At 46.8% G+C, this 72,089-nt stretch overlaps 1 protein-coding gene across 1 annotated transcript; it reads right to left on the bottom strand.

The window, feature by feature from the left end:
- Positions 1-13,416: 13,416 nt before the first annotated feature.
- LOC309392719 (vomeronasal type-2 receptor 26-like) lies at positions 13,417-25,529 on the bottom strand (the record flags this gene model as incomplete). The annotated part of the gene is made up of 6 exons (XM_081954146.1): positions 13,417-14,327; positions 15,274-15,400; positions 15,978-16,190; positions 21,392-22,189; positions 24,580-24,868; positions 25,303-25,529. 6 exons carry the CDS (start codon positions 25,527-25,529, stop codon positions 13,417-13,419), a joined length of 2,565 nt encoding a protein of 854 aa, XP_081810272.1.
- Positions 25,530-72,089: the final 46,560 nt, after the last annotated feature.

Genomic DNA, 72,089 nt, shown 5'->3' with positions numbered 1-72,089 from the left:
GATGCAGCGTTTGTCACGAAATATCACGTCCCTCTGTGCCCGGTAGACCCTCCGATGCGAGTGGAGACCATTGACGGCCGGGTGCTTCTGTCTGGACCCATCAAGAACGCCACGCAGCCTTTGTGCCTGATCCTCGGGGAGCATGAGGAGGCCATTCAATTTTACGTGGCTTCGGGTCTGCATTTCCCCGTGGTGTTGGGCTTGGCTTGGCTGCGGGCGCACGATCCCCAGATCTACTGGTCGCAGAACCGCATCTCGTTCCCGTCCTTGCAATGCGTGGACCATACCCGTCATGTTTGCGCGGCTCAGGTGCCCAGTTCGGCCGAGGTGACAGTGCCGCCGGATTTAGCGGAGTTCGCGGACGTGTTTAGCGAGCAGGAGGCGGATCAACTGCCACCGCACCGGCCTTACGACTGTCCCATTGACCTGGTACCTGATGCGAAACTCCCGACGGGCCGCCTATACTCCATGTCTGAACCGGAGTTGGCCGCATTGCGGGACTTCCTTGACAAGAACCTGGCCCGGGGTTTTATCCGGCCTTCGTCTTCGCCCTTGTCTGCCCCGGTTTTGTTCGTCAAAAAGAAGACCGGGGATCTAAGACTTTGTTGCGATTACCGGCGCTTGAACGCCATCACGATCCGTAATCGCTACCCGTTGCCTCTGATTCCCGAGTTGTTGGAGCGGCTCCGGGAGGCCGTGGTGTTTACAAAACTGGACTTACGTGGAGCTTACAATCTGGTTCGAGTCAGGGCGGGGGACGAATGGAAGACAGCTTTTGGCACCCGATATGGACATTTTGAGTATACGGTCATGCCGTTTGGGTTGACCAATGCCCCAGCTGTCTTCCAACATTTTATGAACGATATCTTTCGGGACCTTTTGGATCAGTTTGTCGTCATCTACCTGGACGACATCTTGATCTACTCTACATCTCGGAAGGATCACCAACAGCACTTGCGTCAGGTCTTGCAGCGCCTTCGAAAGCATCGCTTGTTTGCCAAGCTGGAGAAGTGTCAGTTCTGGCAGACCACCATCGAGTTCCTGGGGCACCGTATATCCCCTGAAGGAATTGCGATGGAGCCAGGCAAGGTGGAGGCATTACGAAGTTGGCAATCTCCTCGACGGATGAAAGACGTTCAGAGACTCCTCGGGTTTGCCAACTACTACCGGTCCTTCATCCCCGGCTTTGCTTTCTTGACCGCGCCCCTCACTCGGCTCCTGCAAAAGAAAGTGCCGTTTCACTGGGGGTCCACGGAACAACAAGCGTTCGTGGCCTTGAAGCGCGCTTTTACAAAGGAGCCGATCTTGAAACACCCTGATCCCCATCGCCCCTTTGTAGTCGAGGCGGATGCGTCCGACATCGCGGTGGGGGCGGTGTTATTGCAGGCTCACGCCCCTGATGGCACCCTTTTCCCTTGCGCCTATTACTCTCGGAAACTCAATCCTTCCGAGCGCAATTATACCATCTGGGAGAAGGAGTTGCTGGCTATCAAGGCGGCGTTCGAAGCCTGGCGACATCACCTGGAGGGGGCCAGGCATCAGGTCGAAGTCCGGACAGACCATCGGAATCTGGAGTTTTTGACAACAGCCCGGAAGCTCAATCAGCGCCAGATCCGGTGGTCTCTGTTTTTTGCCCGGTTCCACTTCAAGGTCACGTATATCCCCAGTGCCTTGAACCAGAGGGCGGATGCCCTATCTAGAAAGCCGGAGTACTCAGACCCTGCTGACTCACTGCCCCCCCGGACGGTCCTACCCGTCGAGTCCTTCGCTGCAATCCAGGAACCCGTGGATTTACGGTCGTTGATACGGAATGCGCAGCGAAACGACGAGTGGGTAGAACAACGGCGGGCAGAGGTAGGGCCGACATCCCCGTGGACCTTTGACGAGGACCTTTTGAGGTATCGGGATCGGCTCTACGTGCCTGCAGGACCGCTCCGTGGATTGGTTCTCTCCCAATGTCATGACACTCCGGCAGCGGGACACTTTGGCCTGTTCAAAACTTTGCACCTGGTTTCCCGTACGTTTTGGTGGCCTCGCCTGCGACACGACGTACAGACGTACGTCACGTCATGTGTGCAGTGTCGACAGGCCAAATCAGCGACGGGAGCTCCTCCAGGCTTGCTACAGCCATTGCCGACCCCGGACAGACCCTGGGGAGCCGTGTCCATGGACTTCTTGACGGAACTGCCTCCGTCGTCCGGTTTCACTACGGTCCTAGTGGTGGTGGACATGCTCACCAAGATGGCGCATTTCATCCCCTGCCGGAGATTGCCGACAGCCCGCGCCACCGCCCGCATGTTCATACAGCACGTGTTCCGGCTGCACGGCCTACCTGACCGGGTCGTCTCCGATCGTGGTACACAATTCACGGCCCAGTTCTGGAAAGGGCTGATGGCCGCTCTTGACGTTCAAGTTTGTCTGTCCTCGGCGCACCATCCCGAAACCGATGGAGGGACGGAGAAGGTGATTGGGATTCTGGAACAATATCTGCGCTGCTTCGTGAACCAGCAGCAGAACAATTGGGCGGAGTACCTCGCCGTGGCGGAGTTTGCGTTCAACAACTCGCAGCACTCCTCCACACGGATGACGCCTTTCATGGCGAACGTCGGGTACCACCCACGTTTTTTCCCTCTCACCCCCATGGACTCTCCGGTCCCCGCAGCGCAGGATTTCCTCTCTGAGCTTCAGGCGGTTCACCAGATGGTGCGCCGCTACTTGAATCAGGCGAAGGAGGATTACAAGAGGGTGGCGGACAGGTCTCGCCGTGCGGTGCCGGAATTGGCCGTGGGTGATCGCGTGTGGTTGTCCACGCGGCATCTTCCGTCCCACCGGCCTACGAGGAAGTTGGACCACCGGTATCTGGGGCCGTTCCCTGTGGAGGCCGTTATCAATCCAGTGGCCTATCGCCTGACCCTCCCGCGCTCGATGCGAGTACACCCGGTGTTCCATCGCTCGCTCCTGATCCCTGAGCGGTCGGATTGTCCTCTCCGACATCCCTCTTCGCCCCTGCCGTCGTCGCCTGAGGTGCATGCACGGCCATTGCACAGAGTGACCCGGATCCGTGACTCGAGATGGCTCAAGGGTCGGTTCCAGTATTTGGTCGACTGGGCGGACGAGGACTCGGACGGTGGGACCTGGACCGATGCGACGGCTGTGCATGCTCCAGCTTTGGTGCGGGCCTATCATGGACGTTTTCCCTCCCGACCGCATCCCGAGCGTCAGGCCCGGGGGAAGGGCCCTGCGGTGAGGGATAGTGTTGTGGCCCAGCCGGTGCCGGTGCCGCTGCCACCAGACTCCGACAGCGAGGTGTCCTCTGAGTCGGCTCAAGAGGAGGTGGGGGACCCTGGACAGGGTTCCGACGCTGAGCAGGGCGCAGAGAGGCTGGTTGGCCACCAGGGGGCGCCTGAGGCATGGAGCAGTGGTGAAAGCCAAAGGAAGGGGGCTCCTGATGTCATGCCTTGGAGCAGTGGAGAGGAGTCACAGGACAGTGAGTCAGACAGCAGTGAGCTATTAGATGCTCGTTACCGACGTGCTACCCGGCGTAAGGAGCAATTGAGCAATTACCGGAGGTAATGGCTCTCAGCTGCTGATCATTAGACTCCTCTCCAGACTATAAAGGGACTGCTTGTGGACACACCCTTTGCAGGAATCAACTGATCATTGGAGTTGGAGAAGCTCAGATCTGTGTCGTACTTTGGCAGGCTGGATTGCTGCTAAAGATTTTACCTGGATTACTGTCAATCTGTTCCCTGGACCTTGGCTGCTAAGGTGATTATCTGGAGCTTGGTAGCTGGATTGCTGCCAAGGGGTGTCGCTGTAGCTGGATTGCTGCCCAGAGTGCTATCTTGACCTTGGCAGTCTGGATTGCTGCCAAGGTGGAACCTGTATGTCAATAAACATCTTTGAAGAGACTTTGTGTCGGAGTGTCTTGGTATACAAGAGGAGGGGGTCAGAACAGGTTCCAGGGATGGGGGGGGGACCAGGTCAGGAGTGATGGTAGAGCCAGGCGCTTAGGTGTGGTCGAAAGTGGAGGGAGCGGAGTGGGGGAGGAGAGGGAAGACAGCATTCCACTACAGGGCTCTTTGATACCAACGGTCGTGGGGAGGGGCAGGTGCGAGGACAGATCAAGAACGCGTAGTCGGTTGGGAGACCGGGGTTTTTGGTCATACCCGGTCGTCTGTACCAACCCCTGCATACTAGGTGGTCAGGATCTACAGACCCAAGGCCTGAGACTGTTGTTATGCAATGCGAGGTCCGTTGTCAATAAGGCCCCCCTCATCTACGATCTAATTTTGGAGGGGGAGCCGGACCTCGCAGGAATAACTGAGACCTGGTTGGGCCACGAGGGAGGTTTACCCCTCGTGGAAATGTGCCCGCCAGGCTATCGAGCATTTCACCAGCCTCGGGCCCAGGGAAGGGGCGGTGGGGTAGCAGTGATTATCCGGGAAGACCTAGAGCCGAGAGAGTTCACTGTGCCGCAGACATCCGGGTGTGAGTCCCTTGTCGTGAGATGGGGCCCAGGGAGGCAGTTGGGCCTGCTGATAGTATACCTGGCTCCTCGCTATACATCAGCAGTCCTGCCTGAACTCCTCGAGCTGATCGCATCGGTGGCGGTTGAGACCCCCAAACTTTTAGTGATGGGGGATTTCAACCTGCCGTCGATGGGAGAAGCGTCTGAGGGGGTTCGGGAGTTCATGGCTTCCATGACAGCCATGGACCTGACCCAATTAATTCAGGGCCCTACCCACGAAGGGGGCCACACGCTGGACCTTGTCTTTGTCTCTGGCCAGTGGACGAGTGATCTGGGAATAGGGGATTCAACTATTATTCCCCTGTCATGGTCAGATCACTCACTTCTCCGACTTGACTTCCCTGGTGCTACCCCCCGCTGCGGGGAGGCGGAACCGGAAGGTATTAGATGGTTCCGCCCCAAGCGCCTGATGGAACCAGATAAGTTCCAGACGGAGCTTGGGCCACCTCCTGTAGACCTGACCCGCCCCCGGGTGGAGGACCTGGTAGACGCATGGAATAGTGCGACTGCCGGGGCCCTAGACCGGGTGGCGCCTTTGCGGCCTCTCTTGCGGCGACGAACCACCCGGGCCCCTTGGTTTACTGAGGAGCTAAGGGTGATGAAACGCCACAAGAGATGCCTAGAGAGTCGTTGGAGATCCTCCCGTTCCGAATTTGACCGAGCACAGGCACGAGCCTATTTGAGGACGTACCTTGTGGCATTAAGAGCGGCCAAACATCAACATTGTGCCGCTCTTATTGCGTCTGCAGATAACCGCCCTGCAGCCCTGTTTCGGGTGACATGCTCCCTCTTGTTTGAGAGGCCGCGGGAAGTCCCTTTACAGGGCAGAGCAGAGGAGTTTGGGAAATATCTACAGGACAAAGTCGCTCAAATCCGGATGGGATGGGCCCCTTTCAGTGGTCCAGTGAGGCGCCCGAGGCGAGTCTTGAGGGACCATTCTGGGAGGAGTTTGACTCGGTTGCCATCGAGGATTTGGACAGGTTGCGTGGACGCCTGCGACCTACCACATGTTTATTGGACCCGTGTCCCTCCTGGCTTGTACTGGCATCCTGGGAGGTTACACGCGACTGGCTCCTGGACCTAGTGAACGCTTCGTTGGGCGAGTGGTCTCTGCCGGCCGCCTTGAAAGAGGCGGTTGTGAGACCCCTGCTCAAGAAGCCTTCTCTGGACCCAACGGAGCTAGTTAATTATCGTCCAGTCTCCAACCTTCCCTTTTTAGCGAAGGTTGTAGAGAGTGTGGTGGCGCAACAGTTTCCACGTCACCTGGAGGAGAATGATTATCTAGACCCGCGCCAGTCCGGCTTCCGACCCGGGCACAGCATGGAGACGGCCTTGGTCGCGTTGGTTGATGATCTCTGGAGGGCCAGAGATAGGGGTTGTTCCTCTATCCTGGTCCTATTAGATCTCTCGGCGGCGTTCAATACCATCGACCATGGTATCCTGTTGCACCGGCTGGAGGGGCTGGGAGTCAGGGGCACCGTTTTACGGTGGTTTGGCTCCTACCTCTCCAGCCGGATGCAATGTGTGTTGGCAGGGGAGCAGAGATCGACCCTGAGCCCCCTCACGTGTGGGGTGCCACAGGGGTCGGAGCTCTCGCCACTCCTGTTCAACACATACATGAAACCGCTGGGCGAGATCATCCGTGGCTTTGGGGTGGGATATCATCTGTATGCTGATGATACTCAGCTGTACATTTCCACCCCGAACCACCCCAACGAGGTCGTCGAAATGATGTCCCAGTGTTTGGAGGCCGTACGGGTCTGGATGGATGGCAACCGACTAAAACTCAACCCCTCCAAGACGGAGTGGCTGTGGCTTCCGGCCCCCCGGTTCAACCAGTTGCTTCCATCTCTGGCCATCGGGGGCGAGCAACTGGCCCCTGTGGAACGGGTGCGCAATTTGGGCGTCCTCATGGATGCCCGGCTGTCCATGGATGACCATGTGACAGCCGTGGCAAGGGGGGCGTTCCATCAGGTTCGCCTGATGCGCCAATTGCACCCCTTATTGGACCGGGATGCCTTACGCACAGTCACCCATGCGCTGGTGACGTCTCGCCTGGACTACTGCAATGCTCTCTACATGGGGCTTCCCTTGAGATGCACTCGGAGACTGCAGCTGGTCCAGAATGCGGCCGCGCGGGTGATTATGGGGAGGACCAGATACTCCCCTGCAACACCTCTCCTGTACAAGCTGCACTGGCTTCCTGTAGTCTATCGAGTGCGTTTCAAGGTTTTGATTACGATCTTTAAAGCGCTTCATGGCACAGGACCTAGTTACATGCGGGATCGCATCCTGCCCCATACATCCCTACGACCAATCCGCTCACACAGAGAGGGACTTTTCCAGGTGCCGTCCACTAAACAGTGTCGGGGGGTGACACCCAGGAGCCGAGCCTTCTCTGTGATGGGCCCAGCCCTGTGGAATGACCTCCCCCGTGACATCAGGATTACTTCCGACCTCCGCTCCTTCCGTGTAAAGCTTAAGACCCACCTTTTTGAACTATCTGGCCTGGCTCAACCGTAGTTTTTCTTATTCCTCCTGACAGTCCTTTTAAATTTTAATTGTGTTATTATTAAGGGGTATTTTAATAGCTGGCTTTTAATATTCTTAATGTGATGTAATTGTTACCTCCTCCGTGCATGTATGTCTCTGTATATGTGTGTATGTGGATGTTTATGTGTTTTTATGTTTTTATATGTTTTATTGTACGCCGCCCCGAGTCCTTTGTGGAGAGGGAGTGGCTAACAAATTAAAATTATTATTATTATTATTATTACTAAGAGACTGAGCTCTGGAAAAGCCGAATCTCCGGATTCTGGAGTGCATAAACACCCGACGGTCAGCTGGCCAGCACGCATGCTGGTTTTCAGCACGGCCAGGTGCATGCAGTACAGCGCGCCAGAAACCTGGAAGATGAGCAGGCAAGGCCTCACGTGCTATGTGACATGACTATGCATGCCACTTAGGGCATGTGTGCCATAGGTTCACCATCACGGCCCTGTACTAATCCTAAACTGGATGTGATTTAAAACTCCTTGTGCCTGATAATCAGATCTACCTTGATTTATCTTCCCAATAAGCAATCGAGTTGGAAGGTCACTTAGAAGCCGTTTTTGAGGGTGCCCTGATAAAGTGGGATCTTCCTATGAAAAGGGAGAACACAGAGACCCCTCTTACATTCTTTTTTATAGTTCGCACAACAAAGAAAAATAAAAGGGGAAAGTTGATTGGACAGGATAAAAGTACTGTAACCTTTGCATAGGAAATCATTTACATGTACTCAAACATGTTACATATTTGCATCCCATAATATCACACATTCATTAAATTGAGGTCTGACATCAGAAGGAGCATAAATTGTAAGGAACACAGTTGCTTATAGTTCAAGAAAGAGATAAAGCAGACCCTGATTTGTGTGAACAAATTGTTTTCTTATCCAGAGCTAGTCTCCAGCCACTTTATCTTCCTAGGTTAGCAATGTTGAAGGCTATTCCTACCTTCCAGTCTGTAATGAGCCTGAACATAATTTTAAAAGAGAGAAAATAAGTCAAATTAAAATACAAGCTAACTATATTAGTTAACAAGTTACAAAATCCATGTCCTGTGCCCCTCTGCCTGAAGTGAAACTCCATTTCCCATCTGTTGTAGAAAGGAAAATGGTAGGATGAGAGATGATTAGTAGTGAATAGGAAGTTTTATTTCCCCCCCCCCTTACAGTCTGGACATTGTCTTTCAATTAAGCAGTGGATGGAGTCTCTTTCCTTCACCCTGTGTTGTTTTCCCGTATTCATGCAGGACTCTGAGGTCTTTTCTGCTTTCTTAGTTCCTTGAGTAGGCAGAGGGCTGTGAGGCCTGCAGCTGAGATCCTGGAGGTGCCCACAGAATGGGGGATGGCACAGCCTGAATTCTTGCCACATCTACCTATAAACTCATACATTGGATTTAAAAAGAGACCCGGAATTAGGGGCTCTCTGGCAGACGGGGGATTTAACAGAGGGGGGGGGGGGAAAGGGCAGAGACTAAAATGGAAAGCCCTAGAAGATTTTTATTCCCAAATTTGGATTTGGAAACATTGCAATTAATAAAAGAACTTGGGGGGGGGGGGATTCCTTTCTTTCTTTCTCCACCTTTTTCTATTTTTTTCGGATTAAATATGGATTTTGACAGCTTTTGACAGCTAGTGGACTAGAACACTTTGCATATTGCGGAGGCAGAGACATCTACTGGTGAGAAGAGGATACTACAAGACTCAATAGAAAATAACAGGAAAGTACAGCTGTAGACTTAACCTTGACTGTGTTGCAGATTGGACTTACTATTTTGGTGGAAGAGAAAAGGCAAAATAAAAATGGAACTGGACTTTGGAAATTGGAAAGAAGAAAGAAGAAAAGAAACCAGTGAATGAACTTTAAGTAAATGTGATATAGCAGAAAAAGTTTAACCAATTTGTTAAATTAACTAAGCAGACACGATGGAATTTTGGATGTATAACGAACTACTTGACATGTAAAAAAATGCACGTGAAATGCTAAATGGGGAAAAAACAGTGGGAACTCAGAGGGAACAACTAGAACAAGGAGAAGGAGAAAAGAAGAGAAAAAAGGGACTAAATGAAGAACAAGAATATATTACAGAAGAAAAAAATTGAAAAAGAAAAATACTTAGATGATTGTATTGGGATTTACAGCTACACACCAAAAGGAGACAAGGGGGAAGTGGCCCCCCAAAATGGAAAATTAAATAGCAAAGGTGGGATTAATAGGGAAAAATGGGGGGGGGGCTGGGGAAAGGTACTAAAGCAATAGAATTAAAAAGGAGAAAAAAGATTGGAAAGAAAAAATATAGAAACTACAAGAAGAAGAACAAGCTAGGTGAATGGGTGGAGAGAAGAGAATATAAGAGAAGTGAAGTTCCTGAGAGTCTAAGAGAAAATGGTTGAAAGGAGGAAAGAAGGAAAAGGATTTATTAGTAGAATAGAATGAAATATGGTAAATATTGCCAATGGTATATATATAGCTAATATGATGTGAGGGAAATAGATTAATACAATTGTGTGGATAATTAACTAAGTGAAATGTTTACTATATAAAATTAAATCTGAGGATATATGTTATCGATAGTTAAACAGAATAATAGATGGAAATGATATGTTAAACTTGATTAACTTGAAGAGGCAAATAATGATATTGTTTATATATGAAAAAGAAAATAAAGTTAATTGGAAATTAACTTTAATTAATTTAATTAATTAAAATATGGAAAGAAAATAAGATGACTGAAATGTGAAATGAAAATATGATGTAAAATGAACTATGCATAACAGAAGATGTAAAGGGGGAAAACCCGGACAACACTTTGTTTATAAAAGAAGTTAAAATAAGTAACAAAAAATAATAAAAACTTCATTTCAAAAAGAGAGTTACATAGGGAATAGAAAGTTTTATTTTCTCCCCTTTACAGCCCGGGTGCTCTCTTTCAATTAAGCAGTGGATGGATTCTATTTCCTTCACCCTGTGTTGTTTTCCCGTATTCATGCAGGACTCTGAGGTCTTTTCTGCTTCCACAGTTCCTGGAGTAAGCAGAGGGCTGAGAGGCTGCAGCTGAGATCCTGGAGGTGCCCATAGAATGGGGGATGGCACAGCCTGAATTCTTGCCACACCTACCTAGAGGCCCATGTAGGAGAGCATGGTGGCCCCTCTTAGGGTGGGTGTTATTTGGTGGGATGGGACCCCTCTGACCTTCCCATCTCCCAGGCCTTGAGTGACCCCCACAAAAGACCTCCAAGTTCTAGGAAGGCCCCATTGGGACTCCCGGTTTATGTGGGTCTGTGGTTGAGGGATTGTGTTCCTTTCCTGGAGGGGGACATTGATGTGTCCACCTTGGCCCAGGAGGGGGAGGGGAAAGAGGGGAAGGGGAGCTGAGGGGAGCTCCATCCTTGTGGGGTATGAGCTGCTTCCCTCCAAAGGCCCAGGAGGGCAACCAGGCCCTTCCAGCCCTTTCCCAGGTGGCCAGATGGACCGGCCCAGGTGCCCCTTGGAGGGAGATGGTAAATGCCATGTATGTACATCATACATAGAAAACTATTGAAATAAAACGCAAGCACACATCCTTCACATTCTATACCCGTGATGGTGAACTTATGGCACGCCTAACACAGGTGGCACACAGAGCCCTCTCTGCAGGCATGGGAGTCCCAACCCAGCTCCACTCCATATGCACGCCCGCCTCCCGCCAGCCAGCTGGTTTTTTGGACCTCTGCTGCAGGTCAGAGGGCTCATGCGGGGGAGCAGGTCAGGCGGGGCTGGCTGGCTGGTTGGGGAGGGGGCAATCATGGTGCTTAGGTGGCTGCCGCTGCCAGCAGCTTGCATGCCCCGACTGAAGCTGGAATTTGCCGCACCGGGGGAGAAATGAGAGGCCCTTCTCAGGGGTGAAATTCAGCCGGTTCTGACAGGTTCTGGAGATTTCAGGTAGTGGAAATTTTGAGTAGTTTGGAGAACCAGCAAATACCACCTCTGGCTGGCCCCACTTCCATCCTTTCTCTGCCTCAGTTGATCAGGAGGGAATGGGGATTTTGTAGTATCCTTCCCCTGCCACGCCCACCAAGCCACACCCACAGAACCGGTAGTAAAAAAAATAGAATTTCGCCACTGGCCCTGCTTGAATGGGGAGGACGAGGAGAAAAACGGCTGCTCAGTTGGCTCCCCCATCACCACCACCATTGCCAGCAGTTTGAGTCCCCGACTAAAGCAGGGATCACTCTCTCTCTCTCTCTCTCTCTCTCTCTCTCTCTCTTGCTCTCTCTCTCTCTCTCTCGCCCTCTCTCTCTCTCTCATACACACACACACACACAAACCAAACACAGGTGCAGTAAGTTAAAATACTCTCTATGGTGCAGAGGTAGAAAGTCACCAGTTTCCCATTCAGCTGTTGTTTCCTGAGAAGTCTCAGGGAACATAATCTCTGCTGGGCCTTTTGACCAGGGCTGCAATGTGAGTGTCCCAGGCCAGGTCCTCTTTTATAACAAGACCCAGAAACTTAAAACTGGCCACTTGCTCCACTCGGCCTCCATTGATAAGCAAGGGCTGGATGTCTGATCTATTCCTTCTGTAGTCCACTATCAGCTCCTGGGTGTTATTTGTGTTAAGGATCAAGTTATTGTTTACACACCATGAAAGCAACTGTTCCACCTCATCTCGATAGGCAGAGGCATCTCCCCCGGAGAGCGGGGGGGACACCACTGTTGTATCACCTGCAAATTGAAGAATAGTATTACTGGTGTGAGTGGGAATGCAGTCATGCACATAAAGAGAATAGATTAAGGGACTCAAGACGCAACCCTGTGCTTTACCAGTATTAAGAATAAGGGCTGAAGAGATATGATTGCCTAATCTGACCCCTGAGAGCGGTCAGACAGGAAATCCACAATCCAAAGGAAGATTGAATAAAAAAGGCCAAGATTTGAAAGTTTAGTTTATAAATGTAGTTCTGCCTTAGGCATGAATGCCAGCTGGGTGAGCTTGGGACAAAGTCCAGGAGGCTCTGAGTTCTAATCCTCCCTTAGGCACGAAAAGTTCCTGGGGGACTTTGGGCCAATCCCCAGGACTCTTGAGTTCCAGTCCCGCCTTAACTCTTATTGAATGGGGGTGTGAAACTTGGAAAAAAAATTCTCAGATTAATGTGGAATACCCAGAATTGGGGATTCCTAGAGTGTGAGATGGCTGAGTGTCCAATGTTGTGTGGGGTGATAGACAAAAGTGAAATTGTGGGAAAACACCTGTTCTATGTGGGGCAAAGCCATAAGTCTCTGCCGCCTTCTGCTTGTGGGAGAACCAAAATTATTTGTGTGAATCTTGGAGTGACCTTGGTCTGATCCATCAGAGCTTTTCTTATCTCCTTAAAATGGAATTTGCAAATTCCCAATTAAGAGCCATTCTGATACCTAAACATTGATTACCAATTGATCAGCAATCTGTGTGGCTGGAGAGCAGAACAGCTTCCATGGGTGCCTCTTCCTAGAAACCTAGAAGTCCCCCCTGCGCTTATTCTTCCCCTTGTTGGGCCTGAATGGATATTATGCAGCATTGAAAGTTTGTGACCTGGTCAATGATGCAGCTGCCTTTAGACAGGATCCCTCCAACCTCCTCCTGGGGAGAATCTCAAGGTCCCCTTTCTCTGGACATCTTCTCCAGCCCTTCACAGACAAGACAAGCTTGGAAGAGGAGCAGAGAAAATGCTTTAGGTCGTAGAGTGGAAAATTAAAGGGCCTGAAAATTTCTATTTTATTTCTTTGGTTGAGGAAATAAAAAACACAGTGGAAATTTCTTTACATACTTAACTTCTTTTACTTTTTAAAAATTTTGGCATGAAGTACATACCAAAATAAAAACAATCCCAAATTGAAATTCCAGGCAGCTGTTCTGCTGAACACTTTCTGTAAAGGAGGCTTTATCGGGAAATCAAGAAAGGCTTATATAAGAGGGATGAAGAGTTCCCTCCCCAGCTGAGAGCATGTCAAACATGGCATTTCACATCATTCCAGCATTCTCAGGGAGAGGATCAGGCAGCCAGGCTGGATCTTGGTTCCCACAGCTTTCTCTTCACCTCTTTTCCTACTCAGTCTCTCTCTTACATACACACTTTTAGATGCTGTCAATAGGAACAAGGGCTCAAATTATTTTTCTATAAGGTATCCTGTTCAGTAACTGCTGCTGAATAGCAAATTCCTCTGAATGGCTTTTACAGAGTTATCTTTAGCAAAAATTTATTGAGCTGAAACATATACACATGGTTTTCCTTGACTCCTGCATACTATACAAAGAATTAAAATCTCCTTTCAAATAAAATAAACTTTAATAATTCTTCCAATATCATAATGGTATTATATCTCATGCTTTTATATTTGTTCTGGCTGTAAGTTGCTCCTTTGTGTTCAGGTCTGGCCTCAGAAGGATAATGTAGCACTTGGGAATGAAGATGCAGAGCAGCAAACCAGCACTGGAGGCCAGGATGGAGAAGACCTGAACAGCCACCATGTATTTCCCTTTGGTGCTCAGGTAGGTGGGCACAAAAGTCACCCAGACACTGCAGAAGACCAGCATGCTGAAGGTGATCAGCTTGGCTTCATTGAAGGCCCCAGGCAGATTCCTGGCCAGGAAAGCCACCGTGAAGCAGATGGCAGCCAGGAAGCCCATGTAGCTGAGGGTGACGTAGAACATGACAACAGCCCCTTCATTGCATTGCAGGATGATCTCTCCACGCTGGGAGTGTAGGTCAGAGTCAGGGAAGGGGGGAGAAGCTCCCAGCCAGATGGAGCAGATGATAATTTGGACAGCAGAGGAAGAAAGGATGATGGAGTTGGCCAAGCTCTTCCCCAGCCATCTCTTCACTCGGTTTCCTGGTTTTGTAGCCAGGAAAGCCAGCACCACCGTGATGGTTTTGGCCAAGAGAGAAGAAATGGCAACTGAGAAGATGATGCTGAAAACCGTTTGTCGGAGAAGGCAGGTGGCTTTCCTTGGTTGACCAATGAAGAGAGAAGGAGACAAAAAGCAAAGCAGGAGGGAGACCAGGAGGATGTAGGAAAGGTCCCGGTTGTTGGCTTTGACAAGGGGAGTTTCTCTGTATTTAATGAAGATGAATAAAATAAGGCCTGTGGTTAGGAAAAAGAGTAGGGCAAAAGAAACCAGGATGATGCCCAGATGTTCTTCAGAAGACAGGAAGGCTATAACTTTGGGGATACATTGGACTCTCTTCTTATTTGGATATTTATCATCCGGACACTTGGTGCATTTTTCCACATCTGAGAAACAAAAAAGCAACTTTCTTTAATTTTCTGTCCTTTTATCTTACAAGAAATACCTTCTTTGTATAGACATATGAAGTTGATGGAAATCTTAGGACATTAATTATTTCCTGTGTAATGTGTAGAATCTTCATACAAACCTACATTATTACAGGTTAATAATGAATCATATAATCATTTTAGGCAAACATTCTGAATCCTGGCGGTTAATATTCTGGACTTGGAGGATACCTACAGTATCTTTTAACATCTGGAAGCAACCTGGAATTGAGAAACTTCCTATCAGCTAGAACAATTAAGCAGTGGAACAGCTGGCCTTCAGAATTTTTGGGTTCTTCAACATTGGAGATTTTTAAGAAGAGACTGGACAGTCACTTGTCTGAAATGGTATAGGGTCTTCTATAAACGGGGTAGGACTAGAAGACCTCCAAGGTCCCTTCCAGCTCTTTTCTGATTGATTGATTGATCTACATTACTGGCAGACTATTTGTGCAATGAGTTCTCCCCATAACGATCCACAACATCACATTATGGACCAGAGACACCTTCTCAGTGATCTTCAAGGCGATGGTCCAATATACAGTGAATTGCAAGGTCTTTCAGAAGGTGGACCTAAAACAATTCATTGTTTCAAAGATCTCAGAAGTTTATAGAAAGGTAAACTTAGCAGCCAATATCCAAACTAAAAATCAGGAGAGATATTTCCTCTGCTGTTAGTAAAGCTTGCCCAATCTGCCACCATTTTCTCCCATCTCCTCCCAGCCCCTCCTTCAAAGTCTTTTTGATTTATTTCCTTTTAGATAAGAAATTGTATAGGTTAAAAGTAAAAACAAAAAACAAAAAACAGTTGAGCTTCAATCTGTCTTTTAACTTGCACTTTCATGGAAATCATCTGGGTGGATCCAGTTCCACAAAGCTTCCCATTTTCCTCAGTGTGACTCACCTTCCTGAGTGGAGAAGGTGCCCTCCGGACAAGGAACGCAGTCATAGCAGCAAACCGGCTCTCCTTCTCGAGCCCTCTTGACAAATCCAGGATGACAATTTTCCACACATTTGGACTGAGGCAGGGACTGAGCAGAAAAACAAGGAATGCCAAAGAAAAGATGTTAGGACTCTCCGTCCATGGAAAATGGAGGTAGAAATGGATGGAGACAAAGAGCCTTTGGTCTTCACTGAGGTAAATAGGAAACCTCTGACTATTTCTAAACAGATGCAGGAGGTATAACAACTGGCAGATTCTTCATTTAGTTCTTCCCTTTTGCTTTTGGCATTTAACATTATAATAAAGGACTTTTTAAAGTCTGTAGGGATATAATTGAAAAAAAGATTTACATATGATGATATATTCATATTAAAATTAAGAATAAAGTTTACTGTAAAAGATTTAGGAAACATTTATTCCATTAGATTTCTTAATATAGAATAAAATTGTGATGAAGAAACAAACCTCTGACTAATAAGATCTTGAAAGATTTCCATAAAACATGGCAAAGCCCCTTCACTTAGGTCCTGTCTGTTGAAGAACTTCCGTTAGATGACACCAACTGGAATGGAAGGCCAATCAGCCTGGAGACTATAGGCTTTGCCCACTTGAAATGGGACCTCAGGCTTTGGGAAACAGAGAAAAGACACCAAAATTTATCTCACCTTATTGAGCAACTTCAGATGTGAAAGAGCACCTTGTTTGATAGTAAGTCTCTGTCTTTTAAAATACGCCAGAGTCTCAAACCTGGCACCCTCTTTAGGGAGAACCAAGAAGCCCAAAATGAACAGATCTGCTGTTATCTCTCCATTTTGGTCCAAGTACAGTTTTCTCTGAGAAATATTCCAAAATTCATTCTTCTCCAGAAAGGGATGAAACTAGAATGGGAACATCCAGGAATTTGAAAAGCAGGAAACTTTGTTTCTTATCCCACATTGAATCTTTCTTCTACAATTGTCTAATCTCCAAATATGGTTAAATAATATACAAATACTGCCATTATCTTCATAAGTAAATGAAAAAGTTTGAGAAAAAATTGTCAATCATATATTGACAAAATATAGAGAAAATATAATTGATGCAGTTGGTCAATTACACGGGAACATTGTAGAGTAGATGACAAATAAAATGAACAAAAAAATGATCCATAAAACAACAGGTTGATTCCCAGAAAGCATGGGTTGATCAAGAAAAAAGTTGGCAGGCTAATCTTCTCCCTGGTTATTCTGATGGAAAATACCTCCAGATGTGATAATTCTACTTGATTGTAAAGCGACATTAACAAAATTTGGAAAATCTGAAAGAACAAATCTCCCACCAACACTTTTCTCAGCCTGAACAGTTAGCGAGGATCACTCTCACATATCATTACACTTCCTAAATTGATGATGGGAACTCTGGTGATAGAACTGGATTTCAATATAGGACCCACAAACAATTGTGTGATAGGATTATAAACTTGAGGAGTGGATGGTAGGATAACTAAGTGGATAAAACTGTCTTCAAAATGATACTCAAATAATTTTTAACCTTTTAAAATCTTTCCTTTGAAACCTGAAGGTGATAGATAACAATTTGCCATTGGTCATCAATTTTTCTATGTTGTCATTAATACGGTCATTAGGGTAAGCTAATTTGATGTGATATAAAGAATATAAAGTCTTTCAACTTAGAAGCCTTATTTGAAACTTCATTTTAAAAGTTTGATAAAATAACGATGGTTTTAAATCAACTTAAAGGCGATAATGAGAAGCAAGGAACAATTGTTGAATTGGATGGACTGGAACTTAATTTGCTGCTGGCATCCCTGAGGAAGGAGTCTGCTTTGAAGGGAGGCTGCTTGGAGATGGCTGGAGAGGCCATGGACCCTGAAGACTCAAAGTGGACAGAACGGAAGACTGATGAAATGGATTCTTTCAAGAAGATTGGGGGAGATTGGGGAATGAACTTCTCATATTTAACTGGAAAACAAGTCTTAAGAGTCATTGTGTTTCCATTTGCAGGAGGTCCTATGATTTTGAGGAATGGAAAGCAGTTGTTGGGAAAGATCCTAATTACAATTTTAAGGAAAGGTATTATTATTAAGAATCAAACAAAGATGTTTAACCCTGGACAGATTCCGGATAGAACAGAGGTAATGATTGTGTTGGTCTGTGGTAGATAAGAAGCCCCTGTAAATTTCCTGCAAGTTGAATACAATAGCAGATAACAGTTTTGAAGTTTTGAAATTTAACTTTATTGTTGGATTGCCTGTTAATTATATTTTTCTTAATATACAGCATACAGATGACAAGTCAAGTAGTTGGAAATAGATGTGTGGTTTATAATTGTGGGCCTATTTTGCAAAGGGGAGAAACTATTATTGCTGTATTGTATTCAACTGGGGGGACGATATGCTTATTTTGTCTGTTTTTAATGCACACTTTTTAAAAAAAATCTGTGTCATTTTGTTTTGTCTTTGTAATAGTTTTATTTCCCAAAACTTCTATTTTACCATTTCAAATAAAATAAAATATAATAAGAGTAATATCATTTCCAGAAACAATATTTACGATTAGCACACAGAAAAGGGTGCATAAGTAAAAAGCAGTAGAAAAATATCTGATTTTTAACTATGGTACTAGGACTTGACTAACAATAGAGTCTCATAGAAGACCATTAATGAATCTCAGGAAGTGAACATTCTGGTTTTGCAGGGCTGAGAGGAAAAGGGGAATGATGAACAGGCTCTCCAAGGCTACCCACCCCTTGGCGTTTTTTGCAACCAAAGCTTCCCCCCAAACAGAGGACCCCTCCCTTGCCCAAATACTGCAGGGCAGAGTCAGATGGGCCCATAACTGGGCAATGTGTGGGTGGAGAGGCTGCAGCAGATTTGCTGTGAACGGAGGGAGAGAAAAAAGTGGAGATTCTCTCTGCTGCAGCACTTAACCTTGAATGCTTGAATGGCAGTCCCCTCCATTCCTTTCCCCCTCCATTCACAGGAGAACTGCTGCTTCCTTTATGCCCCCCCGGCCCCTCCCTCCAATGGGTTGAAGCACCTGGAAGGGCCAGGCAGGCGGCCGCAGCTCCCTTCCAATCAGGCTCCCAGACCCTTCCCTTTGCTGCGGAGGGAGGAAGGAAAGTTCAGCCAGGTCCAATGGAGTGGGGGGGCTTTGACCGGCTCAGCCAACAGATTTCAATCGCCCCTCCTGGCTCGCCCAAGATGCTCCAATTTTGTTCCCTGGCCAGAGGCACCTCCAGCTAAACACCCCTCAGCAGACATCCAAAGCACACACACACACCCCACGTGGTCTGCCCGGGTGACGTGGCCATCGGAAAAGCCGTGCGGGCTTCAGAGCAACGCTTCTCCCAAAGAAATTCTAGGGAGTCCCCACCCCTTGCTGCCCCTTCAAGAGCCAGAAAACTCCCAGGCAAAGCAGCGGCACCTCACTGTCAGGAGTAAAGGGGGGGAGGGAGAGAAAGAATGAATGGGACAAAAGGAAAACTGGGGGGCAGAGTAACGAAAATCCAGAGGAAACGGGAAGAGGGTCTCTATCGCCTCCTCCCAGGCGGCCCACAATGTTGAACAGCTTCTGATTCCTCTCTCTCTCTCTCCCTCTCCCATTCTTTCTCTTTCTTTCTTTCTCTCTCTCCCTCCCTCTTTCTCTCATTTTTTCTCTTTCTTTCTCTGTCTAATTTTTTCTCTTTCTCTCTCTCTCTCATTCTCTCTCTCTCTCTCATTCTTTCTCTTTCTTTCTCTCTCTCTCTCATTCTCTTTCTTTCTCTCTCTCATTCTTTCTCTCTTCTCTCTCTCCCTCTTTCCACCCATTCCAACGTGCGGTGTAAACAAGCCGCTCGCCCTTCCATCTCTCCACAAATCCCCCTCCTCTGGCTGCTCCAGAGAGAGAAGATTGCTTGCGCGGAAGAGGCAGCGATCCAAGTGCACCGCCAGCATGGTGCCTGCAGCCCAGGAAGTTAATTAGCCGGGTTTTCATGGGCTGCAAGCGACGCTGCCAGGTGCTTGGAAAGGACTTCAATGACTGGTCCACCACTAAGAGCAAACAATGGGGCGAAGCGCAGAGCTGGTTGGAAGAGTGTGTGTGCTTGTATGTGTGTGTGTGCATGCGTGCACACATGCGTGCGTGTGTAATTGCCGGTTTCATCCAAAGGAGTTTTTGTTTCAGGTGGGTCTCCTAGATTTGGAAGGAGGAAAGGAAGGGAGAGAGAGAGAGAGAAGGAGAGAGAGAGAAGGGACAGGCAAGAAAGAAAAGAAAAAAGAAAAGGAAAAATAAGAAAAGGGGAAAGGAAAAAAAGAAGGAGGGATGGAAGGTAGGAAGGAAAAGAAAGAGAGGGAGGGAGGAGAAAGTGAATGAGATATAGTTGGACTGATGGATTGATGGATGGATAGATACATGGAGGGAGGGATGGAGGGAGAGAAAAAATGAGAGGAAGGAAGGACATAAACCATGGCTTCAGAAGACTCTTTGAACCAGCACAGCAATCTAGGGCTGGAAGGGATCTCAGAGGTCAACTTCTAGTCCAAGCCCTGCTCCAGCAGGGTTAGAAGGGACCTTGGAGGCCATCTAGTCCAACCCCCTGCTCCAGCAGATCGTTTGGATTATTTTGGTGCCTCTGAGAGGAGAATTGCCAGAAAAGGGAAGGAGTTAACTAGGACAAGGCTGCCATGCGGAGGAAGGAAGAGACAGTCCTTGACTTATGACAATTGAGCCCAACATTTTGGTTGCTAAGCAAGGGCGTTGTTAAGTGAGTTCTGCCACATTTTACTCAATCCATGATGTCTCCTGGCTCTTACAGTCATGTGCAGGCTAGGGAAGAGCATCTGAAGGCCTGTGCAATGTTTTATGTGCAGAAGTTATAGTTAAATGTGTGCCAGAAAGTGGACTCTGGGTGTGTTTTTCCAAAGTGAGGTTGAATGTGTATAGTTTTAGAAGAACTGTGTGTGTGTGTATAGATGCACATACAGTATGTATAGTAGATAATGTATCTTTTTGTGTGCCTATACTATATGCACACTATACTATGTAATATGTTTGTACACATATGGCACATATACATAGGATTAAATTGTGTATTTTGGATGTTCAGTAGTAGTAAATAAATAGACAGGGAAATTTATCTCGTTCAGGTGAGGAGAGGCCAGGCAAGACACCTTTTGTCGTGAGTGATGTCAAGTTGGCCATGCCCACTCAATCACATGACCACTAAGTCACAGCCATCCAATCACATGACCACCAAGCCATGCCCACAGAACCAGTAGTAAAAAGATTTGAATCCCACCACTGGATACCACCCTCTTCCAATAACTGACTCATTTTACACACGAGTGTAAGATCCGCTCACTCTTATTTCAGAGTGTCAGACATGGAAAAAGTGAATTCCGTTACAAGAGAGGAGATTTTAACTGAATGAGAGAAAAAATATGATAAAAGGATGAGCTGTTTTAGAGCTGAGCCAGTAAAGCAGAGAAGCTCAGTCTCCTCTTCATGGATTGTCTGAGAGCAAAGACTGAGCAGCAATCAGTCAGAGAAGCTTCAACTGGGATTTCTGCAGAGAGGAGGGGTTGGGCTAGATGGTCTCAGGGTCTCCTAATTTATAAAGGTTGTCATGCCACAACATGTAACTGTTGTGCTGTTGTTGCTGTAGCCCCACCTAGTGGCCGGGGGCAGATAAGCCTCACTATAAGGTCTGAAGCCAGACTCCATTTTCTGTCAGCCTTTGGAGAAGACGGAAGCAGCCGTTGTGACTGAGACCCCTGGTCATCCGGAGATGGCCTCCCTCCCTCACACGGAGCATCACTGGGGAGGTTCCAGCTGCTTCTTTGCTGGCTGTTAGTTAATGCTGCCTATCTCCTCTTTCTATTTGATTTCCACTCTTTGCATCTCCTCAGTTTCATCTGCCCTCTTCTCCCAATAAAGCATCCAGGACCTCTTTCATTGGAGGAGAATATCTACTCTTTGGAACCATTAATTCCCTGAGTAATAAAATTGGCCAGATCTGTTGAGATGGTTCTCTTCCTTCTCCTCTGGATTCCTTCTCCAAAGGATCTAAGATTAATGGATCCATATCAGGACCCCCTTACCTGCCATGGCTGCAGCCTTGGAGACCCCAAGATCTTTTCATCCTCCTTCTTCCTTCCCCTCCTCGATCTGGAGGAATAAGCAGCATTCAGGGCCTGGGCCAGAGTCTTCATGAGACTGTAATGTTGATAGCCATTTTGGATCCCTCTTCTCTTCCATTTCCTCTGGGTCTCCAATGGGGCTTTCTGAGTGCATCTTCTGCGGCCTTTGACAGAAAATACATTCTTTGAAAGAGAACAGCGGAAATAATGATCTTGAAACTTTTCTTCCACAAAGTAATAGGGTTTAAAGGCAGAATCTTTTGGCCTTTCATTTGCCAGAAAACCAAAGTTCCAAATACTATGGATGTATTTGAAAAGTCTGCGATTGTTTATTTCATACCCTTCAAAATTTGAGAGGATCCAGACTTTCCCCTCAATGGGTCCTGGCAAACGCAGAAGTGTTAAATGGAAAGGAAGAATTCTGTCCCAAATGGAATCAAATTCCATGAAGTGAACAAAGACGTTGACTTGTCTCCACTTAGAGAGGGAATCCCTGAGGGCTGCAGTATATCCAGACTTTGAGAACAGTTGTGATATAACCACACAAATTCCACTCTGGACAAGCATAGGAGGAAAAATCCTCATGAAAGTCTCTCCATTCTCTGTGTCTGAAGCAAAGAGGCCAATCAGGGTCCATCTGAAGTGGAGAAGCAGCTGGACAATTGCTGGGTACTGGATTCCTTCTTTAGGATTCATCTGGTGGAAAAAGGGGAATTTGCTTTTATCACTCAGAGCCTCTGAAGCTGTTACATAATTGATCTGAAAAAGGAATTGAAAGGATTAGAGCCGTGATGGGGAACCTGTGGCACGCAGAACCCTCTTTCCTGGCACACTAGCAGCCCCAGCCCAGCTCCACTAGCATCCACATGCAGGCGCACCTCCTGCTGGCCAGCTGGTTGTCAGGCCTATGCCGAGGGCCAGGGATGTGTGAATATGCCGTGTGGAGCGCTTGCACTGCACAGGAAACTCCAGTGGGCTGGAAGTGTGTGAATGGCCTGGTTCCCCAGTGCTTCCTCGCTCAGTTGGAGGCTTCCGTCAGCCTTCAAACAGTTGCAGGGGCTTTTTTTGGCTTCCAGGTTGGTGCAGGAGGCTTTCCAGGGCCAAAATGGGGGGAAAAACACTGCGCTTTCCATGCCCCATTTCCGACCTCAGTGGGACCACGAGGCTGCCCCTCCCAATCACTCCGCCCACCTGCTGGCCCCCACCCACAAGCTGAGTGCAGGCCTTACCTTCGCAAGCCTCACGGACTGAAAGTAAGACCAAAGCTTTTGCCTGGCAGAGTGCTTCTGGGGGCTGGGGAGGCCAAAAACAGGATGCATGGAGGCCCCAGAAGGGGAAAATGGCACCCTCTGCTTCAGCTTCTTAGCTCGGACTAAGTGGAACGCAGAGCCATGTCACCTGGCACATGCGGCCTTGCCCGTTGCTCTTCCGGGTTTCTGGTGCGCATGTGTGTGCAACAATCAGCTAGTCTCTGTGTGTACAGTAGTGCCAACAACTGGAAGAGCTGGTCTTCCGGTTTCTGCGAGTGCATGCGCACCAGCCAGATGATTGTCACATGTGTATGCTCCAGAAACCGGAAGAGGAGCTGCCTGGTGCGCATGTACGCACTGGCATGTACACTGGGCAACTCCTCTCCCAGATTGCGTCCCTGAAAAGAGCACTTGGTGCTGAAAAGGTTCTCCAACCATGCCCTATTCCAAGGGTGGTTTTTCCATTTCCTCTCACATTTCAGAGATTGCCGACTAAGAATCCAAGATCCCTCTCATAGTTACTGCTATTGAGCCAGGTTTCAGCTAATCTGTACCTGTACATTTGGTTTTTCTAGCCTAAGTGTAAGACTTTACTTTTCTCTACATTGAATTTCATTTTGTTAGATAGGCCCAGGGTTCAAGTCTATCTAGATCCATCTGGATCTTGAGCCTATCTTCTGGGGTGTTGGCTATTCCTGCCAGTTTAGTGTCATCTGTAAATGTGATGAGTTCCCCATCTATCCCTCATCCAAACCATTGATGAAGATGTTGAAGAGTACTAGGCCTAAAATAGAACCTTGGGTCCCCCACTGCTTCTTTCCCTCCATGTAGATATAGTTCCATTGAGGACCACAGGCTGAGTCCATCTGGGGGTGATGCTATCTATCCCATATATTTTTAGGTTTCCAAGAAGTAGATGGTGGTTTACTTTGTCAAAGCCTTTGTAAAATCCAAGTACTGTATACTATGTGCACTGCATTTCACTGGTCCACTAATTTAGCCATTTTTATCAAAGAATGAAATAACCTTTACTTATGATCTGTTTTTGTATCCTTCATTGGTTGAAGTAAGTTGTCAATATCTGGACTGAATAACAAGGGTTCGAATATGCATCCTTCTCTTCCTCCTTGATAAGTATCAATCCTTCTTCTCATTGCTCCATTGAGCCCAAACCACCCTCTTAAACAAGGACTGTGAGAAAGAGCTTGGATCAGGGCCAACAGGCTGAGTTCCATTTTGAGGACAATCAATTTCCTATATGATATTTCTCTGTTAATTATGACAAATGCACTAACATCTAGAAAGCCAGCAAACCGTGTTTTACTGCGCTGAAATAGATGAGATATTGCAAGACAAATTTGTTACTAATATTAGATTATTAACATGCAATATTTATTATAAAATCTATATAGCTGTTCACTACCTAAAACCTTCTGGTTCTTATGCAAGGAATGCATTTTTCTCAAATTTAACTAAGAGGATCATGGCATAAATTTTAGCCACAATATCTCCTAGTCTATTTGGTCTATAATTGCTAGAGTCCTTTTTATTCCACTTTATAGATAGATAAAATGCTACTATTGCCAACTTCTATCCAACTGGATAGGGCAGGCATTATTTATGTGTGAAAATGAAGATGCCCATAGAGGCCGCAAAAATCAGGGTTATTTTTTGATCAGTTAAATAGTTGGTAGAATGTCTTCTCCAGGGAATGTATTGCTTGTATTTCAGGCTTTTTATGATTAATCTCAACATTAACATAATGGGGTAAAATATTGACATTTTTGCTAATATAGAGAAAAATAGCTCTTGAATACCATGGATTAGACATGATTCCATCTATTGCTCACCCACCACCACCCACCGCTCACTTTACCAGATGGAGAAAAACACACAAACCTGTGGGATTTTGTAGGTGCCTCCTAATGTTGACATCTGGGTGGAGATGGCTCTTCTAGCTCCATCAATAAGACCCAGAAGGTTCTCCTTCCTTCCACAGCTGTAGTTGGGGACATTGGCTTCTCCAGTGGAGAGAATGTCCAGCAAGGCATCTGAAGTGCGGAAAGTGCTCAAATGGTTGTCATGGATGTTGTAACCAAGTGTGAGATTGTGCAGGAACTGGGAATTCCTGTTGACCATTTGAATGTTGAAAATGAATCCTAAGCTATATAAAAAATCATCATAACTCCTATTGTAAGAAAAATGTTATAATTAACAGCAACAACGAATACTTTTCTCATATATAATACATATAATCCTCCACAAGCCTACTAAGCCTTAAGCCAACATTGATCCAAAACCAATGATCAGTTACACAAATATGGAATTTGGCTGAGGTATGGAAACTACAACTGGTTCAACCACTATTTTAAATAAAATTCATTATTCAAGTGATAAATTAAGGATTGAACTGAGAGAGGAAAATAATCTGTAGCCCTTTCAGCTTTCTTTCAGACCCCTTTTTGAGTCTCTTTCACAAAATCAGACAAAAGAGAGAAGCCATGGAAATCTAAATCAATCAGGAAATTAGACATATTCCCCAATATAGGAATAAATGAAAAATTAAAAACAGAAAAGAAGGAGAATGAATGGAGTGCAATTCCATCACCCTGAATGACTTACCAATCATGTAAAGCAAACTGAATAGAAGGAGCTACATTGAAAAGCAACCTTATATGCAATTTTTCCTCTCCACTGATGACTATACCGATGAGATGTTCTCCTGGGCTGTAAAAGCTCTGTGGTTGTTTTCCATCCTGGTGCTCCAAACTCAGCGGGCATTTCATTCTCAGCTTCCCAGAGACTGGATGGGACACCAGCAGCATCAGAAGCAGAAGCAGGAGGTCCATAATTCATGGGGTGAATCAATCAATCCCTTTTCTGTTTCTAAATAAGAATTAGAAGAATTCAAAGGACTCTCACAAGGTAGAACACCCAGTTGCTTTTTCTCAACACAGAGAAACACTCAGCTTCATCTGGAAAGAAGAGAGACAGACATTCAAGAGCACAGACCCTGCCTGTCCCCAAACTCCATATTTCTCTGCCCAAAGTCTCCCCTGGAAGATTCAACCAAAGACCAGAGATGAATTTTTTATCATAATTCTGAGGAGGGATCCCTGGATAATTCAACCAGTTCTTGGACTCAAAGGTTGTTGGGAAATTCTCTGGAGGGAAATGAAAGGGAAATAATCCCCATGTGGCTCATAATAACAGGGGAAGAGATTGAATTAAATTGGTCATTTAGAATTCAGAGGTTTGGGGTCTCCATGCTGGGCCCCAGAGGGAAGACATGGCCCCTGCGGCTGAAGAAAAAATAAATCTGAGATTTGTTTGCATAAAGACAAAACCAGGGGGTGGAGGCAGTTAATGCCATAGTATGTCACAGATCTGAAATAGCTGCCTGTTGAGTTGGAACTAAAAACTATTTTATTTTGAAAGCTAATCCTCAAGGGCATCATCACAAAAGGACTGATGCATCCAATAGTGCATCCAATCTCTAAGAACAAAATCAACTTTAGTGAAAAAGTACTTACCAGAAGTTTGCAAAGTTAAAAACAACAACATAGAGACAGAAACACAGAGAGAAGTTAGAAAAAAAACCAAGTGAAAAGAGATGATGAAATCAGGGCTGCCTCTCACCCCATGGAAGGGAGGGAGGAAGGGAGGAAGGGGAGGGACAGAGAGAGAGAGAAAGAGAGAGAGAAAAGTATGAAAAGAGGTGGAGAAATCAAGGCTTCCTCTCACCCCATTAAAGGGAGGGAGGGGAGGAGGGAAGGGGAGCTCAGGACTTTCGTGTTGCAGATGGAAAAGCTGATCTGCAAAATCCAATTTCCATCTTCAGAGAGCCAGAAATGCAGAAACCCATATCCCATGTTCCCCTACCATCCTTTCCCATGCACAGGCCAGGCAAGGGGGCTCTTGCAGGGATGCCAGAGAGGAGTCTGAGTGGGGAGCCCCTCTTGGGAGAAGGAAGCTGGGGAGCCTTGTGTTGGGAAGGGAAGCAGATCTGCAAAATCCCCCTCCAGGTTCCATCGTCTGAGTCCTGGGAAGCGGGGGGAGACCATATCCCATGTTGCTCAGCCACCTCTTTCCATGCATGGGGGCACCCAGTGGAAAGCAAAGCCCAGACACACAGAGAAGGCCCAGGATGACCAAGAAGGAGGAGGAGATCTGGGGCATTCCTGGGAAGAGACTAACCTGGTTTATGGGTCCCTGGGTTGAATGTTAGGGGGACGCAGCCCCCAGGGTTTCTCCAGCCTCGCTTGGGCTCTGTGTCTTTCCAGGAGAGGCTCCTGTGGGGGAGAAGCCATGCAGGGCTGGGTCTTCCAAGGGGGATCCGGGGTTGCCCGGGTGGAAAAGGTGGGTGGCCTCACCCTGGAGGGGACCCTCCATGACTCTGAGGAAGATGGGGGTCTCTGTGGCCCCTCCAGACTGGTCTGAAGATGTTACTTCCATTCTGAAAACAATGAACACGATTTTGTGTAATGCACAAACCATGGTTTTTTACGCCAGATAACCTTAAAACCCCGATCTGGTTTGGGAGCCACGCTGGTTGGTTCTGAGGCTGCCCTAAGCCAACCCTGAGCAAATCCTGGGAGGCCCTGCGAATTCAGCCCCTTCCTGGCCCTTCAGACTCGGGCAGAGTCACAAAACCTTCCTAGATTCTGAGGCTCTCAGGCCCAAAACCTCCCTGGACCAGGAATGGCTGGCAGGACCTTCCAGGAGAGCCTCCTTGGCTGCTTCTCTCCGGCTGTAACCACTGAGCCCACTGGCTCCTCCTCTGAACCTCCGTTTTTGGCCTCTGCTAACGGCCTAGCTGTGGCTGAAGGACTTGGAAAAAGCCTCTTGAAAGTAGCAGCCTCCATTGTTCCTCCCAACGCCTGGCAGGAGAGAGAGGGGGGAGGGAGGAAGGGAGAGGGGGGAGCCAACAGGTACAGAAATGCCTGGAAACCCCTGGAGGCCCTTCAGGTGAGCTGTGAAGTTGGCCCATTCGAATGACTCCACAGGGTCCAGGAAAGAGGCTTCCTTCCCATTGCAGCTTAAGGAGACGAGACGCTTCCATGAGGGTTAATGGAGTTTGGCTCCCTCGGCTGAATTCTGCAGGGCACCCAGAAGCCTCAACCCACTGGGGGGACCTTCACATCCCCCCCCCCCGAAAGGGCTCTGCCGTGGGCTCCTGCAAAGGGGGCTGAGGGTTCCCTCCAGGGCTGGGCTTGGCTGAGAAGGCCCAGATCCCATCCGGATCCCCCCAAAGGCACTGAAAGCCCAGTTAGCCCTCCTATAAGGAGCCCCAGAAACTCTGCTCTGGCCTCGGTCTCTTCCTCTGGCCAGGAACAGCCTCTGGGTCAGCTTCACACAACCCCTGACATACCCGGGGGAACAACACCCACCCTCTGGGTCCCAAGCAACCCAGGCACAGACGGGGGATCCTGGCAACAGATGCGGCTCCCCCTCCCCATTTCCTTTGCCTCTCCCCTGGGTTCCCTGGGACAGAGCCCCTCCCCTGCCCTGCAAGGCCAGAGGGACCCCTCTCCATGGGGTGCTCCACTTCCCACATCAGGAGGAAGAAGCCCATGGCTACCCCAGGGGGAAATTGGCAGCAGAGGCCCAGGCTGACCTCATTTCCCCCACTGGACCCCACCAGCCCCACCTGACCTGTAGATTCCCAGGGCTCACCTGGGAGCCCCACCTATCCCCACCTGCGACGTCAGAACCCCTCTCCCTCCCAGCCAATTCCAAGGAGGGCCCCTCCCTCAGAGGTGACTTTCCGACAGCCCCTGAGCTGCCCAGAGCAGATGGGGTGGGTGGGGGGCTCCCCCTGCCTCCCTCTCCCCCAGACCCCCTCCCTCCTTGCCCTAGGGAGGGGGAGGATCTCCTGCATACCCTTCTGTCCCTGTGTGCCCCCTCCTCACAGCACAGCCACCTGCAAAACCCTCTCCAAATTCAGCCCATTGGAGGCCGCTTGACCGGCAAGGAGGAAGCCAGGCGCAGGGAGGCCATCTGGGTGTGAAGGTGGTCAGGAAGCCCCCAGGGGAAGCTGACCCAGAGATCTCGGCAAGGCTGTTCAGAAGAGGTTGCCATTGCCTCTTTCCCAGGGCTCCGAGAGAGTGGCTGGCCCAGAGTCTCCTAGCTGGCTTAGTGCCCAGGGCAGGACTAGAACTCAGGGTCCCCTGGGATTTCACAACCACCACACCCGACTGACTCTGCTGAGATCCACTTAACCCGGTCACTTCACCAATGGCCGCATTCCCATGTGCCACTGTTAACCATGGTTTGTTTCCTGAGGTTGAAACTGTTGGCCGAGGAGTCAGTGGATTATGGGAACTCCGAAATGGATCAATTCATTGGAGAGAATCTGAACAATAGGATACACAGGCAGTCCTCGACTTATGACAGTTCGTTTAGTGACCGTTCAAAGTTACAACAGCACTGAAAAATGTGACTTATGACCATTTTTCACAGTTACGACCTTTGCAGCCTCCCCAGGGTCACGTGGTCAGAATTCAGATGTTTGGCCACTGATTCATGTTTATGGCCATTCTGGCTGTGTCCCAAGGTCACGTGATCCCCTTTTCAACCTTCTGACAAGCAAAGTCAATGGGGAAGCCTGATTCACTTAACAACCGGGTTATTAATTTAAGAACTACAGTGATTCACTTAACGACTGTGGCAAAAAAGGTCATAAAAAGGGGGAAAACTCACTTGATGGATGTCTCACTTAACAACAGAAATATTGGGCTCAATTGTGGTCGTAAGTCGAGGACTACCTGTATTGGGGACACTTTTCTGCCTGCAAGGACCACGTTCACACAACATACTTGACCAGGCTGGGGTTCCCACAGCCCCCCTGAGACAAACCAGAGGTCCATGTGGCGCCTCCTCAAAGCCTGTAAGAAACTCTGGATGACCACATCCCCCCTCCTCCTCTCCTCTGGGGTCTCCCCTGGGACAAACTCAGACATTGGGGTGGGATCATTCCTGGCTGAGAAGGGGCTTCCTCCTTTCTGGGCAGAACCCAGCTTTGGTAAGACATGGCTGTGAACCCCCTGGAGGAGAACAGAGTCTAATCCCACATCAACCAGGCATTGAGAAGCCACAGCTGGAACCCGGAGCCACCCAGGATCTGGTCTCCAGGCCCTGAGAGCAGAATCTGAGGGATGTTGAGTGGGAGAACTTCCAAGCGGTGGACCTGGGATATGGGCCATCCTCTGTTCTTCCCTGACAGGATGGACCTTCCTGTCCATTCAGTTCCCCCCTTTCACTCAGCCCCCCAGTTCCCCCTTCTAGGCCAAGAAGTCCATATTAATGTCCCCCACCCCCAGCGAAGAGACACAATCCCTGAACAATGGATCCAAATAAACCAGGAACAAAGGAGTTTTCAATAGGACTTTCAAACCCCTTGGAGGTTTTTGGATATAGAAAGTCTCAGCTTCAGAGATGGGAAGGTCAAAGGGGAGGTCCTTCCCCCCCAATACACCCCCACAACAGAGGAAGCCCCACCAGATCTCCAAAAATCATGTCGCTAGAAATCAGGTTGCACCAACCACCACACTGTGGGCATCTCCACCATCTTTGTAGAGCTACTCTGTGATAAGATGGGTGGCCAATAAATGCAATGATTGGATGGATGGATGGATGGATGGATGGATGGATGGATGGATGGATGATGGATGGATGGATGATGGATGGATGGCAGATAGATAGATCTCAGCTGTAGACCTTATAGTCCATTCTTTATTTAAAAAACTAAAAAAGGTCAAAATATAAAGAATCTTAGTGTATTATATGGACATGGAAAGACAACACAGAAATGACAAGGAAGAAAAAAAAATGAAAGCTTCCATCCAGTCTATAATGTTCTCCCTATTTACCCAACAATATAGTCCACAAGTTGTCCCTTTCTGGCATCTTAATGAGCTCTTATCAAAAAATGAATTTTGCTAGAAAACAAATGAAATTTCACTTCAGGCACAAGCAATTTTAAAATGATCTGCAATTTAAGATTTATATATGAAATTCTGATATTAAAAAAAATTCCAAACAGGGCCGACTCTTAACATTGGGCAGAATTCAAGGGAATTGATGGCCTCTTTGTCATTAGAAGACAGGCAACACTAGAGTTCAATGGCATTAACTTAGAGTGGCACCAAACTCCATAGCTCTGGGTGACCTTCCCCAGCAATCTCTGGAGACCAGAGACCATGTTGAAGGACAGCAGAAGTCAATTCCCTGAACTGTCTTCTCCAGCATCACTTTCTGGATGTGTCCTGACAGGAAGGGCACAACCACAACGGAGCAGTGTCCCCAGGGCTGTATCTGTAATTTTTCACTATAACATGTTTTTTCTCCAGCCTCTTCTCTGCACCCTGGAAAAGGTTTAGGATCCCAAGAGGAGAAGTTGCTTCTCACTGTAATTATCACCGTCTGGGCCTTTGAGACCTATGATTTTCCTGTTTTTGAGTTTGATGTAGACATCCGATTGAAGCCATAAGCAAAGGATCTTGTATCAGCAAAGGATAAATTCCTTGGGTCAAGGTAGAGGCTTCACTCTTGATTGCACCTGTCTCTCCTTTCCAGATGAAACAGAGAAGTTCTCTGTCTGTATCAGGAAGCCACGGGCACTTCTGAGAGTCTTTATAGTCTCTGCTCCTGTTGTTGTGTTGGAAACCTGTAGAAGATTAATAAAACCTCATGAATGATGGACCTCCGGCTTCTGCTTCTGATGCAGCTGGTGTCCCATCCAGTCTCTGGGAAACTTAGAAGGAAATGCCCGCTGAGTTTGGAGCCCCAGGATGGAAACAGAACATGGAGCTATTACAGACCAGGAGACCATCTCATTAGTATGGTCATCACTATAACAGAAATATCACACAAAAGGTTCCCTTTCACCAGGGCTCCTTCTATTCAGTCTCATTCGTAAGTCATTCAGGGTGATGGAGCTGCATTCCCTCCATTTGCAGCCCTAACACCCTCCTTTCCTTCTTATTTCATTTACTTCTATATAACAGGACCTGTTTAATTTCCTGAAAGATTTTGATTTCTATTGCTTGCCTCTTTTAAATTTAAATCAGAAAATGAGGCTGGAGAAAACCTGAAGGCTGTTGAGACTATTTTCCTTTTCCTGTGCAAACTGACCTAACTGTTCTTTGGTCTTGGATCAATGTTGGCTTAAGACTCAGTAGGCTTGTGGAAACAAAGAGGATTATTTTTTTAAAAAAAGAATTTGTTGTTGCTGTTAATGATAACATGAACATATTTTTTTTGCAGTAAGCTTTCTTTTGGTTATGCAGAAACCTTACGCTTCATTTTTGCCATGCAACTTATCAACAACAATTCCCAGTTCCTGCACAATCTCACACTTGGATACAACATCCATGACAACTATTTGAGCACTTTCCGCACTTCAGATGCCTTGCTGAACATTCTCTCCACTGGAGAAGCCAATGTCCCCAATTACAGCTGTGGAAGGAAGGACAATCTATTGGTTCTTATAGATGCAGCTGCCAAGGACATCTCTATCCAAATGTCAACATTAGGAGGCATCTACAAAGTCCCACAGGTTTGTTTGTTTCTTTATCTGATTGGGGTGATGATGGGTGAGTGATAGATCTAATCATATCATCTTAGTGGAATTCAAGAGCTGCTCGTCTTTATATTAGAAAATATGTCCACTTTGTTTTAGTCTACTTTGCTCATGTTCAAATTCATCCTAAATGACCTGAAGATCAATTAGGTTCCCAGAAAGGACTTTCCAGTGGATATTCAGATATTCAGAAAAATATTCCTAGTTATGGGGGTCTTTACTGGCATATCCGTTTGACATATACCTTTCACATCCATTTGGACAGAAGTTGGAAGAAAGAGGAGTCTAGCAATTACAGGTCACTTAGTCTAATATTGTGGCTAAAATATATGCCATGTTCCTCTTAGATAAACTGGACAACGGAAAGAAGAGAAGTGCATTCTTTAGAGGAACAAGAAGGTTTTAGATAGACTTAAAGTTCATATACATTTGAATAAGAAGCAATGCATCACTGATAATCTGATATTGACAACATATTTACCTTGAAAATCTAATCACAAAATACGTATGACAATTGGATAACCCAGGGTTTGCTGGCTTTACAGATGTTAATGCAGCATTTAACACATGAAACAGAGAAACATTATGGAGGAAATTGCCTTCAAAATGGAGCCCAGACTGTTGGCCCTGATCCAAGCCCTTTCTACAAGCCCTTGTTTGAAAGGGAGGTTTGGACTCAATGGAGCCACAAGAAGAAGGACCAAAACTCACCAAAGAGGAAGGGAAGGCTGCATATTTGAACCCTTGTTATTCAGTCCAGATATTAATGACTTAACAGGAATAATGAAGGATCCTGAAGTAAACTTGTCTACAGTGATTGGAACAGCCTGGTTTACACTGATCACACAATATTATTATCATTCTCACAACTTGGATGCTGTAAGGTGTTGAGACAATTTGGCTTCTATTGACATAATAATGCAATGATTATTGATAAATTGATAAAGTTACGGTCTTTGGAAAAGAACAGCATAGCCATAGGTACCTATTTGATGGTGAGTCATTAGAGCAAGTAATGCCTTTCCTTACCAGTTCTCTCTCTCTCTCTCTCTCTCTCTCTCTCTCTCTCTCTCTCTCTCTCTCTCTCTCTCTCTCTCTCTCTCTCTCTCTCTCTCTCTCTCTCTCTCTCCTAGAACAACACAAACACAGTCCCCCGAGAATTATCTTTGGGAGTGTCAGCTGCTGTCCTGGGTGCTGAATTGGGAATTTATGCAATTTATCCTTTGTCTAAAATTTGGGCATATAATTATTAGTCTACAATTAAAGCTATGGAATCTCACAGACTCCCAACATTCTCCATATTAGAAGTGTAAAATTTCAATTAAAGACATTTTGGATTGTCCAACTGACAAATTATATTAGGAGATGTGTTGTTCTCTTGTACAACCGTGAAACTCATCTATTATAAGAATGTCAAATGTCTAAGAAAGAGAGAGATCAGGATCTTGGATTGAACATCACAAAAATGATTTATTGGGATTCATATATTAAAATAATATATATCCTGGACGATCAGAATTAAAAAATTACATACGATAAAGCTCCTTATTTGAGCAAAAAAGTTCTGTTGCGATCAGGATACATGGGTTTGATTGTACTAAATTGTAGGGGTGATACAGAAATAATTTGCACTCTTTATTCTTATTCTTTCTTACTTCGTTTATTCCTGCATTCTGTTTATATACACCGACTTATTAATAGTCTGTGTACTACATTATGAATTTTGATATGATTTAATGGCTAGTCAACAATAAACAATTTCTAATGTGGAGTTATTAATAAGGAGGTGTTAAAATGTAGTTTTGGGGACTTCATCTGATCCCAGACATAACACAGCCTCCTCTGTTGCTTTTTTTAGATCAGTGTTGAACCTGTTTCCGAGACTCTGACTGATAAAAGTCAATTCCCCTTTTTCCACCGGATGCTCCCCAAACAAGGGATCCAATACCCAGGAATTGTCCAACTGCTGCTCTATTTCAGATGGACCCTGATTGGCCTCTTTGCTTCAGACACAGAGGTGGGAGAGAAGTTCATGAGGACTTTAACTCCTATGTTTGTCCAGAGTGGAATTTGTGTTGTTATAACACAACTATTCTCAACAAGTGGTCATACAACACCCCTCAAGGATGCCCTCTCTAAATGGAGAGAAGTCAACGTCTTTGTTCACTTCATAGAATATAATTCCATTTGGGACAGAATTCTTCCTTTCCATTTAGCACTCAGGCATTTGCCAGGCCCCATTAAAGGGAAAGTCTGGATTGTGACAGTCTTGGGCCAATTGACAATTAGAAGGCACGAACTTCTCAAATATGTCCATAGTATTTGGGCTTTTGGTTTTCAGCGTAAACAAAAGCAAATGTATCATACATTTAAACCCTCTTTATTTTTGAAATCCAAGGTTGAAGATCATTACTTTCACTGTTCACTTTCTAAGAACGTCTTTTCTGTCAAAGGCCGGAGAAGATGCACCCAGAAAGCCCCACTGGAGACACAGGAGAAAAGGAACAGGATCCGGTTCCCAAATTTCCCCTATATGTATAGTTTTATTAAGACTCTGGCCCAGGCCTTGAACGCTGCATATTCCTCCAGATTGAGGAAGAGAAGCAAGGAGGTCAAAGAGAGGTTGGGGGCTCCAAGGCTGCAACCATGGCAGGTATGGGGTTCTGACAAGGATCCATCAAACTTAGTTACTTTTTGGAAAGTATCCAAAGGAGATGGAGAGGACCTACTTCTCCAACCCAGAGATTGTGTTACTTGGAAAAAGTGTTCTTGGATTCCTTCTGATAAATCAATAAATCAATCTTACAGAATAACCGAGTTGGGAATGACCGTTGAGGTCTTCTAGTCCAATTTCCTGCACAAGCAGGAGACCGTATACCAGTTTAGACTGCAGCACATTGCTGGCTCACATTGAAGTGATTGTCCACTAGGACTCCAAGATTGCTCTCGCAGTTACTGCTATTGAACCAATTTTCACCTTTCTATGAGGAACAGTGAAAATTATTTGATCAGCCTATCAGTCACTGGCCTGATATCTCCAGGGTCTCTCCCTTTGTCCCTTGCCATGGCCGCCAGACTACTCTGCCCTCCTGCCCAGCTTGAATACCTCTGCTGTCCTCTGGTGTGCCTGGCATCCCTTCTGGTCACGGGCTACCCTGCTTGCCTGCATCAACTCACCTTTGCTATAGGCTGGTGTATCTGCTACCACCTCTGGCCATTGGCTCCTTCACTTGCTGGATAAGCTTCTCTAGCTCTGGTCCCTGCCGCCTCTCATGCAACCCCACCAAGCAGGGGCCACGAGGCAGTGTGCAGCATGGCAGACTGGTGAACCCTTCCTCTCCTCTCCCTTCCTGGCTCTGTGCTGAACCCCTTCCACCTCTCGTGCTCTCCTCGCCCTTTTCTCTCCTTGTTGCTGCCATCTCCCCCTTCCTCAGACCGTTCTTTTTTTTAAAAACAAAATTTTATTGGTTTTTAAAAAAATAACAAGGAAAAGGGATGGTGGAATAAGTTACAAATTTTGGCAGTTACAATATGTAGGAAGTGTTCCCTCCCCCGTACTCATAGTTTTCATTTATACATAGATTAGTTTAATACTACATAGTAATATTTTGTCAGCATATAAACTTTTGTCTTCAAATATTTTCAATCAATTTATGTCAGGCAGATTTTCTTACTCATTTTTGTGATCTGAGTTTTCTTGGTATTGCCCCTTCTGCCCTCACCAGCAGAGCTCCGGCCCCTCCCGTGTCCTGTGAATCTGGTATAGGATTATCAGATTTATCTAGGAGTTCTTTATTTTTTTCCATAAAGGCCTGAGCCTCTGTGGTTGTGTTGATTCTAACTCTTGTATCCTCCCAGAATATTAGCATGCCCTCAGGCACCAACCATCTGAACCACACCCCTTTCTGGTATAACTTCTTCGCTAATTGCAAATAGTTTTTTCTTTTCTCTCTCACTTTCTTAGGGATCTGCTTCAAGATGGTTATTTCTCTATCCTGATATTTTAAGGCTTGCCCCCTTTGTGCACTCAGAATCTCATCTCTTGTAGTCTTTCTGAGAAATTTAATATGTACCTCCCTTGGGACATTATGTGTTCTAGCGTATGCAGAATTTACTCTATAAACCAGATCCAAGTCCCACCCCATCTGTTGTTTTTCTTTTTGGATGTATTCAGCCATTATGTTTGTCATGATGTCTCTTAAATCTTCATCATCGGCCTCTACCACCTTTTGAAACCTAAGAAAAAAGGACATTCTTTCAAATTCTGTTTTTATCTGGTGGTTCTCAAGCTCTTGGTTCCCCTTCCGCACCCCCCTATCTCCCCCCTCATCTCAGCTGTCCCCTCCTCCAAAAGATCCAGTCTCTGTGAGTTTTTATTCGCCTTGTCTTGGTTCTCTTTAAGCTGCTCATTCATCTCCTTTAGTTGACTTTTTAAATCCTCCTGTCCCTTTAAAATTTGTTGAAACATCTGCTGGAAGTCCGTCTCCGAAGGCTTTGGCTGCAACAGAGAAGTTGTCTGTTGTCCACTGGGACTGGACGCTGATGATGTTGGGGCGGAGACAGCAAAGCCCGGCTTCCCCGGGGGTGGTCTTTTAGGTGGCATTATAGTGAGCAGAAAAAGTACAAGTCAATACAGAAAGGAAACTATTAGAGAGAGAAACAGCCAAGAGAGATTAGGAGGCAAGGAGTCCAAGCAGAAGGGAACTTTTTCTAGTTTCAACTTCTGGCAATAAAGTAATAAAGTCCTTTGTTCCAAGCGGAGTCCAATAACAACAAGAGATTTATCTGAGTGTCACGGAGACAAAGACAATATGCCCGAAGCTCCTATGGGTGGAGTCAGGTTTCAATGTCTGTGAAGACGACGGAAGTGTGCCATCTTACCCTGCCAGCTTCGGAGTCAGAAGGCATAACAAAAAGTTTTCAAAAGTTTCAAAGTTTTCAGATCATCACCTCATTAACAATGTTGCACTCCAAGATCTGTCCTTGTTATGAGCGTGATTTCATTGCATGGCTCTCTCCCTCCTCCTCCTCTAGGGCAGAGAGCAAAATCTTTTAAAGCCACCTGTCCGAGGGGGGGGGGAATCTCCCTCCCTCCAGTCACGCTTCTCCAGCCAGGTTGAAAGACTCTAAGAATACTGGCAAGTTTTTTTTTCCTTTGTATCGAGCAAGGGAACGGGGGAAAGTTTCCACCTCACCACACAGCAGCTGCATCCTTCAAATCCTGCGTTCTTCCAGCTGCCTCCTCGTAAAGACGCCGCAGCGCCTCCCCATCATGCCTCCCGGTGCCTAGGGCGATGCGGGGAGCCCCCCCGGCCGCCGACGACTCAGGAAGTCCCCCGCTACACCGCCCCTTCAGCAGGAGCCCCTCCAGGGCATCCTGTGCCCCCCCCCAGATAGTGGGGAGCCCACCAGAAGAAGGCGGGGTGAGCAGAACCTGCCTGTTGTGATCAGCAGCCGGAACCGGAAGTGGTCAGACCGTTCTTCTGTATCCGTCACCCTCTTTCACCCTCCATCTCCCTTCCGTCTCCTCCTCTGTTCTCCTCTTCAGTCCCATGCTGCCTCTTCCCACCTCGTTTCCAGGTGAGTCCCCTTCCCAGTGGTCATCCCCAAATGCCCTACTTGGCTGCCCCTCAAGCAGCCACATCCAGCAGCACCAATCATCCATGCGCCTGTTGCTTGCTCTCTACCACCAACACCCACCCCCAAACACAAATAATTACCTTTTTTCTATTGGTTTGTTGTCGTTGTTTTGTTCATTTGTGTTGTGACTGCTCTAGACTATTCTATATAATTGAGAAATGCTGTCAGTTTTGTTTTATCAATATATGATTGACAAATGTTGGTGAATCTTTGTTTTTCACTTTTGAAGATAATGGTAACTCTTCTTCTCCCAACTAAAATTACCTGCAAGTCAGATAATTATAGAAGAAAGATTCAAATGTAAAGACACAGCATGAGATAAGAACCCACATTTTCAGTCTTTAACTTTTCCTGATTTTCCATTTTAGTTTCATCCCTTTCTTGCACCTTGAAACTGAATTTGGACCAAAATGGAGATGTAGCAGCAGATCTGAGGATCAAGACCTGGAGGATTCTCCCCACAATGGAATACATCTATAAGGAAGCAGGACGTTTTGAAAGAAAGAGACTTAATATCAACCAAGGTGCTCTTTCATTGGTAAAGGTGGGTGGAATATTTGCATCTTTTCTCCGTTTTCCAAAGCCTTAGGAACCATTTCAAGTGGGCTAAGCCTACCGTATTTTTTTGGAGTATAAGACCAGTGGTGGGTTCCTACTGGTTCGGACCAGTTTGGCCAAACCGGTAGTAGGTTGGTGGCCTGGATCCCTGGAACCGGCAGTGATCCAGGCCTGCCACACCCCTGAACCGGTTCTCCTGCCTGCATTGTAGGCACCACCATCTTGTTTTTTTCTTCTGTGCATATGCAGAGCAATTTTAATGGATTTTGCATGTGCATGAGTGCACAACACGCATCGTGTGCATGCGCCCCTGAGCAACCAGCAGTGGTCTCTGCCGGAACTCACCTCTGTATAAGACACTCCAGAGTATAAGACACACCTTAGTTTTTGGGGAGGAAAATAAGAAGAAAAATTCTGACTCTGCCTACCAGCATCCCTGGTATTCAGCTGACACGTGATAACAAGGTCAGCCAATGAATAGGAATAGCAACTAAGTCAGCCAATGAGGACTATTTGGACTCTGAAATTTGCCGTGTGAGCAACAAGGAGACAGGAAGGAGCCTGGCTTAGCTGAGAACTGAAAGTGAAACTTCTTGTGTTTTGCTTGTGTTGACTGCTACCTTGGAAAACCTGCTTTTGGTGATGTATTGTATATTATTATTATTATTTTGAATCCCGCTGAATCAGTTATTGTGCTTTCTGAATGTCCTTCAGCACTTATTGCAGCCTGATTCATCACAGCTGATTGGCGGGTGGATCGGACTGCTGGAATACCCCCAATCAGCAGTTCCAGGCTGCAGGGATGGCCAGAGACTATCGCTGCCTCCATGCCTCACGTTTTTGGCCTCTGGGGTGGATGAGTGGGGTTACATTTTGTGTATAAGACACACCCAAATTTTCATCCTCTTTTTGAGGGGAAAAGGGTGCGTCTTATACTCCAAAAATAAGGTCATCACCATGGTGAATGACCTCCACTGAGAATTGAATGTGGGGAGGCTTTCTTAGCCTCCTGAGAAACTTCAGTGGTATTCAACAAAATGTCCTTCAGATGCTATAATATAGAACACTGTTTAAGCTGGTTGAGACAATCTGGGATGACAATTCTTTAGGACACAGTTGATGGTCCTTTTGTGAACATTCTGTTATTTATTATCTTCATAAAACTGGTGAGAGAAGCCATCAAGTGATGAGGATTGTGTCACTGATGGTCTCAGGCTCACCTCTTCCTCTTCCTCAAATAGAAGGCAATTCTGTGGATCAGCACCTGAGTTTAGGTTTGGACTGAATCCAAGGAAAGTTTTTTGAGACTGGATGGAGATCCTTTGGGTGCCAGTGGCAAACAAGATTTGGAATTGTAATTCAGCTTCTCCAGATTTATATGCTACTGTCTTCCAATCCAGAGAAACTCTGGGCGGCTTACAATAGTATATTGTTTGTATAATGTCTCATAATGGCTTTTACGAGGGCTCTTCATCTGAAAACCTCTGGAATGCCATTTTGATCTTGACTGTTAGCTACCTTCAGTCTCTCTGGGTGAAAAGGAGCTTCCCAAATTCCACTAATAATAAATTTTGGGCTCTCTTTCCATGCCAGCTGGGGTCACCTATTGGCCGTTCTACAGAAAGGACCTTGTCTTGGATAACTAGATGGGCTTTAGAAATTTCCCTTTCTGACCCAGGGCTCATATTCATGTCCCACCAGCTGCAGCAAATGATGCCTCATCTCCCCTTTCTGAGGGACACGTTCTCATGACTTTGCCTCCTTCTCTCCTCACTAGAGTGGTAGAAGCTAGGCAGTCAGATTTAGCCTTAATTCATTAGACTATATACAGGCATACACATTGAGGGAATAAATATACAAATCAAAAATGTCTATTTCCTTTAAAAATAACAATCCTAATTAGAAATGGAGTTTTCCTATGCATCCTAACTGGAAGAATGTTTTCTACTACTTTCAAAGGTGAAAATTGTATATGAAGAGATCATCATACTTTAAAATCTTGGGTACATGAAGAATGAAGGAGTGAAGGAGTAACAACTGTTGGTAACTTAGTGATTAAGTAATTTAATTAACCTGATTAATGATTAAATCCTTCTTCAATTCCGTCCTTCCAAACTTTATTAATAAGCCAGGCCCTTTATTGCAATGGAATATGCCAGAAGCAAAAGAGAGGAGAAAACAAAGTAACTCCAATAGTTCTTGGTCCCATAACCTTCTGGAACTGGTGAGAGATTTCATATTTACCTAAGAAGAGAAGCTACAATTGTTTTCCATGGATGGAGAGTCCTAACATCTTTTCTTTTGGCATTCCTCGTTTTTCTGTTCAGTCTCTGCCTCAGTCCAAATGTGCGGAAAATTGTCATCCTGGTTTTGTCAAGAGGGCTTGAGAAGGAGAGCCATTTTGCTGCTATGACTGTGTTCCTTGTCCGGAGGGGACCTTCTCCACTCAGGAAGGTGGGTGACACCAGAGGAAAAGAAGGCCTTGTGGAACAGGATTTATCCAGAGCATTTTGATAGTCAGTGCAAATTAAAACATACACTGAAGCTCAGCTCTATTTTTGTTTATTCAAAATGCACCAAAGAACCACATTCATTAGGATATCACCCAATTCCAGAGATCTTAGTTACATAGATTTTTTTAAAAAATATTCTCATTCATTTCTGTGGAATTTTTAAGCAATGAATCTTGGAAAAGGTTTCTGTTATCAGCTGCTGTTTCAACGAGGTAATTCATGAAATATCAAAGGACAGAACATTAAATAAATATTGCATTTTTGTTTTCTCAGATATGGAAAAATGCACCAAGTGTCCAGATGATAAATATCCAAATGAAGACAGAATCCAATGTATCCCCAAAATTATAACTTTCCCCTCTTACAAAGAACATCTGGGCTTCATCTTGGTCTCTTTTGCCCTGCTCTTCTTCCTAACCACGGATATCATTTTAATCATATTGATTCAATACCGAGAAACTCCCCTTGTCAAAGTGAACAACCGGGACCTCTCCTACATCCTCCTGGTCTCTCTCCTGCTTTGCTTCTTGTCTCCTCTTCTTTTCATTGGTCAACCAAGGAAAGCCACCTGCCTTCTCCGACAAACGGTCTTCAGCATCATTTTCTCAGTTGCAATTTCTTCTCTCTTGGCCAAAACCATCATGGTGGTGCTGGCTTTCCTGGCCACAAAACCAGGAAACCGAGTGAAGAGATGGCTGGGGAAGAGCTTGGCCAACTCCATCATCCAGTCTTGTTCTGCTGTCCAAATTATCATCTGCTCCATCTGGCTGGGGGTTTGCTTCCATCTCTGGCCATTGGGGGCGTGCAACTAGCCCCCATGGAACAGGTGCGCAATTTGGGCGTCCTCCTAGATGCCCGGCTGTCCATGGATGACCATGTAACAGCCGTGGCAAGGGGGGCGTTCCATCAGGTCCGCCTGATGCGCCAATTGCGCCCCTTATTGGACCGGGATGCCCTACGCACAGTCACCCATGCGCTAGTGACGTCTCGCCTGGACTACTGCAATGCTCTCTACATGGGGCTTCCCTTGAGATGCACTCGGAGACTACAGTTGGTCCAGAACGCGGCCGCGCGGGTGATTATGGGGAGGACTAGATACTCCCCTGTAACACCTCTCCTGCGCGAGCTGCACTGGCTTCCTGTGGTCTACCGAGTGCATTTCAAGGTTTTGATTATGATCTTTAAAGCGCTTCATGGCACAGGACCTAGTTACATGCAGGATCGCATCCTGCCCCACACATCCCTACGACCAATTCGCTCGCACAGAGAGGGACTTCTCCGGGTGCCGTCCGCCAAACAGTGTCGGGGGGCGACACCCAGGAGCAGAGCCTTCTTTGTGATGGGCCCAGCCCTGTGGAATGACCTCCCCCGTGACATCAGGATTACTTCCGATCTCCGCTCCTTCCGTGTACAGTTGAAGACCCACCTCTTTCAATTATCTGGCCTGACTCAACCGTAATTTTTTCATATTCCTCCTGACTGTCTTTTTTAAATTTTAAATTTTTATTGTATATTGGGTTTTTATTAAACGGGGTATGTTAATGGTTTTAATTGTCTAAATGTTGTAATCTATTACCTCCTCCGTGCATGTATGTCTCTGTATATATGTATGTTTATATATGTCTTATTGTACGCCGCCCCGAGTCCTGCTTGGAAAGGGAGCGGCTAATAAATTCAAATTCAAATTCTAAATTCCCTGACTCTGACCTCCACTCCCAGCTGGGAGAGATCATCCTGCAATGCAACGAAGGGGCTGTTGTCATGTTCTACGTCACCCTCAGCTACATGGGCTTCCTGGCTGCCATCTGCTTCACGGTGGCTTTCCTGGCCAGGAATCTGCCTGGGGCCTTCAACGAAGCCAAGCTGATCACCTTCAGCATGCTGGTCTTCTGTAGTGTCTGGGTGACTTTTGTGCCCACCTACCTGAGCACCAAAGGGAAATACATGGTGGCTGTTCAGGTCTTCTCCATCCTAGCCTCCAGTGCTGGTCTGCTGGGCTGCATCTTCATCCCCAAGTGCTACATTATCCTTCTGAGGCCAGACCTGAACACAAAGGAGCAGTTTATAGCCAGAATAAATGTAAAAACATGCAATATAACACAATTATGATATTGAAAGAATTGTTAATGAAAGGAGATATTTTTTACATTTAGATAGTATGCAGGAGTCAAAGAAAATCATATCTATATCTTTCAAAATGGGAAATTGTTGAATGACTGGAATTCTTGCAACTCCCTTTCCTTTCAGCTGAATAAATCTTGCTAAAGAGAACTCTGTAAAAGTCATTCAGAGGAATTTATTGTTGAGCAACAGCTACTGAATGTGACACCTTATAAAAAATAATTTGGGTGCTTGTTCCTACAGCTAAACATTGTGTGTGTGTGTGTGTGTGTGTGTGTGAGAGAGAGAGAGAGAGAGGGGGGGGGGAAACTGTGGGATGAATAAGGGTTGGGGGGACTTTGAGGTTTCTAGGAAGAGCCACCCATAGAAGCTGTTCTTCACACACCCATTCAAAAAGAACTAAGGTTCCGGCGGCTGACGGCGACGGGCAACTCGTTTGCTCGCTCCGGCTCCCCGGTGGGCTTCCCCACTCCTTGGGGGGCACAGGACGCCCCGAAGAGATGCCCTGCCGGAGGGGCGGGATCGCGGGGGATCCCTGCATCGGCGGCGGCTGGTGGGCCCCCCCCCCGCCTCGCTCCAGGCACCGGGAAGCAGTATCGGAGGGCGCGTAAAGCGTCTTCGCAACAGGCTGATCGGAGAATGAAAAAGCAGAAGGAAGCAGCGGCGGTGTGGTGAGGCGCATACCCCCCTTCACTCCCTTTGTTGATCTGAAGAACTTTTCAGCATTTTAAAACTTTTGCTTTCGGCTAACTTTGGAGGCACGGCTGGAGGGAGGGGGATTTTCCCCCCCCTCGGACAGGCGGCTTGGAACAATTCTGCTCTCAGCTCCAGGGGAAGGAGGAGGGGGGAGAGCCAACCAATGATGCCACACCCTTGCTTAAAGTGACTTTCATTGAATTTAACTCCATAATTTACTGATGATCTGAGGACTTTGGGAATTTTGAAAACTTTGTTATGCCTCTGAGCCCGAAGCTGGCAGGGCAAGATGGCACACTTCCGTTGTCTTCATGAACTGTGAAACCTGACTCCACCTTTAAAAACTCAGGCTTCCGGTCTTTGTCTCCGTGCTACCCAGAAGAATCTCTTGTGGATTGTTATTCTTTGAACTCTCTGGGGTGAAAAATTCTACTCTATTGCCAGGCTGACTAGAGAAATTCTCTCCTGCTTGGACCTTCTGCCTCCTGGACTCATCTGGCTGCTCTGCTGCTCCAGCTGTCCATTCTCTACACTGACTGAACTCTTTATTCTATAAACTATGTCTCCTAAAAGACCACCTCCTGGAAAGCCTGGCTTTGCTACCTCTGCCCCGACATCAGCAACATCCAGTCCTGCTACACAATCAAAGATTACAGACCTGATGCAACCCAAAAGTACAGAGATGGATTGGCAACAAATGTTCCAGCAACTCTTACAGGGACAAGAGGAAATTAAGAAACAATTAAAGGAAATGAAAGAAGAAATTAAAGAGAACCAAGCCCAAATTTATAAGAACTCACAGAAACTGGACCTTGTGGAGGGTGGGGTGGCGGAGGTGAGGGGGGGGCAGAGGCGGTGCAGAAGGGAAACAAAGAACTTGATACCCAAAAAATGAAAACAGAATTTGAGAGAATGTCCTTTTATCTTAGATTTCAAAACGTGATGGAAGCAGATGATGAAAACATAAGGGACATCATGATAAACATTTTGGCTGAATATACACACAAAGAAAAACAACAGATGGAATGGGAGATAGATCTGATTTATAGAGTGAATTCAGCCTATGCCAGAACACACAATGTACCCAGGGAGGTTCATATTAAATTTCTTAGAAAAAGGACAAGAGACGAAATTCTGGGTATACAAAGGGGGCAGGCCCTGACATACCATGATAGGGAAATAACTATCTTGAAGCAGATCCCCAAGAAAATTAGGGAAAAAAGGAAAAATTATTCGCAACTGGCGAATAAATTATACCAGAAGGGGGTGTGGTTTAGATGGTTGATGTCTGAAGGTATGTTGATATTCTGGGAGGAGACAAGAGTTAGAATTAACACACCCATAGAGGCACAGGCCTTTATGGAAAAAAACAAAATACACCTAGAAAAAACAGAAGATCCTAAACGGATATGCAGGACACGGGAGGGGCCGGAGCTCTGCCAGCGGGGGGAGAAGGGGCAATACCAAGAAAGCTCAGATCACAAAAATGATAAGAAAATCTCGTTGATATAAACTGACCGAAAGTAATAATGGAATTAACATGTGGATCATATATTACTATGTATTAAATTGATTGAAAGTACTAATAGAACTAATATGCTGATTGTATATGACTATGTATTAATGATTTATACTCAGATGTATACTATGAGTTTGGAGGGAGTTGGCGTCTACCACACTTTGCAACTGCCAAAATTTGTACACCTTTCCACTACCTTTTTCCTTGTAAATTTAAAAAAAACCAATAAAACTTTGTTTTAAAAAAAAAAGAACTAAGGTGGGACTGGAACTCAGGAGTCTCCTGGGGATTGTCCCAAAGTCCCCCAGGAAGTTTTCATGCCTAAGGGAGGATTAGAACTGGACCCCCCTGGTGATTGGCTTTTATTTCACGGTGGGATGAAATCTTGAGTGATTGGGGCAAAATCCTTCAGCTGGCTTTGATCTCCGTACCCTCCCCAGGCACCCCTTGCCCCCCCCCAGACAAAAGGCTCCTTCTGCTGCTGCGCCACCCGTCTGCCCTGCCCCCTCACTGAGACTGACAGCTGTCACTCAAGCCCCTCACTTGTCCCGCTGCATCGCTCCCAGGTCGGGCAGGGCCATCTCTGGCAGGTGGTCTGTCTGAGCCCTCTTTCCCCTCTCCCGCCCGCTTCTTTTCTCCGGCTCTTCCCCTCCATTCCTCGGGACTGGCCGAGCACAGTGGGCAGAGAGGAGCGGGGCGGGGGCAGCACCTGGACGGGCTTCCTCCCAGCCCAACTGCAGAGGCTCCCTGAGCCTCTTCCCTCCCAGCCACGTCGGGGCTCGGGCTCCAGAGTCTGCGGTGCCCTCGCCGAAGAGAGCCACCGTAGGATCCTTGGGGGACGAGCATGGGCCTCGGATCTGAGAGCGGGATCAGCCCCTGTGGGAGGGGAGGGGAGGCAGCCTCTGGGCTCTGAGACACGCGGGACCCCCAGGCGGCTGGAGGAGGAGCGTCTCTCGCTGCCCCTCCCCGCGGACTCTGTGAGGCAGGCGGGCGCTGTGGAGGGGGTGGCGGGGAAGTGGCTCTTGGGAGGAGTGGATCGGGCACCGCCGGACTCCGGGGAGGGTTTCTCTCCGTTCAACTAACAGCCGTCGGGCGGGGGAGGAACGGCACCCAGATCCACCTCCAGTGCAGGAGAGGCAGGAGCAGCAGCGGCAGAGGGTTGAAGCTGGAGGCTGGGGGTGGGGGGGGAAGCGACTCTTCTCTTGGGGGGGCATTGAAGGTGTCAGCATCCCCCCCTTTTCATGCCTGCGTCCAGGTAAAGGTACAAGAGCAGCGGCATCACCTGCAGTTTTTCATCAGCTGCAGATCTGAGCTCCCTATATCCTCCCCCCCCCCCCCCAACATACACACCCTTAGTCGTTTCCCCGGTCTTGGTCCGACCAAGCACTCCGAGGGCTGCGGTCCTTCTGCTGGCAGCTGCCTGCTGAGGAGCCCCTGGAGGGGCAGCCGAGGGCAAATTGCCTCCTCCCCAAGGAGAGAAAAGCCCCCTTTCCGCCTGTCTTTCTCAGCGGCAATTGCCCTGAGGCCCCTCAGCTCTCACACACCCACCCTGCCCCATCTTCTGTATCCTTGGAAGGAGCAGGCGGGGGAAAGTGATGGAAACAGCCCGGCCCTTCTTCACTCCCCCAACCATAGACAGCCACACCCGGAGAAGGAGGGGTTTCTTCTGACTTGGGGGAGATATAAAAATGGCAGGAGAAAATCCAAGTGGGCTGAAACTTCCCTTTTCTTCCGGTTGAGGTGGAGCCGGTTCCTCCCCCTCCAGACCTTCCCAGCCTCCGGGCACCGTGGAGGCTCCTGAGTGGCCCTGACTGATCGACCGGGGTCCCTTGGGGCTTCTTTTTAATCCCAGCAGTATTAAATCCTCCCACTTTCTTCCACCGGAGAATAAGAGGGGCCCCTCCTTTACTCCCCCCCCCCCCGCTAGACTACTAGAATCCCAGCTCCTCCTTTCCCTTCTCTCTGCCCGGCAGTTCCAGAACTTGCCCCCTAGGACAGCTCCCACTTGCCCGCCCCCTGCTCTCATTTAGCCATAGTGCTGCCCTCCCCTCCCCTCCCCAGAGGGACTGGTAGGTCTCAATGGTTATAGAGTCCTTTGTGGGGAGAACTTTTTTTTCTACAGGTTAAGAAAGAAACTTCTACCTGGGAGTTTGGGGGACTCTCTGTTAGTCAGTAAAGATCCAGCAGGAGGAGAAAGCTGTGGGCTTATCGTGTTTTGTACCTAACTGCCCCAGATGCCCTTAGTTTTATGTCTTTTTGAAGAAATGGGCAGTTAGTATTTGAAAGCAAAGCCTCTGGAATTCATGTCATGATTTTAAAAATGGGCCTCGTAGTCATTGCTACCAAAAGAGGGAAGATGGCTGCAGCCCAGGCCTTTCTCTGGGAGGCTGTGCAGGGGGTTTGCCTCGACTGATAATGGGGGTGTGAAATGGATAAAACTCATAAAGGGCCTTGTAAGAAGAAGCGACTGGGAAGAACTTCCACTCTTTCTTTGTGGATAAATGAGGGTTTTACAGTTGACCCAACTTGCCATGCCAGCCACTCTGAGAATGGGCCGCTCACCCCTGTGACACACATTATGTGAGCATGTCGATAGAAGCATTTCAGCCGTGTCCCGGCACATGCAAAAATGGCCTTGCTCTCAATTTTGCTCTGGAACGGACAAATGGCTCCTTCTAACCATCCATCATAAGCCAGGATAAGAAAAGGAGAAGGAGGCCCATTCATATAACACAACTGAATCAGTTCAGAGCAATGTGAGGTCAGTCTGGGCTGAAGAGGCAGTTGGAGATTGTGGACTTTCGGCTCCAGTCCCAGAAATCTCTTTATTTTAAATGATTTATAGAGCCACCCATCCCACATTAATGACATACCAGACTCCAGACTCACAAAGCACTAGAAGCTTGAATTTGATTTGGGAATTTATCTCTCCTTTCAATGGCTGGGGTGAGATTTTTATTTCACAAATAGGAAAGCTTACACATTTTTTTTAAATTAAAGAGAAATTCTAAATTCTAAATTCTTTCAACCAGAGCAAAAAGTAATGTTAACACTATATCTAGTTTAGCTATTTTCTATAAGCTGTTTGATGACACTGTTTTCTTTAACGTCCAATTTCCCTTCATCTTCCCATCTTTCTGCCCTGCGTCTCCAATAGATTTGCTTAAGGCTGAATTTTATCATTCTATGCTTTTAATTGCTGTATATCTCATGGATCACACTCTAGGGAGCTAAACAACTTTTTCTACTGAGTTTGATCATTTTTTCATTGTTTGGTGTTCACTTTTTATTTTTCTTCTGTCAAGGACTACATTTTACTTGGTTTTTTAAAATATATTTTAAAATATCCCTTCGTTTCCTCTGACCCTTCCCTCCCTCTAATTCTGAGCTTCATCTGAGCAGGGTTTCCAAAAAGAAAGCAGATTTCGCATTCAAATCCTCTGGTTGTCAAGGAAGACAAAAATCCCGCCCTCCCTCTCTTTAGTGGTTGCCTCTATTCCTGGCCCGCCCCCTTCATCATGACAACCCTGTAGCCAATCAAATGGGGGGAGGGGGAAGAGGGGTTGCCTGGGAGCTACCCTGCCCTCAGCCTGATGGAGAAGAGGCTGAAGAAGCCAAGCCAAAGGGGGGGGGGGTCAAATAAAGAGCAACATTCAAAGCTTTGGGGATGATGAGAAAAAGGCAAAACCTCCCAGAATTGCAGAGAGAGTGGGGGGGCTTAAGCTCCCTCCCCAAAAATAATAATAATAATAATAAATTTGAATTTATTAGCCGCTCCCTTTCCAGACAGGACTCGGGGCTGCAATGAAGAGGGTCTCCTCAGCTGGGGGATGTGGGGGCTCTGCAGGGGCCACAGCGACCCCCATCTTCCTCAGAGTCACAGAGGGTCCCCTCCAGAGTGAGGCTGGCTGCCTTTTCCTCCCAGACAACCCCAGATCCCCCTTGGAAGACCCAGCCCTGCATGGCTTCTCCCCGACAGGAGCTTCTCCTGGAAAGACACGGAGCCCAAGCGAGGCTTGAGAGACCCCCAACATTCAACCCTGGGATCCATAAACCAGGTTGGTCTCATCCCAGGAATGCCCCACATCCCCTCCTCCTTCTTGGCCATCCTGGGCTTTCTCCGTGGGTCTGGGCTTTGCTTTCCCCTGGGTGCCCCATACATAGAAAGAGGTAGCCATGCAACATGTGATATGGTCTCCCCCTTCCCAAGACTCCCAAGAAGATGGAACCTGGAGGGGGATTTTGCAGATCTGCTTCCCTTCCCCAACATTTATTTATTTATTTATTTATTTATTTATTTATTTATTTATTTATTTATTTATTTATTTATTTATTTATTTATTTATTTATTTATTTATTTATTTATTTATTTATTTATTTATTTATTTATTTATTTATCCAATTTATAGGCCGCTCCCTCTCCACCAAGGGACTCGGGGCAGCGTACAATTCATTACACAACAAATAAATAACAAGGAGGAGATATACAAAAACATTGTACAATACATAATAAATAAACAATCAATTAGTTAAGAGCAACATAATGCAATTAAAAACAATTAAAATACCCAAAGTCAAACTTAATTTAAAATTTTAAAATTATCCAGGGGGATTAGAAAATATAGTTATAATTCAGGCCAGGCCGGCTACTTGGAACAGGTGGGTCTTGAGTTTCGTGCGGAAGGAGCTGAGATCGGTAGCTGTCCTAATGTCGGGGGGGAGGTCATTCCAGAGGGCTGGGCCCATCACAGAGAAGGCCCTACCCCTCGGCGCCGCCCTCTGGCATTGCTTAGTGGACGGCACCCGGAGAAGTCCCTCTCTGTGAGAGCAAATTGGTCGCAGGGATGTATGGAACAGGATACGATCCCGCAAATAGAGTGCCATGGAGCGCTTTAAAGATAGTGATCAACACCTTGAAACGCACCCGAAAGACTACAGGGAGCCAGTGCAGCTCGTGCAGGAGAGGTGTCACATGGGAGTACCTCATACTCCCAATCACTGCCCGTGTGGCCGCGTTCTGGACCAACTGCAGTCCTCGGGTGCATCTCAAGGGAAGCCCCATGTAAAGAGCATTATAGTAATCCAGACGAGACGTCACCAGCGCATGAGTGACTGTGCGAAGGGCATCCCGGTCCAATAGGGGGCGCAATTGGTGCACCAGGTGAACCTGGTGGAACGCCCCCCTTGCCACGGCTGCCACATGGTCATCCATAGATAGCCGGGCATCTAGGAGGACGCCCAAGTTGCGCGCCCGTTCCACGGGGGCCAGTTGGTCGCCCCCAATGGCCAGCAATGGGGTCAGCTGGTTGAACCGAGAGGCCGGTAGCCACAGCCACTCCATCTTGGAGGGGTTGAGTTTAAGTCTGTTGTCTCCCATCCAGACCCGTACGGCTTCCAGACACTGGGACATCACGTCAACGGCCTCGTTGGGGTAGTTCAGGGTGGAAATGTATAGCTGAGTATCATCAGCGTACAGATGGTATCCCACCCCAAAACCACGGATGATCTCACCCAGCAGTTTCATATATGTGTTGAACAGGAGAGGCGAGAGGACTGACCCCTGTGGCACCTCACAAGTGAGTGGCCTCAGGGTCGACCGCTGCTCCCCTGCCAACACACATTGCGTCCGGTCGGAGAGGTAGGAGCAGAACCACCATAAAACGGTGCCCCTTACCCCCAGCCCCTCCAGCCGGCGCAATAGGATACCATGGTCGATGGTATCGAAAGCCGCTGAGAGGTCTAACAGAACCAGGATAGAGGAACAGCCCCTATCCTTGGCTCTCCAGAGATCATCGACCAACGCGACCAAGGCCCTCTCCATGCTGTGCCCGGGTCGGAAGCCGGACTGGCGCGGGTCTAGATAGTCAGTTTCCTCCAGGTGGCATGGGAACTGCGTGGCTACTACACTCTCTACAACCTTCGCTAAAAAGGGAAGGTTGGAGACCGGACAATAATTAGCTAGCTCAGTTGGATCCAGCAAAGGCTTCTTGAGTAAGGGCCTCACAACCGCCTCTTTCAAGGCGGCTGGTAGGAACCCCTCACTCAACGAAGCATTCACACATTCCCAAGAGCCAGCCTCGTGTGACCTCCCAGGATGCCAGTACAAGCCAGGAGGGACATGGGTCCAATAAACATGTGGTGGCTCGCAGTCGCCCACACAACCTGTCCAAATCATCGGAGGCAACAGAGTCAAACTCCTCCCAAGATGGTCTCTCAAGACTGGCCTCGGACGTCTCCCCTGGATCACTGAAGGAGACCCATTCCCTCCGGATCTGAGCGATTTTATCCTGCAGATATTCCCCAAATTCCTCTGCCCTGCCCTGCAAAGGGGCTTCCCGCGGCCTCTGTGATAGAAGAGAGCGGGTCACCCGAAACAGGGCGGCAGGACGGTTGTCTGCGGATGCAATGAGAGCGGCACAATATCGACGTTTGGCCACCCTCAATGCCACAAGGTATGTCCTTAAGTAGGCTCTTACCTGTGTTCGGTCAGATTCGGAACGAGAGGATCTCCATCTGCTCTCTAGGCGTCTCTTATGGCATTTCATCACCCTCAGCTCCTCGGTAAACCAAGGGGCCAGGGTGGTTCTTTGCCATAGGAGAGGCCGCAGAGGCGCAACCCGGTCTAGGGCCCCGGCGGCCGCACTATTCCTTGCGGCCACCAGGTCCTCCGTCCGGGAGTGGGTCAGGTCGACAGGAAGTGGCCCAAGCTCTGTCTGGAACCTTTCCGGTTCCATCAGGCGCCTGGGGCGGAACCATCTAGGACATTCTGGTTCCGCCTCCCCGCGGTGGGGGGTAGTACCAGGGAAGTCAAGCTGGAGAAGTGAGTGATCTGACCATGACAGGGGTGTGATGGCTAAGTCCCCTATTCCCAGATCACTCGCCCACTGGCCAGAGACAAAAACAAGATCCACTGTGTGACCTCCCTCGTGCGTGGGGCCCTGAATTAATTGAGTCAGGTCCATGGCTGTCATGGAAGCCATGAACTCCCGAACCACCTCGGATGCTTCTCCCATCGACGGCAAGTTGAAATCCCCCATAACTAACAGTGTGGGGGTCTCTACTGCCATCTCTGCGATCAGCTCGAGGAGTTCGGGCAGGGCCGCTGATGTATAGCAAGGAGCCAAGTATACAATCAGCAGGCCCAACTGTCTCCCTGGGCCCCACCTCACACTCAGAGACTCACACCCGGATGTCTGTGGCACAGTGAACTCTCTCGGTTCCAGACTCTCCCGTATGATCACCGCTACCCCACCACCCCTCCCCTGGGCCCGTGGCTGGTGGAATACACGGTAGCCTGGTGGGCACATTTCCACGAGGGGCAAGCCACCCTCATGGCCCAACCAGGTCTCCGTTATTCCTGCGAGGTCAGGCTCCCCCTCAGAGATCAAGTCTTTTATGAGGGGGGCCTTATTAACAACAGACCTCGCATTACACAGCATCAGCCTCAGGCCCAGGCTCTGTCGATCCTGGCCACCTAGTATGCGGGGGTTGGTACAAATGACCGGGCGTGTCCAACGACCACGGTCTCCCAACCGACTGCAGGTATTATGTCTGTCCTCGCACCTACCCCTCCCTACGACCGTTGGTATAACAAAGCCCTCTGTAGGAATGTTATTTCCCCCCCTCTCCCTCGCTCTGCTCACTCCCCTCCTGACCACACCTGTTCGCCTGGCACTAATCCCATTCCTGGTCGGTTTAACCCTCCCCTCCCCTTTGGAGCCCCCTAAAACTGTTAAAAAGCTTTTTATTAAAAATCCCCTGAGCTTCCGTTTCCTCCACCTCTCTGGGTTAACAAACCCGTCATTAAGGTGGGCCCTTGAAAGGGCAGAGGGCCATATCTGCGAGAGGGGGGACTCTCGCAGCCGCAGCAGATCTAACCTCAGATAAATATATTGTTACACACAGGGCCGCATGTGTTTTTGGGTGTTGTGGTTGTTTTTCTGTAGTTGTTTCTTCTGATTTTTATAAGCCGGATTCCCTACAAAAGGGGGGTAGTTGACCATCCCTGATGGAAAGGATGGGGTGTTGGATTGCCAGCTGGTTTGTAGATGGCGCTGAGATGTAATTCATGGTGGACGGTAGAAGTAAGCCCAAAGTCAGGATGGTCTGGTTAGTAGCTCGGAATAAGCAAGTGGAAGAGGCAAGGGGCAAGTTGTCAAAAAAGCAAAGCAAAACCAGACCCAAAGCCGTGTTCCGAGGTCCGTAGGACTGTCCCAGTCTCCTCCACAATCTTCCTAGGGTCCTCCGGCGCCGTTCTGCGCCTCGTGAGGCTGCCCAGCTTCTTCCTCCTAAGTGGGGCTCCCCACTCAGCCGGGCAGAGTCTGGCATCCCTGCAAGAGCTCCCTTGCCTGGCCTCTGCATGGGAAAGGGTGGCAGGGGAACATGGGATATGAGCTCCTGCATTCCTGGGATGGAAGTTGGATTTTGTAGATCAGCTTTTTCATCTGTAACACTAGAGTCCTGAGCTCCCCTTCACCCCCTCCCCTCCTCATGTGGGGTGAGGGGCAGCCTTTATTTCTCCATTTCTTTCACTTGGTTTTTTCCTAACCTCTGTTTGTGTGTGTGTGTGTGTGTGTGTGTGTGATTTTTTTTAACTCTGCAAACTTCTGGTAACTACTTTTTCACTAAAGTTTATTTTGTTCTTGGAGTCTGGCCACACTATTTCATCAGCCCTTTTGTGTGGTGCCTTTGAGCATTAGCTTTCAAAATAAAGTAAATTTGGCTCCAACTCAGCAGGCAGCTATTTTAGGTCTATTTTCATGCTCTGGCCTCTGGGATTTTTCTCTTTAACCACAATGCCAACAAATGCCACATATCTTTTTGTCTTCAGCCACAAGTACCTTGTATTCCCTCTGGGGCCACTTTCAAGCATGGAGACCCCAAAACTCTCAATTCTAGATGATGGATCTAATTCCATCTCTGCCCCTGTTATTATGAATCACATGGGGATGATTTCCCTTTCATTTCTCTCCAGAGAATTTCCAAACAACCTTTGAGTCCAAGAACGAGTTGAATTATTCAGGGATCCCTCCTGAGAGGGAGAATTATGATAAAAGTTTCAGCTCTGCTCTTTGGCTGAATCCTCCAAGGGAGACTTTGAGCAGAGAAATATGGAGTTTTGGGACAGGCAGGGTCTGTGCTCTTGAATGTCCATCTCTCTCCTTTCCAGATGAAGCTGAGTGTTTCTCTGTGTTTGAATCAGGAAAGCAACTGGATCATATTCCACCTTGTGAGAGTCCTTTGAATTCTTCTAATTCTTCTTTAGAAACAAGAAGAGGATTGATTGATTCGCCCCATGAATGATGGACCTCCTGCTTCTGCTTCTGATGCTGCTTTTGTCCCATCCAGTCTCTGGGAAGCTGAGAATGAAATGCCCGCAGAGTTTGGAGAACCAGGATGGAAAACAACCACAGAGCTTTTACAGCCCAGGAGACCATCTCATTGGTATAGTCACTATTGGAACGGAAAGATTGCATACAAAGTTGCTTTTCAACGTGGCTCCTTCTCTTCAGTTTGTTTTTCATGATCTGTAAGTCACTCAGGGTGATGGAGTTGCACTCCCTCCATTCTAACACTCTCCTTCTTTTCTGTTTTTATTTTTCATTTATTCCTATATTGGGGATTATGTCTAATTTCCTGAATGATTTTGATTTCCATGGCTTCTCTCTTTGTCTGATTTTGTGAAAGAGACTCAAAAAGGGGTCTGAAAAAAAGCTGAAAAGGCTGCAGATTATTTTCCTCTCTCAATTCAATCCTTAATTTATCACTTGGATAATGAATTTTATTTAAAGTAGTGGTTGAACCAGTTGTAGTTGCTGTACTTCAGCCCATTTCCATATTTGTGTAACTGATCATTGGTTTTGAATCAATGTTGGCTTAAGGCTCAGTAGGCTTCTGGGGGATTATATATTTTTTAAAAAGTATTTGTTGGTGCTGTTGATTATAATAACTTTTTTTAACAATAGGGATGTTTATGGTCTTGCATATGGCCTAATATTCATTTTCAACATTCAAATGGTCAACAAGAATTTCCAGCTCCTGCACAACCTCACACTGGGCTACAACATCCATGACAACTATTTCAGCACTTTCTGCACTTCAGATGCCTTGCTGGACATTCTCTCCACTGGAGAAGCCAATGTCCCCAACTACGGCTGTGGAAGGAAGGAGAACCTTCTGGATGTTCTTGATGGAGCTAGAAGGGAGATCTCCATCCAGATGTCAACATTAGGAGGCACCGACAAAGTCCCACAGGTTCGTGTGTGTTTTTCTCCATCTTGTAAAAGGTGTGGTGAGGGGTGGTGAGCAATAGATGCAATCATGCCTTCTCCGTGGAATTCAAGAGCTGCTTTTCTCCATATTAGCAACTGTCAATATTTTACCCCATTATGTTCATGTTGAGATTAATCATAAAAGGCCTGAAATGCAAGCAATACATTCCCTGAAGAAGACATTCTACCAACTAACAGATAAAACAATATCCCAGATATCTCTATTGGCGTCTTCATTTTTACATATAAATAATGTCTACCCTATCCAGTCGGATTGAAGTTGGCAGTAGCAGCGTTTTATCTATCTAAAAAGTGGAATAAAAAGGACTCTAGAAATTATAGGCCAAAGAGAATAGCATATATTGTGGCTAAAATTTATGCCAAGTTCCTCTTAGTTAAACTTGAGAAAAATGCATTCCTTGCAGAAGAAACAGAAGGTTTTAGGTAGTGAACAGCTATATCGATTTTATAATAAATATTGCATGTCAATAATATTGCTAACAGATTTGTCTTGAAATATCTCATCTATATCAATGAAGTAAAACACGGTTTGCTGGCTTTCTAGATGTTAGTGCATTTGTCATAATTAACAGAGAAATATTATGTAGGAAATTGATTGCCCTCAAAATGGAGCTCAGCCTGTTGGCTCTGATCCAGGCTCTTTCTCCAGGTCCTTGTTTGAGAGGGAGGTTGGGGCTCAACGGAGCAATGAGAAGAAGGATTGAAACTTACTAAGGAGGAAGGGAAGGATGCATATTTGAACCCTTGTTATTCTCTCTTCATATTGACAACTTACTTCAACTAATGAAGGATCCAAACACAGATCATAAATAAATATTATTTCATTCTTTGGCAAAAATTACTAAATTAGTGGACCAGCGAAATGCAGTGCACATAGTTTCCAGTACTTGGATTTTAGGTAGGCTTTGACAAAGTAAACGACCATCTACTTCTTCGAAAGCTAAAAATATATGGGATAGACAGCATCACCCCCAGAAGGACTCAGCCTGGTGAGGCCAGGTGATTGTTGCACACACATGAGCACAAGAAACCCGGAAGAGCAACCGGCAAGGCCACGCGTGCCAGGTGACATGGCTCTGCGTTCCACTCAGCCTGAGCTATGAAGCTGAGGCAGAGGGCGCCATTTTCCCCTCCTGGGGCCTCTGTGCATCCCGTTTTTGGCTTCCCCAGCCCCCAGAAGTACTTTGCCAGCCAAAAGCTTTGGTCTTACTTTGCAGTTTCAGTCCGTGGGGCTTGCAAAGGTAAGGCATGCACTCAGCTGGTGGGTGGGGACTGGCAAGTGGGCGGGGTGATTTGTGCGGGGCAGCCTCATGGTCCCACATGGACTGGATTAATGGCTTCAGTGGCCTGTATCCGGCCTGTGGGACGTAGTTTGAGGACCCCTGGTATAGGGTCTCCTTCTTGAGCAGGGGGTTGGACTAGAAGACCTCAAAGATCCTTTCCAACCCTTTTATTTTGTTATAAGTTCCGTTATGGGTACATATGTTTAGCATGCTAAATACCTATTGGAACATGCTGATTTACACTGTGATATTATCACACTTACACATTGGATTATATACCCTGTGAGGAAGACTTGGGTTCTTTTCTCATAATAATTATCTGATAATTAATAAATCAAGTTCAAGAGTTATGGTCTTTGGGAAATGACATCCTAGCCATAGATGGTCAGCCAATAGAGCAAATAAGACCTTTCCTTACCTGGGGTTGTTTTCTCTGAGACTGAATCTTGGCTCCCTCATCATCAAAAGAGCTCAGTTAGATCAAAGACATGAGTGAAAGTGTTGCTTAAAAGAAAACCTCATAGCTCTCCAGCTTCCTCAGCCCCAATTATTAAAGTATGTGAGGCCAAGGTTTTCCCCATGTTCTTACATCAATCTGATGTTTGGGGCTTCAGAGAGAAATCACCAGCAGAACCAATCCAATCACAGCCTCCGCGGATATCTTGGGGTGGACAGAAGGACTCCAGCTGCTGCCCATCAGAGCTGATTTGGGAATTTAAACAATTTCTATTTTGTCTAAAATCAGAAATCTGATTTTAATCTATGGAAACTAACAGACTCTGAAAATTGTGGCTGTTAGAACAGACAAAACTTCAATTAAAGACCAATCTTGGATTCTACTACTGACAAATTGTATGAGGACCTGAGGTCTCCCTGTTTCTTGTACAACTGGAGAAGCTAAAAAGATTCCTCCACAAAGAATCTGGGCCTTAGAAGCATTAAAATATGCAGCAATCCTCAAAAATTATAGTAGGCCCTTTATTGGAATAGAATACTTCACTTGGCATTTGCACATGTTAATCTAATTGCAATAAATTGTAGGGGTGAGATACATTAATATGACTTACATTGTTTATAGTTTTTTAATTTATTTATTATTTTCCACTTTTATAATACAATCTTGCTAATATTCTATCTTTAATATTTTAAACAATGTCTAATTAACTAATTATTCTAATGCCTTCATGAGAACAAGATTGGATTTATTAAAATATAATAGTTTGGACTTGATTTGACCCCAAATATAACACAGCATTCTTCATTGTGTAAGGTTTTTGAATGCAGCTCAGAATCTGATAAGTCCAGTGAAACTCTGAAGACGAAGCTATGGATTATCAGGTTTTATTTCTGCAGAAAGCAAAAGACTGGATGACCTTTTTGTCTCCCACCTTAACAGAGCAGGCAGAGAGAGAAAAACAGGCATGTGCCAAAAACGTTTCCAAACATCTTACAGCTTGCACAGAACGTCATTGCTATAGAAACATCATTTGATATCACGCAAATTTCATAATTTTTGTCAGCGCTCTGAAAACCATAGACTGTACAAGGGAAAAGAAATCAATTTTCTGGCATATAACTCAGATCTTTGTTAGGGAATGCTGAACGCACATTTTAGGTTACAAGCAAGGCTACTTGGCAGAATTCACATTTTACTTTTCACAAGAAGTTACTTTGCTAGGCTAAGCTTGGCAATTCGCCTAGAGGTTTTATCCATGTTGTTGGCACATTAGGTTACAATGGAGCTTCTCTCAACAGCAATTTAACAAAAGCTGAATTAGATTACACTCTGTGTATGCTCTAATGCAGTGATGGCAAACCTTTTAGAGACCGAATGCCCAAACCGCAACCCAAAACCCACTTATTTATCTCGGAGTGCCAACAAGGCAATTTAACATGAATAATGAGGTTTTAGTTTAGAAAAACAACTCATACGTGATTAATATCTTTTCTCTGAAAAGCCCCCCACAATAACAGCGCTTTCAATGATACAAACACCTTTTTATTGAAAGGTAAACGTTTGCATTTGGCATGTTTTTGATTAATGTGACTTTTGCTGTTGAATGCAAGCTGATAATTTTTCTAACCTTGACTCATACGTTGTAAGTTTGAGGGCAATACATGCAGCACTCAGGTCATCTGTTAGTCCAGGGGTGTCAAACTCAATTTCATTGAGGGCCCCATTGTGGTTGACTTCGGAGGCCATGGTGGGAACGGCCAGCTCCCACTGCTGCTATGCTCACTCTCCCTGGTTGCCCATGGTGAGTGCAGGAGGACAAAGTATGTGGGACAGAGGGAGGCCCACTCCCTTTCCTTACGAGACCTAGCTTTGTAATCAAAGCATCCTCAATGATAGAATAGGAGACCACCAGGAGAGGTCAGGAGGATGGGACAAGGGGATGGTAAAAGGCAACAGGGCTGTTGGTTATCAAGTGCTAAGCGAGGATTTACCTCACACCCTCACCCTCTCTCATTATAATCTCCTTCCTTCCTTTCTTTTTCCTTCCCTCTTCATTTTTCCTTCCCCTCTTTCCTTCTTTTTGCTTCCTTGCTCTCTTCTCCTCTTTCCTTCTTTTTCTTTGTCTTTTATGTCCCTTCTTGGATGCTCCAATGCAAAAGGGGAAACATTCCTTGTCTTGTGACAAGGAATTTTTGCTAGTAGTTTGTGGCCACTGAAAAGACTGAGAACAAACCAGGCTCAATTTATTCCATGTTTGCATTTCATGGGGACAGACTACAAGACAGCAAAACTGTCAAAATGATGGTTCTGGTAGTTGGTGAGAGCTCCTCTGTTTTTTATGTACAACAGCTTTAGCATTTAAGAGCAGAGCTAAGTTAGTTGGTTTCTATGAATACATAGTGATCCTTGAAAGATCTCTTCTGTAGGGCCCCTGCCATGGTCTAATTCAGACTGGAAATATAGCAAAGGAAACTATTTCCCCAATTGCTTTGTCCTTTTAACCCACTGGAAACAGCTGTTTGCAACCCGCAAGGAGGGGATACTTTCCTAAGAGCTCAGAATTCAAGGATACCAATGTGCCCATGACCACCACCAGATGGATTCGTAACTGGCTGACCAACCGCACTCAACGTGTAGTCCTCAATGGAACTGATCTACATGGAGGGAGGTATGCAGTGGAGTACCCCAAGGCTCTGTTTTGGGCCCAGTCCTCTTCAACATCTTCATCAATGATTTGGATGAGGGAATAAATGGGGAACTCATCAAATTTGCAGATGACACCAAGCTGACAGGAATAGCCAACACTCCAGAAGATAGGCTAAGGATACAGAAGGATCTTGACAAACCTGAACATTGGGCACTATCTAATAAAATGAAATTCAATGGTGAAAAGAGTAAGGTTCTACATTTTGGCAACAAAAATGAAATGCACAGGTACAGTATAGGTGGTACCTTGCTCAACAGTAGTAACTGTGAAAGGGATCTTGCAGTCCTAGTGGACAACCATTTAAATATGAGCCAGCAGTGTGCAGCAGGTGCCAAAAAAGCGAACACAGTTCTAGGCTGTATCAAGAGAGGGATAGAATCAAGATCACGTGAAGTGTTAATACCACTTTATAATGCCTTGGTAAGGCCACACTTGGAATACTGCATTCAGTTTTGGTCGCCAGGATGTAGAAAAGATGTGGAGACTCTAGAAAGAGTCCAGAGAAGAGCAACAAAGATGATTAGGGGACTGGAGACTAAAACATATGAAGAACGGTTGCAGGAACTGAGCATGTGTAGTTTAATAGAAAGAAGGACTAGGGGAGACATGATAACAGTGTTCCAATATCTCAGGGGTTGCCGCAAAGAAGAGGGAGTCAAACTATTCTCCAAGGCACCTGAGGGTAGAACAAGAAGCAATGGGTGGAAACTAATCAAGGAGAGAAGCAACTTACAACTGAGGAGAAACTTCCTGACAGTTAGAACAATTAATCAGTGGGACAGCTTGCCTCCAGAAGTTGTGAATGCCCCAACACTGGAAGTCTTTAAGAAGATGTTGGATAGCCATTTGTCTGAAATGGTATAGGGTCTCCAACCTGGGCAGGGGGTTGGACTAGAAGACCTCCAAGGTCCCTTCCAACTCTGCTATTGTATTGTATCTCAGGGTGGGGAAGGCCATGGGGGTCCTAGTGATAGAAGAGACCCTCAAGGCCTCCCCAACCCACTAAGATACCTCCTGCTTCTCCCTCTCTTCCTGCAACAAGGACTCACTTACTTTCCAAACCTCTGTCTCCTCTCTTGTTTCTCGGCTTCTTTGCCTTTGAAGAAGGGAGAGGAGAGTTGGCTGGGAAATGCTTTTTGTGCCGAGAATGGACACTCCTGGGTGCTATAATATTGTGCAGATTCAGGCACCCATCTTCTTTTGCAGAGTCAGGGATCCAGAAACTGGGGGTGGGTGGGGAAAGTGGATACCTGCAGGTCTCCTGCTCCTCCCCTCCCCCCAACTACTTTCCACTTAGCTACTTAATGAGGCTTCTTTGTCTCAAGGAGCAGCAAATGGGGCCAGACAGAGACAGGCAATCCAAGTGTGCTTGGCAGAGAAAGCATACTTCAGCCAAGGCACCCAAACTGCTGCCAATGGTGTGGGCGACAGCTGAGCATGCAAATGGGGCCAGACAGAGACAGGTAGGGTAAGAGAGAAATCTAAGTGTGTGTGTGTGTGTGTGTGTGTGTGTGTGTGTGTGTGTGTCAGGGAAAGCGTGCTTCAGCCAGGGCACCCAAACTGGTATGGCTGACACCTGAGCAGGGAGGCAGGGTGTGTGTGTACTTTCATCCCCATTCAAGCAGGGCCTCTTATTTCCTCCCCAGCACACTTTTTTTTTTCAAAAATTTTTTATTGGTTTTTTAAAACATTTATAAGGAAAAGGGTAGGTGGAATGGTGTACAAATTTTGGCAGTTGCAAGTGTGGCAGACGCCCCCTCCCTCCAAACTCATAAGATACATCTAAGTATAAAACATTAATACATGATCATATAAAATCAGCATATTAAATCTAAAAAAATTTTTTTTCAATCAGTTTATATATTATGATATATAGTCTAGATATAATTTCATTATTACTTTCGGTCTGTTTATAACAATGTGGTTTTCTTATTCATTTTTGTGATCTGAGCTTTCTTGGTGTTGCCCCTTCTCCCCCCGCTGGCAGAGCTCCGGCCCCTCCCGTGTCCTGTGTGACCGTTGTAGAGTCTTCTGTTTTTTCTAGGTTCGCCTTATTTTTTTCCATAAAGGCCTGTGCCTCTATGGGTGTGTTAATTCTAACTCTTGTCTCCTCCCAGAATATCAACATACCTTCAGGCATCAACCATCTAAGCCACACCCCCTTCTGGTATAATTTATTCGCCAATTGTGAATAATTTTTCCTTTTCTCCCTAATTTTTTTGGGGATCTGCTTCAAGATGGTTATCTCCCTGTCGTGATATGTCAATGCTTGCCCCCTTTGTACACCCAGAATTTCGTCTCTTGTGCTTTTCCTAAGGAATTTAATATGGACCTCCCTGGGTACATTGTGTGTTCTGGCATATGCTGAATTCACTCTATAGACCAGATCTATCTCCCATTCCATCTGTTGTTTATCTTTGTGTATGTATTCAGCTAAAATATTAGTCATAATGTCCCTTATATTTTCCCCATCTGCTTCTATAACATTTTGAAATCTAAGATAAAAGGACATTCTCTCAAACTCTGTTTTCATTTGTTGGATATCAAGTTCTTTGTTTCCCTTCTGCAGAGCCTCTACCCCCCCCCCTCGCCTCCGCCACCCCACCCTCCACAAGGTCCAGTCTCTGTGAGTTCTTATAAATTTGGACTTGATTCTCTTTAATTTCTTCCTTCATTTCCTTTAATTGTTTCTTAATTTCTTCCTGGCCTTGTATGAGTTGCTGGAGCATTTGTTGCAAATCCATCTCTGTACTCTTAGGTTGCATCAGTTCTGTAATCTTTGACTGTGTGGCAGGACTGGATGTTGCAGATGTCGGTGCAGAAGTAGCAAAGCCAGGTTTTCCAGGGGGTGGTCTTTTTGGAGACATAGTTTATAAAACAGAGAGATCAGTCAGTGTAGAGACTGGACAGCTGGAGAAGTAGAGCAGACAGATGAGTCCAGGAGGCAGAAGATCCAAGCAGGTGGGAGTTTCTTTAGTCAGTCTAGCAATAGAAAAAGATTTTCTCTCCAGAGGGTTCAGCAATACACAAGAGATTCTTCTGGGTGACACGGAGACAAAGACCGGAAGCCTGAATTTTAAAGGTGGAGTCAGGTTTCACAGTTCATGAAGACAACGGAAGTGTGCCATCTTGCCCTGCCAGCTTTGGGCTCAGAGGCATAGCAAAATATTAAAAGTTCACAAAGTTCTCAGGTCATCCATAAATTCTGGAGCTAAATCCAATGAAAATCACTTTTACAGGGGTGAGGCATCATTAGTTGGCTCTCCCCCCTCCTCCTTCCCGTGGGGGCGAAAGCAAAATTTTCTCAAGCCGCTTGTCCAAGGGGGGGGGAAATCCCCCTCCCTCCAGCCGCACCTCCAAAAAGAATCCGAAATTTTAACTTTTAAAATTGCTGAAAGGTCCATCAATTCAAGAGAAAGGGAATGAAGAGAGGAAGCACCTCACCATACCGCCGCTGCTTCCTTCAATTTTGCATTGTCCGATCGGCATGGAGCGAGACGCAGGGGCGCCCTCCGAGACTGCTCCCCGGTGCCTGGAGCAAAGTGGAGAAGCCCCCACCAGCCGCCGCCGATGCCAGGGTCCTCCGCGAGCCGCTCCCTCGGCAGGATGCCTCTCCGGGGTGTCCTGTGCCCCCCCAGAGGCAGGGAAGCCCACCGGAGAGTGGGAGCGGGCAAAGAACTTGCCCGTCGCCGTAGCCGCCGGAACCGGAAGTATCCTCCCCAGCACACTTGGGGCATGCAGGCTGCTACCACCTAAGCACCATGATTGCCCCCTCCCCAGCCAGCCAGCCAGCCCCACCTGACCTGCTCCCTGCAGGCTCCTGCAAAGCCTCGCCATTCTCCTCCTCCTCTTCTTCTTCGTGTGGTCGTCCTCCTCCGCCCAAGTGGCAGTGGGCTCCACAGGACAGGTTTTCATTTCTGCCCTGGGGCAGAAAACTCTGGTGGGCTGGAAGTGAGTGTGAATGGCCTGGCTCTCCAGGGCTTCCTGGGTCAGTTGGAGGCTTCCTTCAGGCTTCAAACAGTTGCAGGGCTTGTTTGGGGTTTTTTGCTTCCAGGTTGGTGCAGGAGGCTTTCCAGGGCCAAAATGGAAAAAAAAAAACCCTGTGCTTTCTGCACCCCATTTTGGCCCTGGAAAGCCTCCTGTACCAACCTGGAAGCAAAAAATAAAAAACAAAACCCCTGCAACTGTTTGAAGCCTGAAGGAAGCCTCCAACTGAGCGAGAAAGCACTGGAGGCCCAGACCATTCACTTCCAGCCCAGCGGAGTTTCTTGCACAATGCGAGCACACACACACACACACGCACACACACACACACACACAGTGCATACTCATGCATCCCTGCCCTGGCCCTTGGCAATTTTGAAACCCACCACTGTTAACAACCCACAAGGAGGGGATTCTTTCCTAAGAGCTCACAATTCGGGAATAACGGGTGGAAAAGCTGCGCTTTCCATGCTCCATTTTGGCCCTGAAAAGCCTCCTGCACCAACCTGGAAGCATACCCTCCCCCCAAACCCTGCAACTGTTTGAAGGCTGAAGGAAGCCTCCAACTGAGCCAGAAAGCACTGGAGAGCCAGGCCATTCACACTCACTCCCAGCCTGCTGGAGTTTCCTGCGCAATGTGAGTGCCCCCCCCCACTGCATACTCCCGCGTCCCCCGCCCTGGCCCTCCACAAAGGCCCCAAAACCAGCTGTCCGGCAGGAGGTGCCCCTGCATGTGGATGCTAGTGGAGCTGGGCTGGGGCGGCTGGCGTGCCAGGAGAGGACGCTCTGCATGCCACAGGTTCCCTATCATGGCTCTAATCCTTTCAATTCCTTTTCCAGATCCATTTTGGATCAGCTTCAGAGGCTCTGAGTGATAAAAGTCGATTCCCCTTTTCCCACCACATTCTCCCCAAAGAAGGATTCCAGTACCCAGCAATTGTCCTGCTGCTCCTCCATTTCAGATGGACCCTGATTGGCCTCTTTGCTTCAGACACAGAAAAGGGAGAGAATTTCATGAGGACTTTTACTCCTGTGCTTGTCAGGAATGGAATTTGTGTGGTTATATCACAACTGTTCTCAACAACTGGACACACAGCAGCCCTCAGGGATTCCCTCTCTAAGTGGAGACAAGTCAATGTCTTTGTTCACTTCATAGAACTTGATTCCCTTTGGGACAGAATTCTTCCTTTCCATTTAACACTTATGCGTCTGCCAGGACCCATTGAGGGGAAAGTCTGGATCCTCACAAATTTTGCAGTATTTCAAATAGACAAGCGCAGACTTCTCAAATACATCCATAGTATTTGGAAGTTTGGTTATCTGCCAAAAGGAAGGCCAAAAGATTCTGCCTTTAAACCTGATTTCTTTGTGGAAGAAAAGTTTCAAGATCATTATTTTCATTGTTCTCTTTCAAAGAATGTCTTTTCTGTCAAAGGCCGCAGAAGATGCACCCAGAAAGCCCCACTGGAGACCCAGAAGAAAAGGGACAGAATAAGGATCCAAAATCTCTACCACCTTTACAGTCTCACGAAGACTCTGGCCCAGGCCCTGAATGCTGCATATTCCTCCAGATCGAGGAGGGGAAGGAAGGAGGATGAAAAGATCTTAGGGTCTCCAAGGCTGCAGCCATGGCAGGTATGGGGGTCCCGATATGGATCCATTAATCTGAGATCCTTTGGAGGAGGAATCCAGAGGAGAAGGAGGGGAACCATCTAAACAGATCTGGACAATTTAATTACTCAGGGAATTAATGCTTCCAAAGAGTAGATACCATGGCATTTTCATATTTAGCACTGATAATTGGAAAATGCTGTATTCTTTTCAAAATGAATTCCCGTATTTGTGGGTTTGTGATTAGCCTGGTGGAATTCCACCTTCCTTCCGTCCCCATTGCAGGTGGGTCTGTGTGCAGCTGGACAGGCAGCTAAGCCCCCCTATTCTCCTCCAATAAAAGGGAGCCTGGCGTGGATCTGGATGCTTTATTGAGAGAAGAGGGCAGGTGAAACTGAGGAGATGCAAAGAGTGGAAATCAAATAGAAAGACGAGATAGGCAGCATTAACTAACAGCCTGCAAAGAAGCAGCTGGAACCTCTCCAGCGATGCTCCGTGTGAGGGAGGGAGGCCGTCTCCGGATGACCAGGGGTCTCGGTCACAACGGCTGCTTCCGTCTTCTCCAAAGGCTGACAGAAAATGGAGTCTGCCTTCAGACCTTATAGTGAGCTGGCCTGCCCCCGGCCACTAGGTAGGGCTAGAGCAACAACAGAACAACAGTTACCGTATTTTTCAGAATATAAGACGTACATTTTTCCCTCAAAAAAGAGGCTGAAAATCTGGGTGCGTCTTATACATCGAATATAGCATTTTTTTGCCTCCCGAAGCCCTGCCCCCTTCACCAAAATGGCCGTGCATACCCTTATGGAGGCTTTCAGAGAGTTCCTGGGGGCTGCGGAGGGCAGTAATCAGCAAAAAATGGACCATTTATGCCCCCCCCAACCCCCAGCAGCACTCTATAAGCCTCCATAAGGCTATGCATGCAATTTTATTTTACAAAAAACAGGCTTGTTTTTGCGAAAAATGCGCCATTTATTGGTCATTTTTGCCCCCCCCCCCAGGAGCACTCTGCAAGCCCCCCCCCCAAGGCTATTCATGACTTTTTTAAAGGGGGGAGCGTTTTCACAAAAACGGGCTGTTTTGGGGAAGTTTGCAGAGTGGAAAAACTTTTTTTTCCATCTTGGAAAGCTCTTAAACTGGTTGATGAGAATTACATTGATCAAGTGCTTTGCCAGCAGAAACAAAGTCTTAGGTGCTGCAGATTGTCAGTGATTTCCTTCTCCAGCACATGGATAAATACAACTGGAAACATCTACCTACCTACCTACTCTCTCTCCCTCCCTACTGTATTTCTCTATCTCTATATATCTCTCTATTTCTCTCTCTCTCTATCCCTTTATCTACCTCCCTACCTCCCTAACTACTCTCTCTCTCTCCCTCCCTACCTACTGTATTTTTCTCTCTAACTCTTTTATTTCTCTCTCTCTATCCCTCTACCTACCTAATGTATCTCTATCTCTATATCTCTCTCCATTTCTCTCTCTTTTTATCCCTTTATCTACCTCCCTATCTGCCTACCTAACTACTCTCTCTCTCTCTCTCCCTACCTACCTAGTTTTTTTAAAAAACAATGCCAACGGGCGGCGCCCAGGAGTAGAGCCTTCTCTGTGATGGGCCCAACCCTCTGGAATGACCTCCCCCCCGATATCAGAACTACTACCGACCTCCGCTCCTTCCGACAGAAACTCAAGACCCACCTGTTCCAATTAGCTGGCCTGGCCCATTTATAGTCCCATTTTATACCTCCTGGCAAACATTTTATTCTTGGATAGTTTTTTTTAGGGGTAGTTTTAATGCATTTTTAAATTTTTTAATTTTTTTAATTTGAACTATAACTATTATTGTACAGTAAATTATATGTTACCTCCTCCAGCCACATCCACATCTATATCTATGTCTATATTTATATTTATGTATATTTATTGTGTTTTTAATATGACTGTACACCGCCCCGAGTCCCTTCTGGGAGAGGGCGCGGTCTATAAATTAAATAAAAGTTAAAGTTAAAGGGTGGGTGTAGCCAACTTGACATCACTCACGTCAAGGGGTACCTTGCCTGGCCTCTCCTTGCGTCAACAAGATACAATTTCCCTATTTATTTACTGCTAATGAACATCCAAAATACACAATTTAATCCTATGTATATATGCTATACGTATACATGCATATTACAAGGTATAGTTTGTGTATAGGCACACAAAAAGATACATTATCTACTTTATTCACTGTATGTGTATGTACACACACACACATACACACCACACATACACACACACAGCTCTTCTAAAACTATACACATTCAACCTCACTTACTGCGTTTAAACACACACATAGTCCACTTTCTGGCACACATTTAACTTTAATTTCTGCACATTAGAAGATTACACAGGCCTTCAGATGTTCTTCCCTAGCCTGCACATGACTGTTAGAGCCAGGAGATGTCATGGATTGAGTAAAATGTGGCAAGGCTCACTTAACAATGCTCTTGCTTAGCAACCAAAATGTTGGGCTCAATTGTCATAAGTCAAGGACTGTGTCTGCTTTCCTCTGCATGGCAGCCTTGTCCTAGTAAACTCCTTCCCTTCTCTGGCAATTTTCCTCTCTGTTAGAGGCACCAAAATAATACAGAGGATGTAAGGTCTCCAGCTGGAGCAGGGGGTTGGACTAGATGATCTCCGAGATCCCTTCCAATCCCAGATTGCTGTGCTGTTTCAAAGAGTCTTCTGGAGCTTTCTTTCCTCTCTTCTTTTTTCTCTCCCTCCCTCCCTCCATGTATGTATATATACATCCATCCACCCATTTATATTTTATTCACTTTCTTTCCCTCCCTCTTTCTTTCTCTTTCATTCTTTCTTTACCTTTTATATCTTTTTTCTTTTCTTTCTTGTTTCTCCCTTCTTTTTCTTTCTCTCCCTTTCACCCTCTTTCTTTCTTTCTTTCTCTTTGTATCCCTTCCTTTACTCCTTTCAAAGCTAAGAGATCCACCTGAAACAAAAACTCATTTGGATGAAACCAGCCATTACATACACACACACTCTCTCTCTCTCTCTCTCTCTCTCTCCCTCCCTCCCTCCCTCCCTCCCTCCCTCCCTCCCTCTTCCAACCAGCTATGCACCTCACCTCATTGTTTGCTTTTAGCAGTGGGCCGGTCACCGATGTCCTTTCCAAGGGTGCTCTAGGGATCCCCCCCAAAAAACACCAGGTTGCTTCTGGATGGGGCAGGCAGATGGGCAGCATTCCCCCTCCCTGGGCGCCTGCAGCCTCGGATCCTGCAGCAACTCCCGGCCCTTGCACAGCAAAGGCAATGAACAAGTCCTCACTTACCAGAAGATTTTCTTTAGTGTGGAAGGGCCCAGAGTTGCTCCAAGGCTGCAGGCACCCAGGGAGGGGGCGGGGGATTGCTGTCCGTCTTCCCTCTCCCAAAGCAACCTCGGAGGTTTTCAGCTCCTCTGCAGGGGCATTTTTTTAAAGAAAACCCCCCAAAAACCACAAGATCCGGAGCTGCCAGTCTCCAGTAAGATGTGCATCTCGTGGCCTGGCCCAGCCCATCCCCTGCCCCACCCACCACCCCCAAATTGCACCTCATTGTGAGCGTCTCTCAGCCATTGGGTGCAGGGAAAAACCTTGCACAGTAAAGAAAAACTTCCCAAGAGTTCGAGAAATTGTTAATTACCTCACACTCACGAGAAGGTTTTCTCTACTGTGCAAGGTTTCTCCCTGCACACAACGGCTGAGAGACGCCTGCAGTGGGGTGCAATTTGGGCCCACCCCTCACCCCAAGGCAAGGCCCATCAACTCAATAAGACTCAATAAGCCAGGGGTTGCTCCCTCGACCAGCTCCACCGAAGATCCCCTTCATCCTTTTTGAGTCGGTCCGCTTTGCCGCCCGGTGAACAACTGAGCCAAACCGCTCCTGCCCAGCGGCTTCCCCCAACTCCCCATGCCTGACCATTAAGCCAACCGATGTTTATGCAACCGGAGACAACTGGGTGCAAAGCTGGGTTGACAATGAGCCTCCGAGGTCTCCCTCCTGCCTGCTTGCCCAGCACTCGCTCAGCTGCCCCCTCTGATCCCCCGGCTGGATGCAGCCACTCACCGGAGACTGGAAAGTGAGGTCATCCACCGCCTTCTTGTCCAGCACTTGCTCAGAGACCTCCTACCCTCCGGCTCCCCCCCCCAGCCTCCCCCCAACATCCCCCATGCCTGGGCACTGACACTCACTGGTTCTTTCTTCTTCTGTTTCCAAACTAAGCCCTGGTTAGTTGGTTGGTTGGTTGGTTAAAGTGTGCTTGGATCCAAAAGCTCCATCACTGGAGGCTTTTAAAAGGGAGAACTTTTCGCCTGCCAGCTGGCAAAGAAAGCTCTCAGCCATGACCGGCACTGCTGTGGCTCCCCCCAGCTGGGTGGACAAAGGAGCAGGTGGCGGCTGCGGCCTCAGTCTGGCATGAGCTGAGGGCCTTGTCTGGGGAGGTGGAGAGTGGCTCGACCAGGCAGCTACTGCAACACCAGGCTGGCCAGATCCCAGCCCGTGTGTTGCACCCCCCCCTCCCAGCTTTCTCCCATGCCTCCATGCCGTTTTTGGGCTTCAACACACGGGAGATCCTAGATGCAGTTTACTCATGAGCAACATTGGCCAGGAGAGGCAGGGAGAAAGGCCAATGGGGCTCACGAGTAAACTGAGGTTCCTAAGTGGGATCGAGCCAGGGGTGGGTTCTGGCTACCGCTACTGCCGGTTGCTCTGCGTATGTGCAGAAGCCAAAAACAATATGGCCGAGAGAACCGGTTCAGGGGCGTGGCCAGCCTGGCCACCAGGTTACTACCGTTTCAGCGAAACTGGTCCAAACAGGTAGGAACCCACCTCTGATCTGGAGGTGTTTTCCATCAGGATTACAAGGGAGAAGATTAGCCTGACAGATTTCTTCTTGATCAACCCATGATTTCTGGGAATCAATCTGTTGTTTTCAAAGAATTTATGAATAATCTTTTTTTCTCTGTTCATTTTATTTGTTATCTGCTCTAAAATGTTCCCTATAATTGACCAACCGTGTCTATTATATTTTCTCTATAGTTTGATAATTTTTTCTCAAACTTTTTCATTCACTTATGAAGATTATGGCAGTATTTGTATCCTAGTTAACCATATTTTGAGATGAGACAATTGTAGAAGAAAGATTCAATGTGGGATAAGAAACAAAGTTTTCTGCTTTTCAAATTCCTGGATGTTCCCATTGTAGTTTCATCCCTTTCTGGAGAAGAATGAATTTAGGAATATTTCTGAGAAAAAACTGTACTTGGACCAAAATGGAGAGATAACAGCAGATGTTGGCATTTCGGGCTTCTTGGTTCTCCCCAAAGAAGATGTCAAGAAAGAGACTTTGGCATATTTTATAAGACAGAGACTTTATATCAAACAAGATACTCTTTCACAGCTAAAGTTGCTCAATAAGGTGAGAGAAATTTTGGTGTCTTTTCTCTGTTTCCCAAAGCCTGAGGTCCCATTTCAAGTGGGCAAAGCCTAGAGTCTCCAGGGTGGTTGGCCTTCCATGCCAGTTGGTATCATCTAATGGAAGTTCTTCAACAGATGGGACCTAAGTGAAGGGGCTTTGCCATGTTTTATGGAAACCTTTCAAGATCGTATTGGTCAGAGGTTTCTTTCTTTATCACATTTTTATTCTATCTTTTAAAAAATCTAATGGAATAAAAGTTTCCCAAAAATTTTATAGTAAACTTTACTCTCAGTTTTAATATGAATATATCATCATACTTAAATCTTTTTTTCAATTCCATCCCTCTAGACCAGTGATGGCGAACCTTTTTCGCCTCGGGTGCCAAAAGCACATACGTGCGCACTATCACACGAACTCGAGTGCCCACCCACATAACTTAATGTCCCCCCTCACCTGTGTGGACCGTGCATTTTTGAACAAGGCTTCCTCGCCACTCCCTGCTCTGGCTGCTTCCCCTTGGATAACACCCAGTGAGGGGAGAAGTTGCTCTGCCACTAACGGGCAGAGATTGGGGTGGGGGTGGGGGGGATGCTCAAGTGTGCTCCTGTGTCAAAAAACCTTCCCTTATCATTCTCCTGTGTAAAGATTGGGCCCTTTTTACAATGGCAGGTGTGAGTCCAGTTGCTAAATTCTCCCCTTCTATTAAAGAGGATCCTGGGCACTACAGTCAATAGACAAATGAGGAAGCGAGCTGCTGGCACAGGGGAAAGAAAAGCAGCAAGGAAATAAGGAAAAGCAGCTTTTTTCCCTCAAGGTGGCTGCTCTGTTTCCCCCCCGCTCCCCCATGCTAGCACAGAGGATCCTGCCTGGTCCCTGCAATCCAAAGGGAAATGAGGAAGAGAGCAATATGCATGAGGGAAAGACAAGCAACAAGGAAAGAAGAAAAAGCAGCTTTTTTCCCTCAAGGTGGCTGCTCTGTTGCCCTTTTCTCCATTTCA

This window comes from Natrix helvetica (genome assembly GCF_964273705.1).
Source record: "Natrix helvetica genome assembly, chromosome: 5".
NCBI classification, from domain to species: domain Eukaryota; kingdom Metazoa; phylum Chordata; class Lepidosauria; order Squamata; family Natricidae; genus Natrix; species Natrix helvetica.
This window is presented reverse-complemented; position numbering and strand designations above follow the sequence as displayed.